Source organism: Rosa chinensis, chromosome 6 (assembly GCF_002994745.2).
Source record: "Rosa chinensis cultivar Old Blush chromosome 6, RchiOBHm-V2, whole genome shotgun sequence".
Lineage (NCBI taxonomy): Eukaryota > Viridiplantae > Streptophyta > Magnoliopsida > Rosales > Rosaceae > Rosa > Rosa chinensis.
The window spans coordinates 65,537,555-65,607,339 of record NC_037093.1 but is presented as its reverse complement, the minus strand read 5'-3'; the positions used below and the strand labels follow the sequence as shown (position 1 = coordinate 65,607,339).

Below are 69,785 nucleotides of genomic sequence, written 5' to 3'. Positions count from 1 at the left end.
CGGCAAAGCAAGTTTGGGTATGGAAGTTTTGGGTATAGAAGTTTGGGTAAAGTAAGTTTGGGTAAGCGATTTCGGCAAATTAGCTTTCGGTATACAAGTTTTCTGAAACCCATCTCTCAACAAGAATACAGTGTGACCAAATTTGCTTCACTTGCCCAGTTTTAAGGTTTGAATCATATGAACTCTTATTGTCAGTTCACTCTTTTGATTGTTGATGTTATGGAGAGACAAAACACCTAGCCTTTCATTGTGGCATGATAACTATTGCCTATGAACTCCGATGTTGTTTTCAATTTGATACTTTTGGACTGAAGGCACGCAAAAGCTTCTTCTTTTCATTTACAAAGAAACAAAGCTTGCTTTCATTAATTTTATTTCTTTTCTTTTGTTCGAAGACTCCAGACCACAAGGTTGAACCTTTTGTCTTGTTCACCTTGATTAGGTTTGATTAAGACTAGAAAGCCACAGCCAAATTTATTTCTTTAATCTTCCAAGCCTTTCAACATGTTCTGTTGGCTTCTACCAACACTTTGATTCTTTATGTTTTTTGACAAACGCATGACTGACAACACTTTCATGTAACGCAGGAACCATCTCCAAGCACCTCTTGAGTATACAAGTTCGGGTTATTGCTCGGTCGGTCTCACTCTGCAATTTTCAGCTTATCTTTTTCTCTCTCTTGCCTTGTAAGTTCTTCTTTGTTTTTAATTTCATCAAGTCTTGATGGGTTCTTTGATATGATAGGTTCTTTGTTTTTAATTGCATCTGGATTTGAGTATTGTCTCCATTTGAGTTCTTATGAGTTCGAATATTATTGTGGATTTTGTTTGAAGTTGCAGTCTTTGGATGAAAATTGGGGTTTTTTAGTTGTTTTGCTTTTTGGTGACATTGGGTTTTTGGATTTGGTTTGTTTGATCTTCCGTTGTGGAAATTGAGAATATGGGTTTGCTTTTTTGCTTCATTGTTCATGCTTTCAGTGATAAGGGTGTTAATTTGTTTATTATTGTTTGTTTGTTTGATATGCAATTGGTGGTGGCAAATTTTGAAGGTATCAAACTATATATAGACTTCTTCATCTGAGTTGTAGTTCAACATACATTAATGAGTGATTTGGACTATTTCATGGAGTGTCAAATATGGTATCAAGGTCTCAGTCCTGACTTCATTTTATGGAAATATCAATTTCTTTTTTCTAAAATAGATTCTTGATTTTGAAGATCTAAGGAAGAGTTATTACTGCATTAGTTTTGCTTTTGAGTTATTCGATCTGTCCATTAATCTCTGTTAATGGATTGTGTTCAATGAGAAATCTACAAAAGACATTAATATCAAAAATGCCTCCTTTTACGGTACTTGTTCTCTTTTAGCCCTTTTTTTTTTTTTTCCTTTCAAACCTTTAATTCCACTTGCTGTTGGTTTGCTATTTGTTGGTGATTTTAGGCTGCGAAAAGGTTTCCGGAGTAGCTTGAAGCTCTGGAGTGATCCCTATAGGAAAATTCTTTTGGTGGTATCTAAATCCACAAGACTACAAGGTAATGCCTTAGGAATATAAACTATTCAATTACACATAATATTTTAATGTAACATTTGTGTGAAAATGTTACAATTTCAGGCTCATCCAGTTTCTTGCATTATTGAATGGAATTGATTTGATTTACAGCATTAGTAGTATTCCTTCTTCAAGGTACAATACATATGTAGTGGATGGAACAAAATTAATTAGTTAAAACTTAAAACTGTTGAATATAACTATGTCTGTAAACTTAGCTAATATTCTTGATAAAATTCTTTTGTCTAATAATTTTATGTATAATATAGATATTCATTTGCTTTTCAAAAGTATTATCATGTTTTGAAACATTGTGTCCAGCGTTCTTTCTGTTTTGATTTTTAATTAATTAATTTATCTTAATTAATTCATTATTGAGTCTTTAGAATATGGCAACAGCCATTGGATTGAGATACTACAGCTACGAAGAGTTAGGAGTTTTGGAGTTTTGAGTATTGGTACCCTTATACATTTGACTTTTGGAAACCTACTACAAATTTCTTTTTATCATTACTGATTTTGGTCCTAAGATCAATAACATACACTCAAGTTTCTTGCAGTTGTGAAACAAATGCAATACCAATACGAATTTATTGATCATGATCATTTATGCAGAATTTGTCTTTGAGAACAACAAGCTTCTACAGTCCATTTGTAAGTGATAGATTATAATATTTAGGTACAGTTTATTTCCTAATGTATGTTTGAATATATGTCAATGCATTCTAAGATTTCTAAACTGCATCCTTCTTACTATTAAGTTAGTATTGATGCAACTTTATTTCGCATCTTTTACATTCACTCATTGCTTTTTTTTTTGTTTTTTCTTTTAAATTGTTTCTTCTTATCATGTGCAGAGACTGATAAACAAGAACCCATCTCTAACACAAGACACAGTTCCACAAGTGATAGAGTAGACAAAAGATATGAGTATCCTAATCACTTGTAGTCCATAAATTGCTGATCCAAGAAGTTATGGATAGGTGCTAACTTCTTTTGAAATTCTGCAGAAACTACCTTGCAGCATAGCTCTCTTCTTTCGATATTGCACTGTTATTGTTGTTGCTGTAGTGAAAGGTTAGAGTACTGGGAGTGGTGATTAGCTAGGCTCATCACTCCCTAGGCTGTGACTTAAGCAAATTAAGGTAAGCAGTAATCTTCTAGTATGTTTTACGTGAATAGCATGGTTGGTTTGTTAAATTAGCTAATTGGTATGTTGATGAATTTAGTTGGTTGTTTGTATCTGTTTATATGCATGTGGTGACCTAGTTTGATGATGCTATGATGATGCTAAATTTAGCTCCTAGCTGTTGTATATGTGTATATATGTGGAAAAATGATGGATGGTATAGAATTGAATTATGCTGATCCTAGGTGATAGTTTAACCAATTGGTATGTTTATGAATGAAGTTGGTTCTATGTACCTATATACATATACATTATATATAGATGTATGAGTTCAGTGCTCTATGATCCTAGGTCGTATTAAGGTAAAACTGTTCAACTGCTTACCTATGGACTTTATTGTTTAATGATATAGTGCATGCTCTGTGCATATAACTTTCATATTTAATTTGCTGCATTTCCTTATTGCAGTGGGGAACAAGGTCAAATTTGGTTTACACAAACAAGGATATTGATGAGATCCGAGCGGAATGGGCTAAACATGTTTTGAAGTTCCCAGAAAATTAAGTATCAGCCTGTATATCTGCTTTGGTTTCTGGTAGCTAGGTTATGAGCAGTAGTAGTGTCTAGGAACTGCTTTTGTGCATTTTGACAAAACTGATGGAAAGTGTTGAACAATATAATGCATGCAGTTGCTGTAAGTCTGTAACTACTATATGGATGCTACTAGGTTTTTGTCTTAGATAGATTAGGATCCATGCAACAATGACAGTAATAAAAATCGGTTAATGTAAAGGCTAGCATGCTAGCTAGTTTAATTAGTATTATGCTACTGATGGGAATGTATTTTGGTGGGTTAATTGATGTAATGAGGAATTTGCTGATTTCAGATCTTATAATATGCCTTTTTGATGACTAGTGTACAAAATGAGGTTTGCTATGGTTCAAATCCAACAAATGCAGGTTTAGGATATGTTGTATCACAAATACAGTAACAACATAAAAGAATATCTCTCTGTTGTTCCTTCATACTTGTAACAACAGAAAACTGAAATTTATTTCACTATCAAACAACAGAAAACTGAAGCTTAATTCATTATCAAACAACATAATACTTTTACCAGACAACAGAAAACTGAAGTTCAATTCACTATCAAACAATAGAAATACTTCTAACATACAACATAAAATTGAAGTTCAATTCATTATCAAACAACAGAAGTTCTTCAAATAAACAACAGAAACGCGCAGTTCATTTAATTATCACACAACAGAAGAGTGAGTTTCTAACCTCAGTCAAACTACACAACTACATGATTACATATAGTTATATTGTCTATCAGACAACATAAATACTTAAAATTATGGTTGGAATACAAGACATGCAAAAGACATAAAAATAAATTCTTAAAACTATTTAGACGACAGATGAGTTATAATTTACCCAATTTTAAGTGAATTTCAAACAACAATCAAATGTCTTTGAAAATGCATTCAGACAACAGATTGTTAAACAAGCCTTTATTTTGGTAACTTCAGACAACATATAAATGTGTTCTTATTACATGTCAGACAACAGCAGTTTTATTAAAACTGTAGTTTGTAGTTCATTTGAACAATATTAATCTGTTGTTGTATGTGATTATTAACGACAGAAAGTCCCAAATCCTTCAGTATTGGGTTGTTTAGACGATAGAGCCTTGTGAAACTTCTGTTGTCTGAGTGAGAAGAGACGACAGAGGATATCTGTCGTCTGATGCCGTAAGAGACGGCAGCTGGATTGACAACATATAATTTACATATCAGATGACAGATCTCATCTGTCGTCTGAAGGCTTTATTGGCATAGTGTATACTCTAATATCATTTTTTTTTTTTGGAGAAAATAGATAACTGCATTACTTATCCATGGCTAGAAGGCACGTATATCAGATGCTGTCTCATACCAAAAAAACTAAATGGCACAAACCAACAAGCAAAAGACAGGTGACCCTCACTGTTAACACATGCGCTCACTTATTGAGCCTAAACAACAAGAAATCAAGTCCTCACTACTCTAATATCATATTAAATCATCACTAAACTTACAAAATTAAAAGTAAGTTTTATTTTATTTATTTTATCATGAAAATGAGTTTATTTGGAATTTCATTTGCACTTGGAATTCAAGATTCGATTAAACCAGTATGGTAAATTTATACTTATATGAAGCTAAACGAGGAGGGAGCTTTTGATAAAAGTAGGTTTCAATGCCATCACTTGCGTTTCAACGGCTCTAGAAAAGAAAGGAAAACAACTTTGGACTCAAAAAGGTAGACTGAAGAAGTGGCCGACCCTGTATTTGTAGCCCAATTAGCCTGCTCTGAAGTTTAACCAGGCCGGACCTTGTTTTGGACTTTCATATCTCCCAAATGGTGAAATGTGAATGCAAATATATTGTACACCTTGTTCTTGTTGGACAATGATAATAACTTGATTACCAAGCGTTGAAACCAATTGATGTGAACCGACGCAAGTTAAATCGACGAAAGTTAAATGCCAAGAGAAAAAATGTTGCTATCCAGTAGAAGCAAGGCAAGAAGCCAAGAACCATTTCCTGGAGCTGTACGCCAAAACCAAAAAGAAAACATACAAGAGTTGGCTGATGAAACTGACTGGTCCATGACGTAGCCTATCAATCTTTCTCACTGTTTTACATGCAGCTTTGTCTCATACTCTCATTACCCGTCTCTCTCTCTCTGAAATTTTGGATCCTTCCTCATCTGTAATCCACCACTACTAGTAGTATATACCATGCTCTGCTCAGTCATTGGAAGACATGCAAAGTCCAACCAGTGCGTCAATGCAAAAAATTAAAACAAGGAGTGCCAATATGGTGGGTGAAGATAGCTAGCTGGCAAAGCTTCTGTCCCGCGAGACATATAGATCTATGAACAGTAGCGGACATGGTGATATGTTTTCCCCAGTAGTGAATCTCTCACTTTATTTAATTGTACTACGAGTTTCCTTTTGGTACACAGAAATTAAAAGCACAAGCTGCTGTTAAAATGTTAAATCCTGAAGCTTTGCAAATCAATAATGGAGATTTGTTGGTGTCATTTCGGCTCTTCTTTCAGCTATAGACAGTGGACCCTTACAGGGATGACAGCCAAACATCAATTGACCTTAAATGAAAAACAAGGATGGAGATGTACGTAGCCCCAGCCCCAAGCCAAAGTATAGCTAGCTAGCTTTGGTATGGTGGACCAAAAAGAGAGACTTTTAAGCATCGACGTACGTAGTAGCTTCTTTTTCATCTCTTTTATCACAAGTACTGCAACAAAGAATAGCTTCAACAGTTCAACATCTCCAGTTCTATTTGGCCAGACCTGCACCATATTATTAATTATAATTAAGGACATGCATCCTGAAACCCATGCAGAGAGTAGTCATCGATTATCTTAAATTTAAGATGGTAGGAGTGTAGGCCCCTAAGTTAGTATATCACTCAAGCCTACACCACCTTTGGACCAACATTCCATAACTAAATGCATGCCATGTATTCACAAGATTTCCTCAACCATCATTTCCTCAATAATGGTTTGCTGCTCTTCCCTTAAATTCCCGTTCGCTGGGGCTGGGTATCCTCCCCCTAGAACGGTGGTTTATAGATAGATCAATTGATTTCATAAATTTGATAAAAAAAATTAAATTAAAGAATATATTTTACAAGCGAATATCGCAATTTAAACATATATATTTTTTTAACAGGAAACTAAACGCCGTCTCTTATTCTGTGACGCCGTGAAGCTCTAATTTGTAGCAATCATTCTCCAGTCATGTTACAGGGTACAATCTTAGTGTACAATTGTCGAGAGACAGTAAATTTTGAAACACAAAGTGCTCTGATAGACATCGTTAGTTTCAGTAATGAAAGGTTAAACATAAATAGTAGAACTAATATATATAATTGCATGGTAAATACAGGGATTAATCTTTATTCCGACCTAAAAGAAAGAACAGTAATTGAACTAGTAAACTGTAAACAAGATGAAAAGGAAGATTGCAGAGATCTGGATCCACAAGCCTAAAATGAAATGATTCTAGTGGTATGATGACCCTCAACTTCAGATCATCATGATCAAAGTCCCCAAACTGAAAAGCTTAATTTCAAAGTCCTATAAAATGAGCACTTTATAGATTAGACATGGCTCAGCAGATCAGCTTTTTACTTTGCAAGAACTGACTCTTTTTTTTTTCTTTTTCTTTTTTTTTGGGAGAATTGCAAGAACTGACTCGTGGGTTATATAAGGGGTCTCATTTCACAGGGCCATCACCACCACCCCCATCAATATCAATATATATGAGGTTATGAACTATTTTGGCATATGTTTGTGATTACGACTTTGCCCTTTTCACTCACTTTAACAAATTAGCCTAATGCATCATGTCCATTATAAAATAGCAATAATCATTTTTTACTTGGTGAATTAGATCTTCAAGATTGAAACTTCTTATGCCAGAGAGAACGGTCGGTTGAGACATAAGCTTAGGGTATATATTAAGCAACTGTTTGATATGTTTCCGTGTGTCTGATCCACCCTACGATTCTAAATTTTGGCCACTTACTAGCGGGCAAGAATCTAATGCCCCAGCAATTAGTTGTCATATTTCCCTCCATGGGCAATTTCTCATTTTGTTTATGATTGGTCAAACCCGAAAATTAATATATAAAATTGGATTAACGTGCATGTAATTAATTAGAATATGATCGAGGAGTAAAACTATTTCTACACAGCCTAGCTTATTGTACGTAATCAATCAATTTGATCATTTTCAGCTATTTACAATGCATGCCTCAACATCATCAACCAAAAATGAAAGTTTTTGACTTTAGCACATATAGTTGCATCACACTGCAAACATGTTGATCAAGATATATGGTTCAATTATTGAGACATCTTGACAATTCGATGGCATGATAAAGACTGTTTAACGCAAATGAATGAAATGCATTTTTATTAGACATAATTTATACATTATTTTTCTAATGATTATTATGAGATATTCAATATACAGTATATAATTGATGTGATGTATCATCTCACTCATATATGATTAAATTTAGTATAAATAAACAATAGGATCACTCATATATGTAACATCCTAATGTGGTTAGTGTTGTTGAAATTCATGTCACAATTTATATTGCAGTAAATTAATGTCTGATTTTATTTCTATTTTCAGGCACACAAAGAGCATATTGTATATATGTATTCTAGTTTCTACTGTAGAAGTGTAGATTATGATTGGTTGTCATGAAAGGTACAGAATATTTTGAGAGAATGTGTACTAAGAGAAGAAAATGGAAGAACTTTTCTTGGATGTGTTTGGCTTACAAGAAAATAATCTTGAAATATCTTAAGTACTTGAGCAGGAAGGTTGGTTAGTATCAAATCTACATTAATGCCAATCCATACCAACTTTCAGCTAAAAAGGAAAGGTTTCCCTTGAACAAAATATTTGCAATCAGAAATTTCAGATAGTAACTAAAGTAGTCACAATCTAGTAATAAACCCTAATAATTTCAATGTGCAGGAACAGCTACCTGATGTCTCATAATAAAAGAACGAAACTGCCCTCAATATTTGATTACCAACTTCCAGCTCCGGCAAAGCACATTAGTTGCCTGCATAAGGGGCAAAGTAGTAAGGTCACTTCACGAGTTCCCAATCAACAACTAAATAATTAGTTGATAATTAACAACTAATCTAATTAATTAAGCATGAAAATAGGTCTCATCCTCATGCCATGTTGTGCTTGGAAGTCATTGTCACGTGGTTGTGGGTGCCGTGTCCATATCTCCTTGTCTTATTTTTCTCTTTAATTTGTGTTGGATGGACCATTTATTTTAATTTTCATGTTGACCATTTTGACATTTTCTGTGAATTAGTTATGCTATTTTGAGTGAGAATATGTCATTTTCCCTAATGTGCATATTATCATGTGTGTTTGTAAGTTTGTAACTTCTATCCAACCCATCATATCATTATGAATTTATGATAGCTAGCGAGCTTTCCCACAGCACCCATTGATCCAATATTCATGTTAACATGTTAAAATCAACTTCTATGACAATCTAAATTCTTCATTTAACCTACAAAATTCATGCATAAAAAATAGATTAAAATTGTCCTATTATTGCACAAGGATGCTACTTTGCAGTAGTACGGAAAGGATAAAAGTTGTTTTAGTTTACTGACATTTTGTAATTTTATTGTGTAAAGAAGGAAAAAAAAGGTACTATTTGACTTTAAAATAAAACATATCATTTCATATCTGTAATTTATGTATTTTTTTTTCTTAAAGGAATTTGGAACCCGGCCATAAAAGACATCTGTAATTTATTTATAAATAAACAAAACATTGAGCTATTAACTAAGTATCAAGATTGAATCGATAACATACATGTAATAAAAATGAACTAAATCTTGATGGATTTATAAATTTCAGAGTCTACAAATGTCCAAATTTAATATCCTTTTTCATATCCAAAACCCATTTAACTTAGTTGGCAAACATGTGATTTAGGCAGCCTTTGCCTTCCAAAATCGAAATAAACAAACACCCCCCACAACCATATTTAATGCATCCACCTCATACTTGTCACTTGGACATCCATGCAAGTAGTTTTTTCTGAACCAGCTAGCTAGAAATAAATCTCAAATCTTTCCTCAGTCAACATCATCACCATCTTTGTTAGAATATGGACATAAATACAAAGTTAGAAACCCTTCCATATTTCTTCGGTAATGCAATTTATGTCTCCTCCCCAATTCTTTTTTCATTCAATTCTGATATTCCATGAAACCAGGGGCATTCTCGGAAAAGCAGCTAAGTCGGTGGTGCTGTATGAGCATGTGTACTGATGTAGAGTAGAGGGCTTAAAAGACAGAGGTGCACGTTGGTTGATGATGACGCAGAGAAGCAAATTACACCACAGTGCGTGTGCTCCCTGCTTTTAGCTTTTTACCTTTCACTGATATTATAAGCCACCTCTCTGCCTCTTCTAAACGATGGTGTGGTGAAGCTTCGAACATATTTTTGCAGACACCATTAAATCCATTTTAATGTTTATGCTATTGTAAATTTAGGTAGGACGTGCATTTCTCAAAGGTTTTATTGTTCCAAAGCAATCCAGCTCAAATCCCGAGCTGGGTTTGATGCTTTAATACATTTAACTTCACCATGAACGAGGAAGCCATGGATTGGACAGTGATTACTGTTTGGTGGCATTGAAGTTTTCTCTCAAGGAATGAGCTTTTCCTCTGTAAAGGGTCTGATTCTGAGTTTCTGATCTCTATTTATGGCAATTCCACGCTGCGTCTCAATTGAATTTGCTGACTACTTGACAGTGACGAAGTTATTGAATTTGTTTGATCACTGCCTTGCAGAGATTAATAGAAGCCTGGAAAATGGATACAAGAGTCAGGACAAAGCTGCAGTCCATGAAAGCTCCAACCAAGATGAATGAAAAAGTAATCTGCTTTCCAAGTTTTTAATACTTAGTTTTTGGAAAACGGTTCTACACTTTTGGAGGAGCCTGAATTGTTTTGATTTGAACTTTGCTTTAACTGTTTTTTTCACCACAAATTATGGCTTTGAACTTCGATGAGGAGCCTCCAGGTGGTGTTCAAGTCTCCTAGAATTCTTATATAGTTGACATCTTTGGATAGAATTCCGTTATGGGTCTTCTACTTCACACTCAGTGATTCCTTTATCTTCATCATTTTTTCTCAATTTTAATTACCTCTATCTATCCCCTGCCTCACAAAGTTTTCTGAGGAAAGCTGATTGCTGTCTTTCCCAATTCTTCTCTGACCCTCCTGATTGTGAGACTGGTTTTCTACGCAAGACTACAGAGAAGTTAGCTTCTTTGATTAAGTGTCATTATGGATTGTTCATTTATTTGAGTTTTTCCTATTACTTCTTTCTTTTTCTTATTGCTAGTTCTGTTCCTCTGCTTTTATTGAAGGATATCAAGGTAGAAGAAATGCTAGGGAGTAAAGAAAGGAATACCACAAAGGCAATCAGCCTTGGAAGAGCTTCAAGAAGAGAGAGAAAATTGGCTTTACAACAAGATGTATGGAATTCTTCTCGTTTTCAAGTTTTGTAATCGCAGATACTTTTTCTATGTGATTATTGAGTTCTTCAACATTGTAATTTTTTAGGTTGATAAGCTGAAGAAGAAGCTTAGACATGAAGAGAATGTGCACAGAGCTTTGCAGAGGGCATTTAATAGACCCCTGGGAGCTCTACCTCGTCTACCGCCTTATCTGCCTCCTTATGTAAGTATTTCACTGTTCTTCTAGATTCCTCTTTCATTGTGTCCTTGCTACATTTTTTTTTTTTTTTTTCATTTTGCACCAATGTTGAAAATCATAGTGAAAAAGTAATTAAAACTAATGAACTTCAAGGAGTATTTGAGTCGACCCATTAAATAACAATTTCGAATTTGTAGACATTAGAGCTTCTTGCTGAGGTTGCTGTTTTGGAAGAGGAAGTTGTTCGGCTTGAAGAGCAAGTAGTGCATGTTAGGAAGAACCTATATCTGGAAGCTGTCAACATATCAACTTCCAAGAGGAGCTTAGAAACCTCAGCTGAATTATGTGATTCACACCCTAAAAAGAATCCTAAATTTCAAGGTCGAAGAGTGGTCACTGATACAGCGGTGAAGCATTTGCCATCCTCTTCTGGTAAGCTGTAGGAGTTTGATCCTTCTGGTTAGCTGTAAATCAGTCCACTTTTCTAGTGTTCATCTTTTTTAACAGTGAAAGCAGGACTTGAAAATTTTGATGTTATTTATTGCCAATGTAGATCATAAGCAGGGGAAAGAGAATCAATCATGTGATCCCTCAATGAAGAACAACAAGAAATCCTTGATCCATAGCAATGCTCAGGTTAAGACTCCAGTGAAGAGACCTCCAATTGATATCAAAATAGCACAAAAGCGTTTAGATTCTCCAAAACTACAGGTACATAACATACTTCAAATACCAATTTTTATGAAGTTACTCGAATTCGTGTGCAAGTGCGTTGAACATAGTTTCCTTTATGCTCCAGTTAGAAGTTAGAGTGACAGAACAAGACAGCGCGGAAGTAAGACTTCCTAGTATTCCAGAAAAAAATCTATCTGGAGATGACAGCCCAAACAGAATATCTGAAAATATTCTGAAGTGCTTATCAAGCATTCTCCTGAGAATGAGTTCAGCAAAGGGCACTACAGAAAACCAGCCTTCCTTTTCAACATTAGGAATTCAAGAAAGCAATGGAAGACCAGAATTTTGGGATCCTTACGGTATCTGTTCAGAATTTGGAAAGAGAGATATTGGTCCGTATAAGCAATTATACTCAGTTGAAGCCCGTTCTATTAATCCTAATCGAACAGCTAGCTCTTTGTTCCTGTTCCGAAGATTGAAGTAAGTTCTCTATTCAGATTTGCATGATCTGATGATTATTCTAGGGGTTACAGTAATTTTCTCTTCTTGGCTGAATTCTCAGATTACTGCTTGGGAAACTTGCCTCTGTAAATTTGAAAAGCCTCAGTCATCAAGAGAAGCTTGCATTCTGGATCAATATCTACAATTCCTGTATGATGAATGTATGTATGGAATCTCTGCAAACATAATTCTTTGTTATGTGGAAACTGTTATAGCCATCAAAAGAGATTCTTATCTAACAAATTCAAATTTATTTTGTGGCATGAGCAATCTAGTCTGCAGTTCTTTTTTGTTTCTGCTTGTATTTTCTTTGTTTTTGTTAAGAAATTGTTTAATGTGCTCTACTCCAATGCTTCAGGCTTTCCTAGAACACGGAATACCAGAGAGGCCTGAAATAATTGTCGCACTAATGCAGAAGGTATGGAATCTCGAAGATTCTAATGTCCTACATGTTCTATTATTCATAATTATAATTGAATTTCTACATACCCACATTGCAAACAATTGATAGCTCGTCAGCAATTTATAAACTTGGTTTTCTTATCATTTAGGCAACTATAAATGTTGGGGGACACTTGCTCGATGCAATAACTATAGAACATTTTATTTTGAGACTGCCGTATCACTCAAAATATGTAAGTAGTACGGGTGTCCACCTTCAGAACTTCTACTGATATACACATATTTTTTTTTTTCTATTTTTTTAATCTTCTCATCATTATTTCTGACCAGACCTTCTCCAAGGGTGCAAAGAATGATGAGAAGACAGTAAGAAGCATTTTCGCATTGGAATTATCTGAACCGTTGGTAACATTTGCTCTATCATGTGGAAGCTGGTCCTCCCCTGCTGTAAGCTTTACATGCATGGACCTTTTCAATCATTTTTGAGACTGCACTGAGTCATCGACCACTGACATTAATAATATTATGTGATCTCTGCAAAATGTAGGTGAGAGTTTACACTGCATCCCAAGTTGAGAATGAACTAGAAGTCGCAAAAAGAGAGTACTTACAGGCTGCAGTGGGGATTTCATCGAATAAGTTTGCAATTCCAAAGCTTTTGGATTGGTACCTACCTGATTTTGCAAAGGATCTAGAATCGTTGCTAGACTGGATCTGCCTTCAGCTACCTAGTGAACTAGGAAAAGAAGCAATCAAGTTTCTTGAAGGAGCCAAAACTGATCCTCATTCACAGTTTGTCCAAATCATGCCCTATGAATTCAGCTTTAGGTATCTACTACACACATGAATCTGATTGCTTGATGTTAAGGGTGTTGGGTTGGGGTTGCCATTTTGTACAGAGCTATAGATATATAAATATATCAATATTACATGTATAATACGTGGTTGTATCTGCTCCTTCTTTTGACCTGTAAGTAATGATGAGATGAATGCATTTTTGGGATTTCACATGCTATACAGTATACACATTACTCTGGTTTCTTGAGTCCGAAGTGTTCAGTTTTCTGACTAATGTATAATGAGAAGTGAACTTGTTAAGCAAACAAATTGCAGACCAATACCAGATGAATGCAAAATGTGTGTAAAATAAAACAAACCAGGATCCTGCCAACAATCCAAAGTGTAGAATTGAGGCTCGGATCAGACGAATCAAACCCGAATTCAACTGCAACCAAGGCTCGAGTACAAAACTAGACAATCATTGATTCCAAAAATTGAACTGTGAAAATAAATGGATTAAGTAACAATGCAGCTAGTAAATTAAGAATGCAGAAACCTAAATGCCAAGGGGGTTGCATCAATTAGAAGCTAGGAACAGTTCCCAATTTGTCTTGGGTAATTAAAGTGGAGGCTGTGGAGCAGTGGCTAGGGGAATCTAAATATTGGCCCATGCTCAAGAAAATTTGGTTAGAAACAAGTTGAGTGGTCCTAAGCATGGTCCATTCTATGAGCCACATCGAAACAAAGAACAAACCACTTTTCTGCCTTTTCAAGCAGGGGTCACTCCAGTGCCTAGAAGCTACGAAGCCTGAGAAGGACGTTTCCTGAGGCCAAGTTCAAGAGGGAAAAATGAAGAACCCTACAGTTTTGCAAGGACTAATTAAAGAAGAACCGACACATTGTTTGATTTTGTGATGGGGTTTATTTCAGGGCTCAGAGACATGTTATGTGTTTCTGAAAAGGACTTGGGTTTTGCAAAACCCGTGATAAATCTGGACCACCCCCACCCCACTTCATTGAAGCATTTTTGTTGGTGTCGAAATGAAAGATTAAAATCTAGCACGGAGGGAGGACTTGAGGCCCAAAACTACAAAAATTTGGACCCAGTATCTAAACAATTGGTGTCCTTGGTGTTTTTTTTTTTTTTTTAAATATTTACTGTTTTAGTTAAATCAGAGAACTAGAGGAAAACATAAATCCCCAAGCTGCTGATCTGGGCAACTGCATAGTGCATACTGAGGATACTAAAGCATCAATTTATTAGAAGATGAAAAATAAAATTTACGTGAAAGACAGTACATCTTCAACTCTTACGAAGACAAATATCAAAAGTTGAAGATCTGAAGACGGACGCGAGCACACATAGGAGATAAGTCACTAGTTTGATTCTTGGGTAAGAACGAGAATGTTTATTAAGCATACACTGTTCTAGTGATCCCGGCATCTGATTGCGACGATGATTAAGTGAATTTGGGTGATTCTTTGTAAGAGTAACATTAATCATTCAAACCTAACTAGTTCTATGCGTTGTGAATTCACCAAACCATGTAATTAGATTATGAAAACGGGCCTAGATCAATGGTGTTCTGGGCTTTGGGCCTGCACGGGCTGACATTCTAGAGAAACGGGTTTCGCCGGTCAGTTTTGGTCAGACTTTTTCTAGAATACATAGCTTAGGTAGCTCAGTTCATCTCTGACTCGATCTATATTATCTAATTCTAATATGGTCAAATAATCCGAACCTAAAGCCGTTGAACAGCAGTAATAAAAAACAAAACCGACCTACAAAACAAACAAGGAAAAATAACATGGGTGATCGATCCAATTTGAGCACGTTTCACATGAATTTAAAAAACAAACAAATTGCCGTGTATGGGAATGGGAGTCGGCGAGGTGCGTGTCTTGTCTGTAGGATGCCTTACATAGCTACTTAATCATTATATATTTACTAATACTATGATTTTGTGGGTAATACTCACTTTTTTTTTTTTTTGAAAGGGAAGAGCAAGGATCAAAGGTGGGTAATACTCACTTAAATTAGTAGTATACTAAACCCTAAAAGAAAGAGTGAACCGAATCAAAGCAACCTCCCTCTAGAACAAGGTGATCATCACCGTCCAGTAATTCATATACATGACGTTGATGTCTAGCCTAATCCAAAACCAACTACGGAACTACCCATCCTTTGAAGAGTTGTAAAATATATGTACGTGAAAATGGATATAAATTGTATGTATCTGTATTTGTCATGATTCACGTATGAATATATATATACAATGTTTGTAAATTTGGAATTTATTACGTGTATATGTGTTTATCTCGTCTTTCAAATTATTGTTTTCTATTACTTGTCAACCAAATTGAAAGGAGCTAGCTGCCTTTCTTTCTAGATGGTCTTTTCTAAATAATTTTCTTACATATAAGTCGTATGTGCTTGCAACTATTTGTATGAACATGAAATCAAAACAGATGCAAGGAATTTTTCAAATAACAGAAAATTGAAATATATATATATATATATATAATATAATTATATTTCTTCCTCAGTAGTCAAATGAAACTGTTCTGAATTCGATTGAAATAGTCTTGATGTTAATTAACTGATACATGCATATTAGCATATATATGGAAGTCTCTCTCTTTTCTTTTTTTGACCAAAAGAACAAAATAGAAGTCTCTTTCTGATTAGAAAAGTTGCACCGCATGCAGCTATAAAATGTTCATACGAAAAAGACAAATACACGAGCTACCTAGAAAAATCCCATTTGGATTACATTTTACACGTACACGACCTTTCATTTTCGAGCTAACCAAAACCAGAACCACATATATAGCTAGATAGGAACTGCAGGTACTTATACATATCCTAATCCCTAATTATCAGCTGCCTGCTTATACTAACAATATATATGATTCCGGATCAAATACTTATAATGGTAAATACTGAATATATAGTATAGATCTTTCTATACCAACTCCAAAAACGAACAGAAGAGTCCAGCCAAATTAATTTTAAGCAATAGAACAAGATGCATGCGACTAGACGGCAATGCTTATCTATACCTCTATATATCAAATCAACAAATAATTATAATGAGCACAAAAACGTGGATTCACAATTGAATCAATATGTAGAAACCTTAGAATTGAATCAGCACATATGCATATGCGTTCACCCTTGCGGATCAAATCAGTTAATTTTCTAGTAATTTGCAATTTTAAGATTTCGTCCATCACACTCACCGTTACGGTAATTAAATTAATAAAAATACTTTTGTGAAATTGAAATAACATCATATGCATGCATTTATAAAAATAATTAAGAAATGTACAAGAAACCTAAATTGTCCTTAAAATGCAATATCAAGTTATTATTTTAATTTGTTAAATTGAAAACAAATAATTAATTTGTCAAGATTAAGCAAAGAGCTCCGGTCTTCGCGGAGCAATATTCTAAAACCTAGGTTTCATGAAGCAAGCGGCGGCGAACCCTACGGATCTCCGTCGGCTGCAGGACGTCGCGGCGTTGTTCCTTTCGGTCAAAGAATTAAGCAAGAGAGTGGGGCTGCCCTCTCCCTACAGTGTTGCAGGTTGACTTGGCAAAGCTAGCGTTCCGGTTGCAGTCAGATCCAAATCTTTTTTTGTGCAGCGCGGCGACTCTGAGAGTGATCCAAGGCCCTCTCTAGACCAGCGGTGGTAGTAGTGACGTCCGGGTTGGAGGCACCTAGCTCTGCTTGATTGATGACGTAGCTGGTTTGGTCGAAGCCCAAGTCGGCCTGGTGCTGCTAGTGCGGCTGCTAGCATAGGTTTGGTGGGCGGCGGGATGGTCGCCATGGTCTCCTGCCAGGGGAGGCCGCTGAATTGATTAGGAGTTGGCAAGCGGCTTCTCGGAAAAGCCAGATTCAATTGCTGGGTGTTGGGGACGTAGGGTTTGGGCAGTGAGCCTTTGGGCCTCTGTCTTTATGGGTTGCAGTGATGCAGTCTAGTGAATTAGGCCTAGGTTTGCCCAATTCCCCTATTCTCTCACACTTGGGTCAGGTTTGGGTTTTTTGGGGGTAGTCTGTCCTGCACCTATTCCTAAAATGTTGCTATGGGTACGTTGAATGTTGCAACGTACACCAAAAGGGTCTTAGGCGTCAAGATGTTCAGGACATTGGTTCCATTTTATGGCAGTATAGGGTTAGGGAGTTTTTTAAATTCTGCATTTTCTTTTCTGCAGTTCCTTTAAGATTTTAGTCTTTTTGAAGTTTCCGTTCTGGATTGTAGTCGTGTTATCTGAGTATAGATTTGTAATACGAGGGCTCCTCGGACCACTCAAGCTTGACCGAGTGAAGTCGTATGATTTTATATCAATGAATCATTATTCTGTTGCCCTAAAATATATATATATATATATATATATTAATTTGCCAAAGGTAAAACTTAATCAAACTATACATCCAAATTCCTCCAATCAAGATTCAGATTATAAGAAAATGAGAATGATAGAGGCGAGGCAGCTGTAAAGTGTAAAAGATGCTAACAATAAACAATGTGCCCTACCAAATATTGTAGTTTTCATCAAAAATCAATAAAAGGGGCGCAGGTTCGTGTCACAACTTGACATTTTGTTAAGCTAATTTGTCAATGTCTAGATATCTCGGGGTCCCAAAAGGCCAGATATAGCTGCACCAAAACAATCTTACACATCTTGAATTTATAAGCCTCCAAAAATTAATTATCAGTTTAATTTCTAGAAGTCATGAACCAATCCAACAGCGACTTTAGGCCCTATTCTGTTCCATAAGTCTTAATTTCAGAAGAAAAATGCGTACAAAAACATAATTTAATACATGAATCATGACTATTTTAAATCTTTGGTTGTTAATAAAGATACCAAATACCTCCCACTAGATTTGTCCAAGTTGTAATTGTAACCCAATTTTTGGCATAACAACATGATTTACTCTTAAACTTTACTACTCCATCATCTACAATTGGCCACCATCCAATAGAAGTAAAACTTCCAAAAGAATTAAGTTTAGTCAATTGGAAATGTTGAACATGTTATAATTAATTCTTCTTGTTTTGGTTGGGCTTTATGAGTGCATGCCAAACTCGATCGTAAGCTATTATAGGGACACTTCTCAAGTGAGGCAATCGACTACGTTGACTGCATGCCTCGTATTCAAACCAAAGCTTGGGGCAAAAGGCACAGGTGAATTAATGATGGCATTCATTACGCCCTGAGTTTTAGTTTTATAGATCTGTTTGCATTGACATATAATTCAAGTACTTCAATTCGTATTCGTCTACGCTTCCAAAGTATCTAGAAGGAAAGTTTCACAATACGACTTTTTACCAGCAGTTAACAAATAAGAGTACGACGACATCAAATATTTTTTAATATAATGATATTTCTCTTTTCAATATTATTTTTGAGGATAATTCTACCGAGTTACATAAAAAAAAAAAAAAAAAAGTATGATATTAAGGACGATAATACTAGAGAACTCCTAGCTTCCAACGGTGAAGGTGATACGAAAAAGAACACATAAAGAATGTTTAAAACATGCTTCCACGTATACCTTGTGACTCTACTTGAAGGAAAATGCAGGTACCGTAAAAAACCAAAAAACAAAGGAATGATGAACATTTGTCATGTGAGGTTTCATTGTTTTATAGCGCAAGTAATAATATCATTAGCTTAAAAGTATTAAAAGGCGGCTCCTAAATCCTTCTCATGGTCAACAATCTTTACCATTCTCATTTCTCTGTTCCTTCCTCTACCCCTCTGTTATATAACTATTCTCGTTGCATCTTTCAGTTCCATCTGTCTCTGTTTATCCCTAAACCAAAACTCTCCAAAACAAGCAAGACTCAATCATGGAGGTAGCTATACCAAGCAGACCCACCTTGGATTTCGACTTCAACAGCGGTCGATCTTCGCTTTGCATTACTACTCCTTCAACTCCGAGACGCTTCGGCGACTACAGCTTCTTGAGTGCACCAACCAGTCCATCTCGAATGTCCGAGTTTTACAGAGAATTTGATGAATTCTCCACAGTCAGTAGTAACTGGGAAGAAGAAGATGAGCCTGAACTTGCAGCACCACCCAAATCACCAAAACCAGACGACTTTGCGTTTGATGTTAGCGAGGAGGTAGACAGAGTTTCTCTCTCAGCTGAAGAGCTTTTCGATGGCGGCGTTATAAGACCTTTAAAGGCTCCTCCACCTCCTCAATTCTCAACAAAGAAGATCAATATTCGTCAAGCTCTTTCGCCCAGAAGGAGAAAAGATAGAGATTCATATCCATTCGCGGCGAACAATTCGACCGGAATGGAAACTCCCCAGAAGAGATCAGCTGTTTCTTCACAGCAACAAAGAGGAAGAGAAAGAGCTCCTCCAACCGTGTCTTCTTCAAGCCGCAGATCTTCAAGATCACTATCTCCTTTGAGGGTTTCAGAGTTTAACTGGGCACAAGAAGAAGAAGAGCTAAAACGACAAGCAGCAGCAGCACAGAACAAGCAATTAGCTGCAAAGGGTTCATTAATTTCATCTGCTACTGCTGCTTTGAATAGTTGCAAGGCTTCAAGAAAATGGAGGCTGAAAGATTTTTTGTTGTTTCGGAGCGCATCAGAGGGCAGAGCAACAGATAAAGATCCATTCAGAAAGTTCTGGAATCAGAAAAACGAGCATGCGAAGACCGCTAGCTCCAGCTTCAGATCCATAGACAGCCCGGCCTCTGTTTCTAGTTCAACAAGAAGAGGACCTTCAGCACATGAGTTGCATTACACTGTGAACAAGGCAGTGTCCAATGATATGAAGAAGAAGACCTTCTTGCCTTACAAACAGGGCATTCTAGGAAGATTGGCTTTCAATCCTGCTGTTCATTCTCTTGCCAATGGATTTGGGTCTCTTTCAAGGTCCTGAATCTTCAAAGTTTTCTATTTTATTTATTAATTGTTAAAACAAATTCTGGGTTTTTCTTCTTTTTGTTGTAAAGACTGTATTCTTTTAGTAGGTGTAGAGTTCATACTTGAGAGGAGTGGTGTGCAATGAAAGACATAAAAATCAAAGCTTGGTTGCCCCCATTACTGCTTATACACAAATATATTCTTTCTTTGTTTTCATCTCAAAGTCTGAAATTGTAAGATTATACTGAGAGCATAGATAATTCTCAAATCACAAATCCGATTTTTTGTTCAAATTCTTGTATTGCAGCACATATTAGTTGAAGCTCAACTAAGAAATATCAATTTTGATACATTAATAAACAAAAAAGTAAGACTTGCTAGCTATGGAAGCATAAACCTCCGTCATATCCATTAGAATGATTCCATGAGAAGTTCATGTGATGAAGACAACCTCCACCTAATTAGTGACAGGGCCATGCCACAAAGTTATAAGCAGATAAGCTAGAAGGCAAAAACCAAATATTCTAGCGTCATTATCCCATTAAATTAACAGAACATCTTATATATGAGATGAAATAGACACATTCAGATTAAATGATTCATTGGGTTATCCTAATTCATAAACCTAGAGAGTCAACACGTCATGGAAGGAAGGACAACTGCGTTCGTTATAATCTGGGAGTAATTTAAACGGTTCTAATGGATGGATGTCTATGTAACATGGACGCAACTACTACTAAATTCCAGATAGAAATGGAGCAGAAGAATTGTATTTTAATCGATCTACTTTTAATATCATTTCCTTTCGGGTATACTAACAAAATTTTAAGCGTGTACTAGTAGAATACAAGGGGAGGTAAATGAAAATATTTGTCAACTTCTAGAAGTACTGAGAAAGGTGCAAAGCATTGCATAGACGTCCTTTTCTATCAGTCTGGTTTTATTTAAAGCTTATGTAACTAAACTAGTTTGTTAACTAAACCAGCCAATCATATATCTCTGTCTGTGTGCATGTATAATAGTTTACACAAAAGACCTACATAATGAGGGACATCTAGGCTTAATCAAAGTTAATGAGGGACATCTAGGCTTAATCAAAGTTATCAATTTTGATAGGAGTAATTTCATCTGCAGTGAAGTCTCCAACTAATCGTGCAAAGAAAACCATTTGTTGTTCCAGAGTGAAGTTATTGTTCTCAGTCTCTGTTGTATTATGCTAGATTAATTTACGGTTTCCAAACATTTTATTTTGTGAATACAGAAAATAGAAACTACCTTGCGGAAACCACCTTCTTCTCCTTCATACTCCACAAGAGCAACAGGCAAACTCTTCTCCTTTAAAGCATGGTAAATTGTTTTAGCTTGCATTGGGGGTACAGACTACAAAGTAAAATTGGATTTACTTTCCAAGCCCAATCATGAAGTTCATGAAGCCACTATATACCACAAAGAAGAAGGGGGAATGCTTACTATATATGTCGTCCAATCCTTGGAATAGGATTATAGGGCAACAAAATTTGTCAACAAAGTTGATCGGAACCTATCAAAGTAATCCTTTTCACTGCATGCAACCAATTAAAATTGCCTCGGTTTCCAATCACTCCTATGAAGTAAAGCATCAAATGTCACCTTCCAACAATCCAACTTACCAACAAGATTATCGATATAGCGAGATTCAACTTTGTGAGTTTCTTCTGCCTTCAGGCTTCAGCATTCTTAAGTCAACTATCTGTTCATGGCCAATATGACATAAAACTATTACTTAAATGAAGTCAGTTTTCCCGTTCATAGAGATCACTGCTGGTGGAGAGTTCAGCTGTCTTAATCCCTTGCATATTAAATAGTGTCCAAGTTTGCAGAAACAACCAAATGTTCCTTCTGATATCGCTGTCCACAGAATGAGTAGAAACCCTAGTATAGAGTAAGGCACTCACGCCATACAAGGAAGCTTCTGCCTTGAAGGTGTTTCTAAAAGCAAGAGCAGCTAAGGTAGTGTATCCACCAGCAGATTCCCCTGTAGCACACAGTCGATCCCCATCTACTATTCCTGAATTCACTTAGATAACAAAATCTATATTTACTATGATCGCTTTCTAGGAAATATCATTATTGTTTAGGAGAGAGAATAATACCAAATATCTGGCACAGCTGCAACAGTCATTTACATCAACAATTTCTCATGGATTCGGAGGATTTCTTTGGCCATGGTTGATGAACAATAGTGGTTGGTTGGCCTAGTTTCAAAGACATTATGGGGCCATAGTGTTGTGAAAGCTTTGTCAAACAGAGATTAGGTTTGTCTCCAAGCTCAACCAGATTTCCAACCAATGGAAATGGCTTTGGCCCCTGCGGTAGCCTAACTCTGGTTAGCCAGGACGCAGCAACGCACAAAGACAAGAGCGTGCAACTCAAGAAAAAATCCATCTCTCACTATCTTGGAGATTTCAACTTTCTTTCTCACTATCATGAATCAATCTTTTTAGATGTGGTCCAGGGCAGGAATAGTAAGATCTATTCTAGCTTGCTATGTTCTACACAAATTTGAGCTTGAATACATGTGTATGGGGGCTTTTCTTAATTGCCTCTTGTAGTTGTTTGATATGGTTATAGCTGAACTGAAAGAAAAGAGAGGGTAGGGAAGAATCTGGAAGTTTTACAGATAAAAACAGTGCAAGACTTGCGCTGTAATTGACAGCTCTTGCTTGCTAACAGAATCAGAAGCAGAACTGCAAATAGTTAAGTAGGATATTCACCCTTTATTAAATTGTGTTCATCAAATAATGTGCTTGAAGTAGAAGTTTGTCTTTGTCAATTGTCATCAACTCTGTTTTCGAAACCTCCGTATATTAAAGAAAATAAATAAATAAAAAGACAAAAATAGACATAAGCGGCAGACCACCTTCTAGCGCCTTGGTGAGGCCTAAACGGCTGACTAGAGGAATTTTTTAGAACACTGTATGTAAGAGTGGGGAGGGTGCCTTGCTATGTTCGAATTAATGTCGATCTCAAACTACTAAATAATCAACCCTTCTCCTCCAAGACTCCACGGTAAATTTGTTAGCTGCAGTTGCTGATGCATGGGAACGTAAACTTTTAAGGGTGTATTCTTTAACTACAGTCTGTCCTTTAACCAGACGATTGCTGCTGCCTGGAAACCACATATCCAGTGATATCATCGTTAATATATTCATAATCATGCGATGATCGGGATTGTAACAGCAGGATCTGTGTTATTATTAAATATATGTGATCCTTACAGCTTCTCTACATGATTACAGGAGAAACGGATTGAACGCCGAAAGTTAATTAAAGAAATGGATTGGAAGTAAAATTTTAGTAGTGATGGCGAAGTTGACATCAGATGTACATGTTGCTTTCACTCTTACCACATTTCCAGAACAAGGTATCAATCAACGTAAACATCGCTCACAGGGATGCAGCCATTCACAATAGACAATTAAGTTCAAGCTTGTCTTAAATGTTACCCCTACAAACTAGCAAATTGTTTGTACTTCTCAGAGGGCAGCAGAATCTCTTTAAGAACCTAAGCCTGCAAATCTAGTCCATCACATAAAAACAGAGTAAAAGATTCCAGAATGAGGCACCTCTTTCTTAAATGCTTAATCCAAGTTATCAATTTTGATCGGAGTAATCTCATCTGCAACCTTGAAGTGTCCAACTAAACGTGCAAAGAAAACCATTTGCTGTTCCAGAGTGAATATAATGTTCTCAGCCTGTGTAGAATACAGCATCAGTATAGATCTTTCCAATCATCTAAATTTGCAAATATATAAAACAAAAGAAGTAGAAAATACCTTGCGGAAACCATGTTGTTCTCCTTCATACTCCACGAGAGCAACTGGCAAGCCCTTTTCCTTCAGAGCACGGTAAATTGTACGAGCTTGATCTGGGGGTACAACCTACAAAATATATTGTACTTTCCAATATTAACCTAAAAATCACAAATTATGATCAAATTAATCGTTTCATTTGTATTGAACTCTCAATCTCTGGCTATTACATGGTTAACTGAGGAAAGAGAGACTATGAAACAGACAAACAAATAGCTAGATCTGCTTACCTTGTCTTCCAATCCTTGGAATAAGATTATTGGGCAAGAAAATTTATCAACAAAGTTGATTGGTGATCTATCAAAGAAATCCTGATCACTACCTGCAACCAGTTAAAATTGCCTCAACATCAAATTCTATTAATATAATGAATGACCAAGGAACAAATCAAATGTTATATTTTCACTTACCAACAAGATTATCCATATAATGAGATTCAAATTTGTGAGTTTCAGCCCTCAACATGTTTAAGTCAGCTACCTGTTCACGATCAGAAATTTTCAGTTTTCTAGTTCATACAGAATATAGTATACAACTATACATACAAGGATATTTTAAATAACAGAGGAAAATATTAAAAGAAAATAAGAAAGAACAATTAAACTTTTATCAAGTTCCAGGGAGGAAAGCTACTAAATATAACGACATCAAAGAAACAAATCAGATTTTTTTTTTATATATACAAGATATATTCATGCTGCAACACTACACTTTATTTAACCCATCCCTTATTTCTATTAACTACAAAACATAGCATTGGTTAAGCCAGGCAAGAAATGAATAATAAACGAAGTATATACAAGATATATTCATGCTGCAACACTACACTTTATTTAACCCATCCCTTATTTCTATTAACTACAAAACATAGCATTGGTTAAGCCAGGCAAGAAATGAATAATAAACGAAGTACAATGTTAGGCACTCACACCATACAAGGAAGCTCCAGCCTTGAAGGTGTCTCGAAATGCAAGTGCAGCTAAGGTTGTGTATCCACCTGCAGAGCCTCCCGTAATACAAAGTCGTTTCCCATCTACCTTTCCAGATTCCACCTAGATAGCAAAATATATATTACCATGGCTAGCTGAGTGCCCGAGTCTTCTATCAAATTCATCATCACCATTTTGGATAAGGGAGAGTAAAATGAGTAAAATGCATACCAGATAACTAGCACAGCTGCAACAATCATTTACATCCACAATTCCCCATTTCTTCAACAGCCTTTCACGATATTCTCTGCCATAACCTTAAAAAAAATGTCTAATAAGATAGAAAGAAATAAAAGATTGGAAAGAATGTTGCTGGCAAAACCATTTCTATTAACCATAAATATGAGAAGAATAAGTAAACACCAGAATGATCATAATCACTTTCACAAGAAAAAGAAAACCATAACATTAAATATAAATAGAACGTCAAGAACAAACCAGTGCTTCCACCATAGTTAACATCAACGAATGCCCAACCACGACTAGTCCAGTACTGAACACTTAGATTTAAAATTCCACGTGCTTCAGCTGTGGGTCCTCCTGCATGAATCAAAAGAAAAACAATGCTAAGTTGAACTATACATTCAAGAAAAGGTATCAAATCGACTACAAAGGAGAGCACCCAACTACAGACAATTATTCTTATATTACTTTAATATACTGGTGTAGGTAAGTTTCTGATGAAATGATGTCATAGCCATTACTTATCCCATGATCCCTGTTCTTAGTTATTATTAATAGAAACCTATAAATAACATATTCCTTTAGTTAAAAAGGAAAGGCTCACTTGCCATCTTTGAAGAACATAACTAAATTAGTGAGACAAAAAGTGGCCCCCAGTTTAGGAAGCATAACTATGAAAATTCCAAACTATACATACCATGGCTTTTCAGTAATAGTGGAGGCTTTTCATCCTTAGTTGCTTGGTAGCTAGGATTTGATGGTGGATAAAAGTATGCAAAGGCAGTTTGACCAGGAACTTCTGTTGGGAACTCAATTAATTCAGGTAGGCTGAAGTAGGACTCATATTTTAAGCAATCGGGTGAAGAAGACCAAATAATCTTGAATTCAACTGCTTTTGATTTTTGATCATCTAATGTCACCTGCAACGAAAAACTATTTCAAGATACATGTTGTTCACTTGGTAAAACGATAGTCTTTGTGGGGCAGAATAAAGAGGTATTTGGCGATGGAGCATAAAAGATGGCAAACACCTTAGCAACAGACAATGGATGAACTTCTGATGCTCCTTCCACATATAGGCAATTGAACCCCAAAGTCTGCATGGATAGATGTGGAAATTTAGAATCTACAAATAGTTCAAATACTTACGAACTTTTAACAGCGCAACCAGTGAACATAAGAATTTTGGAAGTACAATATTATCAATATCCGTGAAAGGAATATTAAGCAGGGATAATGAGCCCTGAATATCATCCACAATTCCAAGATATGATCTCCCGTTTTTCCTACAAGCAAATAACCAAAATTAAATCATTTGCAAATAATGATTATAAATTACAAGTCAAAAAAAGATAAATGCAAAATGAGCAAGACTAATTATTACCTATAGCTGCAAGCAATAAGGTTCTTTTGTTCATGGCTCTCAATAAATTCATAAGAATTCAAGCCAAAAACCCATAGTGGTTTGGAAAATTCAGCATCCAAAGAATAAACTGATACGACCTCATTAGTAGACTCAATCTGTTGCCAAAGTGTGAGGGAATCAGGAAAATGTATATGATAATGATGTATGTGTGATGCTAAATTGTTATCCTACTAGAAAGTATGTTCAAAAGCAAAAACTGTTCTTTGATGCCTACATAATGTTATTAAGCAAGAAGTATAGTTCAGCTGTCCAACTAGACAACAATTTCAACCTATGTTATAGTACGGAACTTACCCATTTATAGAGATTCCAAAACCCACCTTTTCTGTCAGTAATGAAAAATAGTTCCCCTGCACAATTGAAGCATACAATGGCAGGAAGCAACCGCAATTTCATCAGCGTTTGACTACAGTAATAGCAATAACTGAAAGTTGTGATACTTGAATAACACTAAGAAATAAATTAAAGGAGTATTAGAAACAGTATTAGAAACGTAAGTGAGCAAATAAAATTCCTTCGTGAAGGGTGGGTTAAAGCCAAGAATTAGTCATGGAAATCTGACCTTGAATTAGTATTGTATGGATATTCAAGATTATTAGCAGTACTTTACAAAGATAGAAGTAGTTCCTTTTTTCCAAATGGGATGCATATATAAGTTTTCTCAGACAGTAGATTTACTGGATGCTTGAGGTTAATCAAGTTCAATTATATCTTATTGACATGACAATCTGATAATAACATATCAAACTTAATTACTTCCTCAACCAAGTAAACAGAAGAAGAAGAAAAATACCTTTTGCGGACCACTTGGGTTCAATTGGAGATTCCTTAATTGCAGGATCAGAGCCAGAAACACAGACTCGTTTTGAGACTTCCCTGCATGAAAGAAGCACAAATGTAACCTTACTAATATAAATATCAGCACAGAACACTAATACACATATTGCCCTTGTCAAACATCAATTGCTTACCCTTTCTCAGATATATACCCAACCCAAAGTTGAGACCTATCCCATGGCATGTTAGGATGGCACCATTCAATCCATGCAAGTCGTTCTCCTTTGGGATCCAGACGCGGGAAGGCATAGAAGTCACATCCACCTACGAGTGTTTCTGATTCTGGATGTCACACGGTGCTCACATTAGTTAAACAACATCAAAGGTATCCAGACACCTTTTTTTTTTTTTTTTTTTTACACACTTAATGTTCGACATATACTATGCACTGAAAAAATAAAGTAATAGAGTCTTTACCCTGAATGTCCTTTCCATCAAGCCTTACTGTTACAATTGTTGTGATTGAATTCATGCTGCTTTCGCGACAATCTACACCAAAGTGAGAAATTGATTTCAAACACAAACGCCTTGTATATGGCACCGAAAAGCGCAGAAGTACATGCTATACTAATCACTAAAGATATGTACAATTAATATACCTTCCCTCACAGTGATAAAACGGTTAAAACGTGCATCAAACACCCCATCAGCATAACTAACAACTGGTCCACCATAATCTGGAGTGAGTGGTACTGGTGAAGAATCTGATTGGCACACATGGTTCATCAGCTTTCAATTCTACAAGTTTGACTTCAAATATGAACAATAACAAGCAAAAGCCTATATAGCCCTTACCTTTGGAGCTTAAAGACTGCTTGTAAAGGCGTTGATCCTTATAATTTGAGAAGACAAGTGTATCTCCTGAAACGCTGAAGGCGCCTCCGCCGTACTCCTGAGCCAGAGTTCGAACCGCGTAGTCCTTCGGCGTGATATCAACCGGTTCGTCTTCCGGTCTCTCCGGTTCTCTCACCAGAACCGCTCGTCTATACACACACACAACTCTTCATTCATCAAAATCAAACACGTCACGGACAGATTAAGATGGATAGAGAAATCGGTACCCGGATTCCGACGGACGAGACTCGAGCCAGATGAGGCGGCCGTGGGAATCGACGGCGGTGCCGCCGAGCCGCTTGGAGGCGCCGGAGACGACATCGGCGGTGATTGGGGACTTCCACGAGCCGAAAGGAGCTGCGATTTTCTCTTGCTTGGCTTCCCGAGAAGATGACGTCATTTTCTGGCGGTGCTGACTTTTGGTTGGTGCTCTGGCGATGAGTCTGAGCCGTTTACTGATGCAGTGGAAGTGAGAAGAAGAAGTAGTAGTAGAGAAGCGAGTGAGAGTCGCGATGGACGAGAGAGCCATTTGACCATCCAACCTCTATTTTTCATTTTATTTTTGGTTTTAATTTAAAATTAACATAAATGAACAATTGGGCCGGGTCTGATCCAAATCAAACACAAATACAGTTTGTCTACTCACTGAATTTTGTACCTAGTTGTGTTCAACTGTAGTTCGGATTCGTTCTCCTCACTGAAGCAATGACATTGAGAGATGATCTCTTAAAAGTTTGGGAAAATAATTGCTTTCATATTCTAGTTGAAGGACACTCTCAACTGGTTATTAATCTTGTAACTGAAAAATGCAAAGCTCCTTAGCGACGTAACTCTATCATTCGAGACATTAGGCATATTGCATCTACCTTTACCTGTAACAACTTTAGCCACATCCTAGTGTAGCAAACTTTGTGGCAAATGTGCTTGCAGCTTTGAGTTATGTTTTAGAGTCAGCTGCCCCCTAGCGTCAGAATTACCATGAACTTCGGCATTTTTGGTGTGGGATGCTCTAGATCCGATCCAGAGCGGAGCTCCGCTTTGAAATTAACGTGTGAAGTTCGAGTTTTGGGTCACTTTTCGGTCGCATATCCACATCTCGACCGTTCAGTTTTTAGGTACTAGTGTATAGATCATCTCTGCAAATTTTCAAGCAAATTGATGATCGTTAAGGTATCTAACTCGCTTAAACTAATGGACGGACTAAATCTGTCAACCTGAACCGTACTAGCTTTAAGGCAATTATCAATGCCTTAACGATCATCATTTTGGCTGAAAATTTGCAGAGACGATCTATACACTAGTACCTAAAAACTGAAGGATCGAGATGTGAATATGCGACCGAAAAGTGACCCAAAACTCGAACTTCACACGTTAATTTTCAAAGCGGAGCTCCGCTCTGGATAGGATCTGTATATATATATATATATATATATATACAGATCTTATCCAGAGCGAGACCTCGCTCTGAAAATTAAAGTGCGATGTTAGAGTTTATGATCACTTTTTGGTCTCATATCCACATCTCGATCGTTCAGTTTTTAGATGCTAATGTATAGATAATCTCTGCAAAATTTCAGTCAAATTAATGATCTTTAAGGTATCTAACTCGCTTGAACTAGTGGACGAATTGAATCTGTCCAACCTGAACCATACTAGCTTTAATTCAGTTATCAATGTCTTAACGACCATCAATTTTGCTGAAATTTTGTAGAGATAGATCTATTAGTACCTAAAAAATGAGCAGTCGAGATGTGGATATGAGACCGAAAAGTGACCCTAGACTCCAACCTCGCACTTTAATTTCATAGCGAGGCCTCGCTCTGGATAGGATATGTATATATATATAGTTCTTTGTAACCCTTTTATATATATATATATATAATAAAACCGTTTGTTTGAATTTAAATTATACCGTGGACTACTGAAAAAAAAAAAAATTTAAACGTGCTAACTCTCTCTAAGAACCCTAAAGCTTTGCGGCGGCAAAGGCATCTCCAACCTCGTTCGATGTCTCCCTGACGTCGTGGGGATGCTGCTGGACGGGCGACATATGGTCTAACCTTATGGGATCTTTGCTTAAGGTTTTGATGGTGGTAACTATACCTATTTGGATCGAGATAGCTTGGGGCTGGAGGTTCATGACGAGGAGGCAGCTGGTTTTTGCTAGCTCCTAACGGCGTCGGCTAGGTTTCGCTCCAGAGGACAGCGTTGTGCGGCTCGAGCCGGGTTTCGAGTGGTCGAACTGTGGAGTAGATCGTACCTCGCTTCTAGGTTGGGCGCGAGATCGGAAGCAATGGCGTCAGGCGGCGATGGCGTCGAACGGCGAGGCATCAGGCGGGGATGGCGTCTTGAGGCTCGAAGGCTCTGTGTTGTGGAGAGATGATGGGCTAGGCTTCACTGTTGGGCCTTGGCTACATATCCTGTAGGGCTGAGGTTTATAGGCCCGGACCTTCACTTTGTCTTTTGGGCTTAGCGTTGGTCCTAGGGCTACTATTGGGTCTATTTGGACTCCAAATTAGATAGATTTTTCTTTCTAAGTTATACCCTATTTTTTTAGGGACCTATGCACTTTTGTTTTATTTTTGTGCCTATTTACTATGTATGTTCATAGTTTATAAGCTCGCTGAATAAGTAAGCACTGGTTGTCTAATGGGTGGTGCTAGCATACCACGTCATAAACTTGCCATAGAATTAGTACAACCAAACAGAATTCATTTAGCAGTTGAATAAGACTCATCACCCGTTTAGGTCATTCTATATATCACTACCGCGAAAACCCTAAACCTGCTACTCAGAAGAAAAACCCTAATCTCGTCCATAGCTGTAGCAGAAATGGTAAGGGTTCTTCATCGCGACTCATACGACGAACCGATGAACCCTCACGGCGTGGGCTGTTGTATGCTCATATTGGTCAGCCTGATGACCACGCTTCTGCTGATCGACACAATTGTACATCAGTCGCTCAATCCAGAGGAACCCCAGTTCTGGGTCGACTCAGCTGCCGTGACCGGACTCGAGCTCACCAGCTCCTCCGGATTGACTGCCACGTGGAATATGACGCTCGTGGCACACAATCCCAACCGCAAGCTCATGATCGACATTGCCGGTGTCCAAGTGTTCATATATTTCGGAAAAATGGAGAAGTACTACTGGTACAACCATGGGCATCTGGTTGAGAGCCAACACATTCTGGCGACGAAGCTGTTGCCTTCTTTCTTCTTGTACACAGGAAACCAGACGAGTCTGGATTTCAAGGTCGGAGTAGCGGGGCATTGCGTGGACGGCGAGACAGCCAAGGAAGTTTCACAAGGGAAGACAGTGAAGTTCGGGGTGTTTCTGCACGTTGAGTATAAATATAGGACCAAGGTCTGGTTGATGGGAGACACTCGCCCTATTAAGCTCTTGTGCGACCAGGTCGAGTTCCTGTTGCTCCCAAATACGAATCACCACGCCGGAGTTTCCACCTGTCAGTTTCCTTGCCGCATATTTGGATAATAAGCTTTTATTTTCGAAACTTGAAACGCTGATGCTGATGATTAGGTTTCCGTTTTAGAGGTCAGTTCAATTGTAGGAAATCGGGAATTTTGCACCATTTTATAGATTCTTGGTAAATAATGTATGCCAAGTTCTTCAATTTTCAGACTTTCAGAGTTATAGTGTGATACCATATGATGCATTTTGGAATGGGTGGGAAATTGTGGGCTTATAACTGGAGCCGACAACAGCCCTGATATCTCAAGCTGTGGGATTTCAATCCTTCTGTGGCCTGTGAGATTTTATGGGCCTGACGATGGGTTACATTTTGTTATAGCAAATAGATAAAGTTGGCCTGCTGCAATTATATCTTCGGTTTTCTCATGAACCCTCTTTTGAGTCTATTTTAGGAGAATAAGAAACTCAAGAAACTGCATAATGCCATCTGAAATGAAGCTTTCGTAATCAAATCGTACATTTTTTGTAAATATTTTGTCACGAAATGCTATCTTACATATTTGTGCACCTTAATCACGAGTCATTTTGATGATAATTTTTTGGATTACTCTTGATCGATGTTATTTTTGTTCATAATTTTGACTTTTGAGTCATTTGATGATCTTTTGCCTTCTTTTGCTAAATTATAGAGCAAGTTGACCAAAAAAGAAAGCTAATAGTCCCCGGCCTGATTTGTTAGAACTTTATATCAATTATTGAGTATGGAAGAGATAGATTTAACTTCAAAGAGTAGTAGGTCGTACACGGTTTGTTCTCCACATTGTCCAATCTCTAAAGATATTATGATAACCCCAATAATTCCAAGGATGTAAGTAATGACCATGCATTCAATTCCCTTCCTAGCTTAGTTACAAATATCATTTCCAATTTCTATTATCCTTCCCATTTTCTCAACCTTAATCATTCAACCAAATCTAACTGTTGGTTATATAATTTGAAACCTCACATACTTTGAAGTACAAGAGAAGTTTTAATGTTCATTTAAGAAGTTTTAACTCAGAATATCACAATAAATTCATAACTTTTGAATCAATCAATCACACAATCAATATAATTTTGCCACTGTTGAAAGTGGTGGAGATCATGCATTCTTTGTATTTTCCATTTAGCTTTATGTTACATCAATGTAGACTACAACCTCATTACGTAAATTCATATGGATCTGGAACCCATGCACCTTCGCTGCAGGCAACCTATATATAGTTTTGCATCCAAAGTATGCTAAAAAGGACCATTACTTTCTCAGTTTTTCTCTGTTCCCAGGCTTGCTCACTCAGTGAATCATTTTCCAAAAGTGAAATTAATGGCTCCACCTCAATTTTTTCCATTCATATTTTTCTCAAAACAATAATCAGATGTCGGTTGGAATGTCTCAATAAAACTGAAGAAAAATTCTTGTTGACGCCACAGAATTGAAATTTCATTATTAAGCTTATCTCACACAGAAAGCAGGAGCTGGCAGATGTGAAATTAGTAGTTGTGTTCATGCATTTATGCGTGAAACCTCTATTTCATTTGTAGCTATAGAAGAAAGAAGTAGACGTAACATGATCAAAGGAGTACGTAGAAGCCTTGTTCCTATCTCTTTAATGCTTTGTTTCTAATTATAAAAATCCAACCCACACACTTCAAAAAAACTCCAACTTGAATTCGTGATTGTGGGCACCGTAGAAAGGTGCCTATATAATGCAACAGATGCTGTTTAATATTGTCAAAAGATTATGGTTCGTCTTATGGTGATGCCGACACTACTACTTTTATATTGATCATCGCAAACGAGCCCCAGCACGGACACTGACCCTGGCTCCTTCTGTTTCAGTTTGGAATTTGTTATTAAACATTCAGTGAATCCCTAATTAAAGGGTTTAAACCTTGATTATTTGCTACTGAAATTGAAGGATTAGTTTTCGGTATCTTCACTCGCACCTTTCTGAACAAATTTGCACTCAAAATGATCAAAATGTGGATCAAGAGCGGTGTGGTAGGTCATATTTGTGTTGAGCGAAGAAAATACTTGATAGGTTCTATTTACACATTTACTTAAAAGTCTCAAGGTAAAACATTTGTTAAAAAGCTTAAAAGAGGACTATACACAAGGGCAAATATGTTACGAGGGTGAGGGAATGCAATGTGTTCGATGAGTTGTCTACAGGGTGTTTGAAGAATTGCTACAAACAGATACAGTAATAACTAGGGCAAGCATTGTAGACTGTTTCGTCTCAACCATAGATCGAAAATAAATTTTGGATCCGTGACTGCGATGATGGACACAAATCAGACCTGTGAAGCTGTGAGTAATGTGACCAAGTATTTCGATCAATCATTACCTTTGGCTGCCTAACATGGGTTTTCTGATAAGAGAATGACCATGGTCTGACATATAGAAGAGGGAGGAACTCAAAAGGAGCCAAGGAAAGTGATAGTCACCAACAATAGCAAAAAGCAGAGTTGAGTGCCATGGATTGAATGAACAGAAGCAGAACAGTACGGGCGAGGGAGAAAAAGATGAGCTGCACCTAAATAATTATTGAGCATTTAGGATGGGATGGGGTTTGGAAAAGCAATAAAGCAAGTGACATTGATGCTCAATGTGATGATCAGAGAGGCACATGCTAAACCAACATTGCCGCAGTCCTTTTTCTAGCTCTTGATGCTTTTTCAGTTTGTTTTTCTTCCTTCCTTCCCCACAACCTGTGTGGTCCGACCTCTTCTTATCTTATCACATTCAAGCCCCTTCTCCTTTTCTTCACTAAACTTTGTCACATCAATCTTTTAGTCCCATTAAGTTTCCTTTCACTCTTAACCAACTTGAAGTGTCTCTATTCCGAATTCCCGCCTTCATAGATTCCAAGGACATAAACATACCCCCACCCGAACTGAACAATTAGTTTCAAGCTCCTATTTTCCTCCCAACAAGGCCTGAGAACTCTCTCTACCTTAATATGTGTGACATGACAAGTGGTGATGACGGAATTTGGAAGTTGTCCCCATAAAATTGTGAAAAGGAAACTCCATGAGAAATCTCATCAAACACTTTAATTTTCTATTGAAATAGACTTTAAATTACACGCGTTTAAAGTGATTAATGAAATGTCTCATAACTAAGGTCCTATCCACAATGACTTTAGAAAGCAAATTCATTGTATTATTGGTTTTCAGTGGCACATCAGCATGATGACGTGCCACGCAAGTTTTTCTCCAACCTTCCCTTGTCTATATATATATATATTTCCAATCAGCGTACACAACCAGACAGTCATCTCTAACATACCCTTCTACTCTTCCTTGAAACTGATATCATATCCAGAACCCCAACAATGCCATCTGTGCGCTCTAGCCCATTCTATAACATGGAAAACTCAGCCCTCTTTTCTTTGATCCGGCATACTACTACCACCAATTCCACAACCGAAAAGCGTTCATCAAAGTCTTCATCATCATCATCCGGAGGCCTCCTCAAGATGTTCAAACTCTTTCCCATGTTGACATCAGGTTGCAAAATGGTGGCTCTGTTGGGCAGACCCCGAAAGCCTCTACTCAAAGACCATGCCACAACAGGTACAATTTTTGGTTATCGCAAAGGCAGAGTGAGCCTGGCAATACAAGAAGACCCTCATTGCATGCCAATCTTTGTAATAGAGCTGCCAATGCACAGCAATGTTTTCCACAAGGAAATGGCATCGGATATAGTCCGAATCGCACTGGAGAGCGAGACCAAGACGCACAAGAAGAAGGTGTTAGAGGAGTTTGTTTGGGCTGTGTATTGTAATGGGAGAAAAGTTGGGTATTCGATTAGGAGGAAACAAATGTCAGAGGATGAGCTTCATGTTATGCAAACTTTGAGAGGGGTTTCAATGGGTGCTGGAGTACTTCCAAGTCCATCGGAGAAGGAATATGCAGCAGATGGGGAACTGACATATATAAGGGCAAGGTTTGATAGGGTGGTTGGATCAAAGGATTCTGAGTCTTTGTACATGATAAATCCAGATGGTGCAGTTGGCCCAGAATTGAGTATTTTCTTTGTAAGAGCTCACTAATTAATATGTTATTATTCACCATATTTATTGATCTAGTTTTTGCTGATGTACGTAATATAAGGTTTTTAGATGAGTGATTCTCAAAGTTCAATGATTGGAATACAGATTTGATTGAGGCTACAAAAGTATCATTGATCTACGCAAAACTATCTTGTCAAAAGAGTGAAAAGATATCTGTTTGGGTAAAGAGGAGCTCTAAAACTTGCTTACAATGTATAATTTTGAGAATATGATTAATATGATACAGAAGATAAACACATGAATAATCATTGATGGCCTAACCTCAGGCCGGTTTAAGTTCACACGCCCCACTAAAAGTCTAAAACTAATGATTCAAAAGATCCAAGTGATTGAGTTATGGTAATAGTACGTGGTAGTATTTCCATCGCCGGCCGGTCTGTGCAGATTAAATTAACTCATGATTGATAAATCGTAAATGAAATCATTTTTTCGATAATGAAGAAAAAAGGTTAGGCTTCTGTTGGGGCCTTCATGGGTTATGTAATTCACAGGGATGGGTGCCTTTATTTGTTCGTTACTAGTGCACGGCTTTTTCGGATTGTTTTCTTTTTTACACCAATTGGGGGTAGAATTCGAATAGTTAGAGTTTGATAAAATTTGTTGGGTTAATTGAGCTAGTTATCTACCATCTAGGTTGTAGGTTGCAGATACTATCCTTATGTCCAAAAGTTAATTACCTCAATTTTTGGCACATATTGACATTTAATCCGTCAATTTCATACTAGTCTAATTAGAAGTTACAGTATTATTTTGCCTTGTGAAAGGTACAAGAGAAATTTTAAATACACACCCCTAACTACTTAATACACATCCCTATTATTTTATATTTCAAATTAAATTTTATAAGTATGTTAAATGACCAAAATAGACATCTTTGTATTAGAAGAAGAAAAAATTGAATCACGCATTTCTATGTCTATTTTTCTAAACCCTATACGTACGTTGCAATACATCTTTCTTCTCCGCACTTCATCACCTGAATTTCGACTACGGACATGAATTTGAAGACCTCGTTCAACAATCTTCAGTTGGCATATGTATTCTTCATCTTGTATTGAATATAATTCAACGTAATCTCGAAAGCTATCTCATTGGGATCTACCGTCGTTTTGGAGGTGGTAGCTAGTAAGTTGTGAGAGTGAGTAGAGTAAGAAAGCAAAGCATTTAGGTTTTTATTTTATTTTTATTTCTATCAGTTTTTAGTTTTCATCTTGCATAACATATTGAACATGTAGTGCATGAAAGTGTAAATTTTGCAGATCATATTGAAAGTTTAAATTTTGAAGGACTTGCAAATGTTCAAAATTTTATATTCAAATTCCAATTGATTGATGTCGTAATGGAGTTGGGATAGGCCAAAATTTCCAGCAAAAGAAAATATGTAAAAGAAAATTATGAAATCTCAATATACTAATATATAATATTAAATAATAATCTTAATATAGTCAAATAATATGATATTTCATGGTTTTAGAGATTAAGGGTATTTTAGGTCATTTGGGATGTGTATCTAGTCTAATATTAGAATGAAAAATTAAATATGTGGTGTATTGAGTGTGGGGTGTGTATTAAGAAAATAGAGGTGTGTATTTAAAACTACTCAAGGTACAACTACCTTACTCTGATAAAGAGAAATGTACTTTTTTTTTCTCTCTTACCAAAGTTACATCAAAAGTCATCTTAATGTATAATGTATAAATTATAATAAGGCAACTATAAGATCAAAGTGAGTTATTGAGCATAATACTTTGGAGGAAAGTCAATTATATGTGATTGATTTGAAAAAATGGCCGAGAAGTTTGTGGAACAATTGGACTGTTAACAGAGTTGGCAAACCAAAACAGTAAATATGCATGGCAAAAGAAAAACTATGGAAAATTGTTTGCTGAGTGACGATGAAGTAGGCCTAATCTTCGAAAGGTTAAGCGACCCAGATGATAGAAAATCCTTCTCCAAAGTCTGCAAGCAATGGCTGAGAGTGGAGGGTCTAACCCGACCATCAATTCTTCTCCTCGGACCTGAATTTCTCAGTCAATTCCCCAATTTAGTCACATTCGAAACGTCCAAGGATATCAGCGAAACCGACCTCAAATTCATAGCTAAAACCTGTCCCAATATCGAGGTGATCAACCTTAATTCCAAAGGCCGTCTTTGACATTGCAGACAAAGCAGGTTTATGCGCTTTGGCAAGAGGGTGTCCCAAATTGTCTCGGGTTTCGCCTAGAGGGAGAGTTTCGTTTGTAAACTTAGCACATAATTTACATACTTAGATTTGAATAATTGTTTCTTCTCCATCAATGACAGATCCCTTGAAGCAATTGGGTCATCCTGCTCTATTAGCTATTTGAATTTGGAATGGTGTTTTGGCATTACGGATAGAGGATTGGGTTTTCTGGCAAATGGGACTGTCTCAAAAACCCTCTAGACATCGGTCCTTGCTTGGTGCTCTAAAATTACTGGTGTTGGGGTCTTGCGGTTGCAGAAGATGCATTGCTTGGAGGACCTGAATTTGGCTCACTTGTCATCAGATGTCACCGACATCGGAGGTGTGGCAATCTCGGGTTGTCAAAACACTCAAGAGATTGAACTTGTACGCGGGGGTCGAGAGTGTTGTTGCTCTTGCTGAAAATTGCCTCAGCTTGGAGAGGCTTGATTTAAGTTGGTGTTCGGTGACTGGAGCTGGTATTCGTAAGTTTTCAAGTCATATGTGCTTAGAATCTCTTGTGTTGCGCTTATATGGTGAGTATCTCAATGCATGTGATGTGGAACATGTGATACTTGGATGCCCTTCACTAAAGTCTATTGTGGTCGACACAGTGACTAGTTAGTGGCTGCTGCCTCTATTAATGCAACAGAGTACTAGAAGATTCTTGACGGTGGAAGACGTACTAATGTCCGGGTATGGATGAATCGATCCAGCACCTTAATTGCTTGCTATTGCATATTTTGATCTCTTTAACGATCTCTCTTGCATATTTTGATCTTTTTGACGCTAGATTAGCAGATCAATGCAAGTTTTTATATGAGTACTATCTATATATTTTCATGCTGATAATTGCTGAAGCTTTCATAGACACCTTGAGCCTTGAGGTGTAGTGTTTTTTGTAGCCATGACAATTGACAATGCAATTGGTTATCATTCATCAAATTTATTCTGAACTTCATTATTCCTTTCTTCTCGTGAAAGTAAATCTGAGCCTTACTTTGTAATTCAGTTGCATTTTCTCAAGAGTCTCTTTATTTGTGTGTGTTTAACGTTTATTATGAATGTCTACAGTTGGAATTCCGTTTACTCATCTTTGCCAATAACAAAAGGAAAGCAAATCCTAGATTGGGAAAAGCCCAAGATTGGACTGAGCATGTTTAGGGCCGTCTGGCTTTATCAAATCCCTAGCCCAACCCATTTGACATGTCCTCGCGGAAAGTGCATAGTAGACTACACCATGGGGATGACTCTGTTGGTCGTTTCAGCGAGATGAGTGGAAAGGGGAAGACGGTTTCAGAAGCCAAAAAAGTATGCAAAATTTCTGTAATGGATGATGAGGATCTGCTTGCTCTAATCGCCAATAAGATTAGCAACCCAGATGATAGAAGATCATTTTCGGAGGTCTGCAAGCAATGGCTGAGAGTGGAAGGTCTAAACCGATCATCCCTTCGTCTTCTCCGATCCGAATATCTCCGTCAGGTACTCCCTAGATTCCCAAATTTACTCACATTTGAAACTTCCAAGCCTATCACTCAAACCAACCTCAAGTTCATACCTCAAACTTGTCGCGATCTCGAGGCCATCAACCTCAGGACCAAAGATCACCCTCCATTCAAGAAAAGTCCTGACTATTGGGTCGATGGTATGAGCGTTTTGGCAAAGGGGTGTCCCAAACTATCCCGGGTTATGCTTAGACGGAGATCGGTGAATGTTCATCTTACGTTTTTAAACTCAGCACACAATTTGACACATTTGGATTTGGGACATTGCTTGGTCTTGGACGAAGACCTCGAAGCAATTGGGTCTTGTAGTTCGATTAGCTACTTGAATTTGAAATGGGGTCTAATCACGGATGAAGGTTTGGGTTTTCTGGCAAATGGTTCTTGCTCGAAAACCCTCAAGACATTGATCCTTGCTTAGTGTGACGAGATTACAGATGTTGGGGTCTCGCTTTTGCACAAAATGAGCTGCTTGGAGTAGCTGAATTTGGCTTGGTTGTCATAAGTTACTGACATTGGAGGTGTCGCAGTCTCGGAAATTGGAACACTCAAGAAATTGAACTTGAGTTCGCTGTATAAAATCTCAGACTGCACCATTGCTGCTCTTGCTGAGAACTGCCGCAACTTGGAGGTGCTTAATATAAGTCGTTGTTCTTTGGTAACTGGAGCTGGTATTCGTGCATTTTCAACTCATCCGTACTTAGAATCTCGTGTATGATGGGAACACGTAGTACTTGGGTGTCCTTCATTGAAGTCTGTTGTGTTGAAATCAGGGAGAATTACGTGCATGCTGCCTCTAATGCAACTGAACACTCGGAAATTCCTGAGGTTCGAAGATTAATGGGTATGGTTGGATGCAGCAACTCAATCGCTGTATTTCTTGGCGTGAGCAACTAGCATTCTTTGGTCTTTTTCACCTTAGTTTAGAAAACAAGTTCAGCAATTGCCATGTTGAAGCTGTTTATAGATATCTTGAGATTTAATGTCTTTTTAGCCTTGCATGGACTATATATGCAGTTTGTTATCTAATTGTAGTAAGCATTTGAACTCTGAATTGCACTTTTTCTCATCTACTAGAAGAAGTGAAGCTGAAGCATTAACAATTGCATTCTGTACTGTTTACTCGCCACTCATCACCTGTTTGATGAAAAGCGCCCTTGTTTTCGGAGTTTTGTAACCTGTATAGTGTGGTCATACAGATCAAGAGTCTCTTTATTCAGTGGGTTTAAGGAAATCGTGCAAAGTTGAGAGCTCATAATTCCCACATACCTGCCTGCTAACTGAAAATTGCAGTTGTAGTGTAGGCTAAATTGCCCGTAATCTTGCTTCAATTTGTTTCAGCCTTAATGTTTAGTTAGAAAGGCCCCTACTCAAGCCAGAAACCAATCTTTCCTGCATAATCAGGCTGAGCCTTACTTAACTCGGCTCCAAACTAACAACAACAACAATGGTGATCTGGAATGGGGTTTGGAATGAGGCTTCTACGTTAAATCTTTCATTGACCTCTTCTTAGACACCCGAATTAGTCTTGTATGCGAACTGTCTCAAACAAAGGGATGTTAATCACGCGCCTATTGCCACAGCTGTAAATATATCGGTATTTTGAGAATATGCCTTAACGACCAATGTTTAACGATGGTTCCCTGGATTGGATGAGCTCTAACTCTTTGTAAAAATGCCTAAATGAAATCCTGCTTTCAAACATCATCCACGAATGCCATTTCTTTTGGTTTTGGTGCCCTTGATATGCATGTTTCTAATCATGGCCATCTTAATTTGAACATATGCTCTGCCTAAACCTCAAAGTTTCAAACCAATCCTGTTTAATAAACCTCCCTATATCGGGCTAGGCATATTTATCAAATTCCTAGCCCAACCCATCTGACCAAAAATAGATAACTACATGTCGCAGAAAACGAAACGTCACCCATCATCTCAATTCTCAAGCTTTCAATCTTTCACTACAACGCAAGTCGTCGTCAGTCTCGCTGTTTCAGAGAAAAAAATGGGAAAAGAATTGGGGAGAATTCCCTTGCTGTGTCACGAAGAACTTGGCCTAATCCTGACCAAGCTCAGCGACGCAGGTGACAGAAAAACCTTCTCCCAGGTCTGCAAGGAATGGTTTCAAGTCGAGGCTCTACACCGATCATCACTCCGTCTTCTCCGACACCAATTTCTCCGTCAGGTACTCCCTAGATTCCCAAATTTACTCACATTCGAAACCTCCGAGCCTGTCACCGACGCTGACGTCGAATTCTTAGCCCAAACATGCCCCCAACTCGAGACCATTGACCTTACTACATCAGGTCATAAACCCTTCAGTCTCTTGGGGTTTGGTCTAGTGGTGGTAGCAAATAGATGTCCAAAATTATCCAAGGTCTTGCTTAAAAGGAGAAGGTCTATTACTGATCCCGTAATTGTTTCGCTCATAAAGTTAGCACCCAATTTGGCACATTTGGATTTGGGAGGTTGCTATAACATCTCGGATAGAGCCCTCAAAGCAATTGGGTGTTGTGGTTCACTTAGCTATTTAGATTTGGAGTCGTGTGGTTTTACGGATCGGGGATTGGGTTTTCTTGCAAATGGGTCTTGCTCGAAAACGTTAAAGACATTGATACTAGCTTGGTGTAAGGGAATTACTGATGTTGGGGTCTCAAGTTTGCAGAAAATGCAATGCTTGGAGCACCTGAATTTGTCCAACAGTTCGAGGCATAAGATCACTGACATTGGGGGTGTCGCAATCTCGGCCATTAAGACCCTTAAGAAATTGAACTTGGCTGCGCTGGCCAAACTGTCCAACCGCACAGTTGCTGCTCTGGCTCAGAATTGCCCCAACTTGGAGGTGCTTGATATAAGTGAATGTAGGTTGTTAACTGGAGCTGGTATTCGTGCATTTTCGGGTCATGTGTGCTTGGAAACTATTGTTTTGCATCGTCTTCATCAAGTTAGCGCATCTGATTTGGAACACTTGGTGCTGGGATGCCCGTCATTGAAGTCTATACTTCTGCATGGTGAGGAGAGTTTGAGCAAGATATTGCCCCTGATGCGAGAGAGCACTAGAAGACTCGTGATGATGGGTAGCGCTTTTCCAACCTATTCCTTAAAATAGAGGTGGTGGTGATGGCTTGAACTTGGCAAAGGTGCGCTACAGTTTGGTGCTGCTTTGTTGCTTCTGTTCTCAACAACTAGTAAGTTTTTCATCAGCTGAAGAAGTTCATCATGTTAAATATTTCACAAAGACCTTTACATGTACTACTATTTTTGGCCTCGAAATTTCAAAGACCATTATTATCTGCATTTACAGGTTTTTCCATGTACATGTTCAATTAGCATATGTTCTTATATGTTTTGCCTCCAAGCAGTTCCATACGTGGGAGTTGCCTAGGATTATTATAGTATTATACACCGCAATTAGGCTTGTATGCCTAAATGTTTCGTAAAAATTAATGGCTGAATGAAATCTTGCTTGCAAACTTTAGTGCTGCAGTTCCACATGCCTGATAATAACTGGTCATTACCAGATATGATTTGAGGACTCTTGAGTTTTAGTATAAGAGAAATCCAGATGAACATAAGGCTGATACATATTCCCATTCTGGAATTGCACTTGAACCGTATTAGGCATTTGAATTCTGGATTGCATTATTCTAATGTTGTTTCACCTTAGGTTCATTTTACTTGGCCAGTGTTCCATGAAACACAATGCTTTTAGAAAATTACCTCTTGAAGCATCAGATACTAGTGTAAACTCTAAACATTCAAATGGATCAAGAGAGTTTTGACAAAATTTACGAGGGGTGTGAACATGGGACAGCTACTTGGCCTAATCCTGAACCAAGCTTAGCGACCTAGATGATAGAAAATCGTTCTCTGAGGTCTGCAAGCAAGGGCTGAGAGTGTAGGACGTAAACCGATCATTGATTCTTCTTCTCCAAGCCAAATATCTCCGTCAGCTATCAAGATTTTCAAACTTAATCACATTGAAACTTTCATATGTGACATAACGAATATCAAATTCGTAACCCGAACTTATCAGTTTTTTATTCAAAAAACTTTCATACTATGTTTCAACTTTTTTATTTTTTTGCCTGAATGTTGTGTTTCAAATTGAAAAAGGTTTTTTTTTGTTTGTTTTAAATATAAAAAAGAGTACTAGGTTTTTTTTTTTTCGGAACAAAAGAAAAACATTAAACCAATATTCATAGTTTTTTAGTTATTATCCTACTCATGTCTTAATTTTTATGAATTTCTGACTTTGAAGGGTTTATTGCCTGCCCTTAGATTTGTTTGGGCCTCTATATACCTTTTGGCTTTACGAATATCAGTTTCACGACAAAAAAAAATATATATATTCATAGTTTTAGAAAAATAAAAATGGTGAAAAACAGATGTTTCTACACGTGTCCCAAAGCATTAGAAGGAAACTACGTGTCGGTATAATATGTAACCACACCGAAAGATGAAATACCGGTGACTTGACCAGTTTGGTGTTCAAGCAAACAGAGTAGGAAACCAAATCAGAGAGAAAAATGGCGAAAAAATTAGGGAAAGTTTCTTTGCTTTGCGACGAAGAACTTGCCCTAATCCTCACCAAGCTTCTCGACCCAGCTGATAGAAAATCCTTCTCCCAGGTCTGCAAACAATGGCTTAGAGTCGAGGGTCTAAACCGATCATCAATTCGTCTTCTCCGACCCGATTTTCTCCGTCAGGCACTGCCTAGGTTCCCAAACATAGTCACCTTCGAAACACCCAACTCTATATCCGACACCGATCTCGAGTTCATATCCCAGACATGTCCCAAAATCGAGGTCCTCAACCTTAATTTGGTGACCACGTCGTGGGATCTTGGTCTCAAATGTTTAGGTCTACCGGCTCTGGCAAATGGGTGTCCGAAATTGTCCAAGGTTATACTTACAGGCAGAAGCTCTATTACGGATCAGATATCTGTTTCGCTAATAAACTTGGCAAAAAATCTGACGTATTTGGACTTGGGGTGTTGTTTGGAGGTCTCGGACAAATCGCTTGAAGCTATTGGGTTTTGTAGTTCGATTAGTTATTTGAGTTTGGAATGGTGTTGTCAGATTACGGATAAAGGATTGGGTTTTCTTGCAAATGGGTCTTGTTCGAAAACCCTCAAGACATTGATCCTAGCTTGGTGTGAAGGGATTACAGATGTTGGGGTATCGCATTTGCAGAGAATGCATTGCTTGGAACACCTTAATTTGGCCAATTGCGGCCGAAGGATCACCGACACTGGAGGTGTGGCAATCTCGGCCATTTCAACCCTCAAGAAATTAAGCTTGATTGCGCTGGTAAAAGTGTCGGACCGCACCATTGTTGCTCTCGCTGAGAACTGCCTCAACTTGGAAGTTATTGATTTAAGTGATTGTAGACTGACTGGAGTTGGTATACGTGCATTTTCGAGTCACAAATTGTTGCAATCTATTGTTCTGCGGTTCTGTAATGTTAGTGGGCATAATTTGGAACACTTGGTGCGTGGATGCCCGTCACTGAAATCTGTTGTGCTGGATTCTGAGACTTTAATTCAGATGAAGCCTCAGCTGGGAAAAAGAACTAGTAAAGTTGTGACAATGTATTAGTGGTGATGGCTTGAACTTGTGCAAGGTTGGTGAGAGTTTGGTTGTGCTCTGCTGCTGCTTCTTTTTTCCACAACTTGTAGTTTTTATCTTTTTCCTTGTCTGTGTTAAATCGTTGAAAGACCTTTAGAGGTACTACTATTATAGCCTGGAAATTTCAGTTCAATATCTTGTTTACAGGTTTTCATGTAGAGGTTGCAATTTATATACTCCTTATATGTTGGCTTCATTTAGTTCCACATGGGGACTGTAGTTACATTGTTGCCTAGTGAGAACAATATTTCTGCCGGTCTTGTATGAAACTGAATGAAGACGCAACAATTAAGAAGAATATAGATTACATAACCTATGGGTAAAAGGGTTTTGTATTATTTTAAGCTACGACATATTTTGCCATAGTTGGGCACACCGTTGTTGATCTTAAAAGGAATCTACAATCACCAATCTGGAACATAAGAAAAGCTAAGAACTGTTCCATTTGCTCCTATGCCTTTCCAGAAGTCCAGCCAAGGAGTTTGTTTCACCACTTAAGAAGAACACTTGCCCCACTTCCTCTATTGTTAGCTCAATATTTCTCCTTTGCAAGAATCAAATCACTATCCAGACAAACCTGGTTAAAGGTGCCAAGCTTTTGGACTAAAACCGCATTTTGTGAAGTAATCTTCAAATTTATATATAAAGAAGTATTTATTAATCATGCCTCAAAGTTACTCGAGAGCTTTATCTTGCCCGTTTCCTCCATAAATTAACCTGCTCAAGGCTGGTCTTAAGATTCTATGGACCTAAAGCGAGCGATCAAATGTGTTTTCTATGAAATTATAGCATAAAGACGACTTTTTTTTTTTTTTTTTTTTTCATTGCAATGTTTACCCGGTTTATCTATTGTTTTCAGAAAATTACTTCTTGATGGATATGATTATATAATATGAGTAAGAGCATACAAAATGTACGTTGGGAATGGGACAGCATCTGGGCTGAGTTCATAGTGCGAGATTAAATTTGGGCCAGGAAGATCTGGGCTGATTATGTCTAGCCCAACCCATTTGACAGACGCTATATGGCCGAGAGCATCCAGTTGGTTTTGGTTCAGGCATTCAGCAAAGAGAGTAGCAAACCAAAGCAGAGAGAAAATGGCCAGAAATTTAGGGAGAATTTGTTTGCTGGGTGTTGGTGTCGAAAAATTCCGTTGAAGAGTTTGACTCACCAATTCATGCGGACTGGAGCGGGAGCTGACCGGGAACAATCGAGAAGCTTCCCTCGAGCGTTGACCTGGAGTTTGACGGTCGGCTCGAGGAGAAGGGGGGGTACCTGCAGAAAGCCCTCTGATGCCTAAGTTAGTACGTTTCTTAATGGTGGAGTAGAGATAATTGGAATTCGATATCTTACCTGGTCAGTATGCCCCCTATTTATAGGTGAGGGAGAGCTTACCCCTTAAGTCATGTTTAATATCGATAACTGTACTCATTATTGCCATAACTCCGCAGTATTGAATAACGTCATCACTGCGCGTTATTCAATAATGCCATCAATAACGCCATCACTTCGCATTACGGCGTTATTGAATAACGTCATCACTGGGCGTTATACCATTACTCCGCGTTGTTAATAACGCCATTACTCCGCGTTATGGAATAACATCATCACTCCGTGTTATGGCATTATTTAATAACGCCATCATGTCACATCATTACGACCGCACCTCCATAACGCCATCTTCATTGTGGCGTTAATAACCGTAATTGTCACTGCATTTACGACAGTCATTACTCGAGTTCTTATGGCAAAGTTTCACCGTCATAATGGTGGGTCAAAATTGTTGACTACCCCCACAATGCCCCCAAATTTTCTCTTTGGACACTCGTCCTAAGAGGAAATTTCTAAAATCTGGCCCCAACCTCGACCCCGACCCGAGCCCAACTCTAAGGTTCCCTCTTTCAACTCCGTATGATCTCTTTCTCCTACTAGCCTTGATGCGGTTATCACCTTGAACCTCGACAAGATATGACACCTCGATGAGGTGACGCTTTTTGCTTTTTGAATTTACATATCCTCTAGAGTTCACCTCCTCAGCGATAGCTTTTTCCCTTGTCGAGAGCCTTTTTCCTTGCAAAGAGATTTTTTCTCATTTATAGCATTGTTCATCGCTAAGAGCTTTCCTTACTAAGAGCCTTTTCGTCGTCGAGAGCTTTTTTCGTTGACGGTGTTTTTTCTTTTATTGCGAGCTTTCCTCGTCAAGAGATCTTCCTCATTGATGGTGTTTTTCCTTTGATGAAGGCCCTCCTCGTCGAAGACATCTTTCCTTCACTAAAGGCTTATCGAGGGCTTGCTTCTCCTTCATCGATAGTCCTTGTACTCCTCATATTGCCCCCATGTTTTTCTTTGCTGCGTACTCAAAAACATAGGAAGAGTAATAGTACGTCGCCTATATATCAATGTCGTTCTTACCAAGAACCGGCGCTTAAGACCGTCGCCTATATATCAATGTAGTTCTTACCAAGAACCGGCGCTTAAGAACAGTTCAATAACAATGAAAAAACACAAATTTACTCAAAGCAACAAGAGTTCGAAATCAAACCGTATATGATGAACTCATGGATTGCCTTCAAGGTGAAGAAATAGTTTTTGTATGGGACACAAAGTTGCCCCCATTTTCCTTTAAGTCCAATAAACAATATATATTTTATTTACTTTGGCCACCGGCCTCATACATTCCTCTTGGCCAACGGCCTCACACATACATTTTGGCCACCGGCCTCATACATTCCTTTTGGCCATCGGCCGCACACATACACTTTGGCCACCGGCCTTACATTTATATTTCGGCCACAGGCCTCGTGTATTATTTCGGCCACCGGCCTCGCGCTTACATTCAGGCCACCGGCCTCATATATTTATTATGAAATGAGATTCGATTATAGCTATCCCTGTTTGTTCGGCGAGCAATGTTTACCATTAAATCACACGATTTAAGCAAATAATATTTTATTTATGTTGGCCACTGGCCACAAATGCATTTCGAATACAAAAGGAAGTGAAAATCAAAGAAATGATCATGAAAAGAAAGAACATCAGTCTATGTTACCTGGTTTTTGCCCCCTCGACCCAGATTTCACCCTCGACCCTTATAAGAATATCATCCATGTCTCTTGGCGGGTTGCGCAATAGATTTTCATATAGGGGTGTACCTGGGAAGAGTCCTTCGCGGAAGGCGATTACTGCGCATTGAGGGTCACAGTTGATGTACATCATCTCTGCCCTGAATCTCTTGAAGAAATACTCAATTTTCTCTCCTACTTTTTGCTTGGTGTTGAATAAGGTCGCCATGTCCTTCTTTTGTTTGCGGCTGCAGAAATATTGGGAGATGAATGTCCTGCTCAAAGGGTCGAAATCTGGGATTGACTGAGGCTAGAGATCCTGGAACCAAGCTGAGGCTGGTCCCGTGAGACTTGATGGGAAAAGCTTACACATCAGCTTCCCATCCATTGTCTCGATGGACATCTGTTGTTTGTATCCTTTGATGTGGTCTACAGGGTCGGTGGTCCCATCATATTTTTGGAAAACGGGGGTTGCGAACCGTCGGGGCTTTGTCGCATTTAAGATGTCGTTAGTGAATGGGGATTTTCCGACATCACTAGCGATCTCGGCTGCCAGCTCTCGGGGGCCAGTGCGCTTGCACTGTTTGATCATCTTCTCCATTTTCTCTCGCCACCCCTCATTGCGTGGTCGCTTGTGGCGTCCTGCCCCGACACCACCATTATCATTCAGCGTGCCACTTAATCTCTCTACCAAGGTTCCTTCTGTGCCACCGGCTATCGTGTTGGTTATCCTGTGGTTGTGGCGGGCATCGCTGAGCTCGTCATCTGAAGAGTTGCTATCGAGCTGGAGGATTTGTTCGAGCCTTCTCCGTTGACGAGCTTCACGGTCCTGCTTTTCCCTCCGAAGTTGTTCAAGTTCTTGTCCCAGTGTTGTGCCTCGCCAACTAGAGGCAAGTTTAGATGACCGACCAAGTTTGGGAGAGGCTCATTCAGGGGCTGGACTTCGTTGCTCCCAGTCCTTAGCGACAGAAAAGGGATTCCATCAGGCACAGCTCCCGCTATCACTTTTTAGGGAAAAGTGTTTCCCACAGACGGCGCCACTTGTTGGTGAAGAAAAATTTTGTTAAGGAGTTTGACTCACCAATTAATGTGGACTGGAGCGGGAGCTGACCGGGAACAATCGAGAAGCTTCCCTCGAGCGCTGACCTGGAGTTTGACGGTCGGCTCGAGGAGAAGGGGGGGTACCTGCAGAAAGCCCTCTGATGCCTAAGTCAGTACGTTTCTTAATGGTGGAGTAGAGATAATTGGAATTCGATATCTTACCTGGTCAGTATGCCCCCTATTTATAGGTGAGGGAGAGCTTGCCCCTTAAGTCGTGTTTAATATCGATAACTGTACTCATTATTGTCATAACTCCGCAGTATTGAATAACGTCATCACTGCGCGTTATTCAATAATGCCATCAATAACGCCATCATTTCGCATTACGGCGTTATTGAATAACGTCATCACTGGGCGTTATACCATTACTCCGCATTGTTAATAACGCCATTACTCCGCGTTATGGAATAACGTCATCACTCCGTATGATGACATTATTTAATAACGCCATCATGTCACATTATTACGACCGCACCTCCATAATGCCATCTTCATTGTGGCGTTAATAACCGTAATTGTCACTGCATTTACGACAGTCATTACTCGAGTTCTTATGGCAAAGTTTCACGGTCATGATGGTGGGTCAAAATTGTTGACTACCCCCACACCGGGTGAGGATGAACCAGCACTAATGGTCAACAAGGTTAGCGACCCGGCTGATCGGAAATCGTTCTCGGAGGTCTGCAAGCTATGGTATAAAGTGGAGAGTCTAAACCGATCATCACTTCGTCTTCTCGGTCCCAATTTTCCCCGTCAGGTACTCCCAAGATTCCCAAATTTAGTCAAATTCGAGACATCCCACTCCATCACGGACGATGATCTGGAATTTTTGGGCCAAACTTGAGGTCCTCAACCTTAATTTAACTGGTCATATATGTTTCCGTCTCTTAGGCGTAGGTCTACTCACATTAGCAAATGGGTGTCAAAAGTTGTCCAAGGTTATGTTAAATTGGAGAAGGAGTATTAATGATTCCGTACTGATTTCCCTTACAAGTATAGCAGAGTAGCAGACAACTTGACACATTTGGATTTGGGAGGTTGTATTAAGGTCTCGGACGAAGCCCTCGAAGCAATTGGGTCTTCCAGTTCGATTAGCTATTTGAATTTGGAATGCTGTCTTCTGGTTACGGATCGCGGATTGGGTTTTCTAGGAAATGGGTCTATCTCAAAAACCCTCTAGACATTGATCCTTAATTGGATCACCAGCATTACTGATGTTGGGATCTCGCCTTTGCAGAAAATGCATTGCTTGGGGCACCTGAGTTTGGCTGACTGTTCGCAACCAGAGATCACTTGGAGATGTCGCAATCTCGGCCATTTTAACCCTAAAAAAATTGAGCTTGTGCAGGCTGGGCGAAGTGTCAGACCGCACCATTGTTGCTCTAGCTCAGAATTGCCCCAACTTGGAGATGGTTGGTTTAAGTGACTGTGGAATAACTGGAGCTGGTATTCGTGCATTTTCAGGTCACGCTTGCTTACAAACTATTGTATTGCGCTTATGTGAAGTTGGCGCATCTGATTTGGAACACTTGGTGCTTAGCTGCCGGTCATTGAAGTCTATTCTGGATTTCTGGTGCACCATAAAACGCTAAAGCAGATATTGCCTCTGATGCGAAAGCGGACCAGGAAGATTTGTGAAAAGTGGGTTACTGGAGAATATAGTGGAGGTTTCAGATTTAGCTTGGTGAGAGCTTAGGTTGATCTCCGCCTTATTTTTCCACATCTAGTAATTTCATCTTTTGGAACTTCAGCCGGAGAAGTTTATCCATGTTAAATCTTTCAAACAAATTAGTGTTTAGCTGCAATTTCTGTTCAGTATCTAGTTTTATCTATAATTTCAGTATCTGTACTTTCAGGTTTTCCATGTAGAGTTGGAATGTATATTCTTTTTTTGTTTTAGCTTCATCCAGCCCATATGAGCCTGTAACAAGACTCATGCGAGATAATCAGCTCTGACTGTTTGTACCTAAATGAAATCGTGATTGCCAACGTTGCCTGAAATTTTAGTAACCGGGCATTTTAGCCAGTGTTTTAGTAAAATGAGTACATTGCAGCCTTATTTGGGAACCGAATTGGTAAACATATTCACTGGTATTTAAGCTAAGCGTATGTGTGTTTTGCATCCAATTTTTTTCTTAAACGTTTAGACCCAATTTCCCCTCCCAGAAAGTGGCTGGTTGGGTTGGCAAGGACCTACTTGAACCAAATACCCATCTTACATAGAGTCATACATAGTTGATAGTTCTAGTTGACAAAGGCAACTGATATGAGCTGCATATTTTAGTCCTCTCTTTTTTTCCCGGGCAGAAGAAGTTCATCCAGGTTGGACGTTTCAAAGACTTAAACGTAGTGACTTGAGTTAATATCTTGTTAGTACCTAATCACAACAGAGAGAGCGTGGCAAAAATACTAGGGCATATTTATTTTCTTTGTGACAAAGAACTCGGCCTAATCCTCAACAAGCTTAGCGACCCAATTGATAGAAGATCGTTTTCGGTGGTCTGCAGGCAGTGGTTGAGAGTTGAGGGTCTAAATCTATCATCCATTCGTCTTCTCCGGCCCTATTGTGTTCCTCAGGTGCTGCCTACATTCCCAAATTTAGTCGCATTCGAAACATCAGTCTGTCACCGACACCAATCTCATATTCATTGCCCAAACATGTCCCAAAATCGAGGTCCTCAACCTTAATTTAAAACGACGTCTTTCGATCTTTGTCTCTGACGCTTAGGCCTACCAGGTCTTGCAAATCGGTGTCCAAAACTGTCCCAGGTTAAGCTTGGAGGGAGAATGTCCGTTACGGATCTTGTACCTATTTCGCTAATAAAGTTGGCACATATTTTGACATATGTTTGGACTTGGGAGGTTGTTTAAATATCTCTGACGAGGCCCTTGAAGCAATTGCGTGTTCGAGTTCAATTAGGAATTTGTATTTGGACAAGTGTTACCGGATTACGGTTCGTGGATTGGGTTCTCTGGCACATGGTTCAATTTTTCGTGCTCAAAAGCCCTCTAGACATTAGTCCTTGCTTTCAACCGCGACATCACTGATGATGGGGTCTTGCTTTTGCGGCAAATGCATTCTTGAAGCACCTTAATTTGGCAAGCTGTTCGCAATTTAGGATCACCGACATTGGGGGTGGCGCGCTCTCGGCTATTTCAACCCTCAAGAACTTGAGCTTGGAAGAGCTGTCCAGAATGTCGGACCGCACCATTGTTGCTCTTGCTAAGAATTGCCCCGACTTGGAGGTCCTCGACTTAACTCGATGTGGAATAACTCCAGCTGGTATTCGTGCATTTTCTGGTCATAAGTGTTTCTATTGTTCTGCACTTTTGTAGAGTTTGTGTCTTTGATTTGGAACACTTTGTGCTTGTATGCCGGTCAGTGAAGTCTTTCGTGCTGCATCATGAAAGGATATTGCCTCTGTTGCAAGAGAGCACTAGAAGATTGGTGAGGCTATATTAAGTGGCAGTGATGGATTGAACTTGACAAGGGTTTAAGGGTTTGATCTTTTTCCTTAGCCGGACAAGTTCATCTACTAGTTTAATCTACCATTCAATATCTATGTATAGAATTTCCATGTATATTCTTCTTTTTTTCGCAGTGACTTCATTAAGCTCCCATATGAGGGAGCAGAAGAATTTTTCTTTCGTGGGAAGTTTCAAAGACCTAGATGTAGTCCTATTTTAGCTTGAATTAAGTTGGTACCTGCTTATCTACCATCAAGGTTGCAGATACTATTTTTGTGTCCAAAAAGTTGCAAAACTTGTTTGTACACATAAACTCTGAACACAGATTACTTCATTGACCATGAAAAATATGAATAAGAGCAAATGCCTGGCTCTAACTAATTGAGTTAGGTAAGGCCTACTTTGAGCCGAAACTACTTCCATCATACCTTAACTCTCGTAGTTTTGATCCCGTAGATTCTGGCCGATTTTCTCATTAAGCGAAACATACGAATCAGATTGATTTCTTACCTTGTGTCCTGAGGCAACAAAAAGCCATGCCATGCCCAAAGTGACAAGCAGCTAACAAATGCAACTGTATGCCCAAATTGATCTTTAGTGAACTCGTCCTCTGTTCCAATCTACTAAGGACAGCCATGGGAAGCTAAAATGGGCTTTTAGAATTGAGGGTTCCAATCTAACTATATAAGCCTACAAAACCCAGTCCAAATCTATCCTATTCAACTTTAGCTAATCCTAGCTTAGTTCGCAAAAATAGAGATAGGGTTTACATTTCAATATGGAAAAACCTTAATTTAAACAAACAGAGTTTTTAATCATCAAAACCGACCTCTCAAGAAATTTCATAGATTGCAACCAAATCCTTTTGGATAGAATTCAGATGGTAGGTATTAGTGAAAGGACTAAATCTAGATCTTCTCTGGTCTAAAGGACTGAGGGGTCTCTTTATTTTAATTCAAGTCCATCTGTCAACAGCTTGCAAATTACAACAGTTTTGTGCACTTGTATAAATTAAGCAACTTGTAGACTTGTAGATTACTAGCTAGCTAGCTAGGTAGATTTGAACCTTGGAGATTTTTTTTTTTTTAGAATGGAACCTTGGAGATTAGGAGGACTTGGTTTGAAACTACTTGACAAGCAAGCATTGTTATTTAGTCATAGTCACAGATGGTAGTGTTAAACAGCGACAAATGTGGCCTGTGGCCCACCATTGTACTGATACTGTCCCAACTTAACCACCTGTTAGGTATTAAGTTTTAATTACAAAATGCCTCAGTACAATTGGGTGTGATCCACCCAAAGTTATATTTTATTTGTCACTTTTTCCAATGTGAGATCTTTCCTCTCCAACACGCCCCCTTACGTGCATCCTTGGTACTAGGTCTGCAAGTGAAATTAATTAACAATCCAATTCTCACATTGAAAATCCAACTTAACCACCTGTTAGGTATTGGGTTTTAATTACAAAATGCCTCGGTACAATTGGGTGTGATCCACCCAAAGTTATATTTTATTTGTCACTTTTTCCAATGTGAGATATTTCCTCTCCAACACGCCCCCTTACGTGCATCCTTGGTACTAGGTCTGCAAGTGAAATTAATTAACAATCCAATTCTCACATTGAAAATTGGGACACAAGTCTCATATCAGAGACTTGGCCAATATAACAATCCAAGACCCACATTGGACACTTGGTAACAATCCACAGTCATGATCACCTGGTCACATGCTGACCAAATATTATTTGGTCAGTCACCGTTCGATTGACATCGGACGGTTGACAGCTAAGTGATGAAATCTGAGATGAGAGCTGTCAACCGTCTGATCTCAATCGAACGGTGACTGACCAAATATCATTTGGTCAGTAGGTGATCATGTGAACGGGGCCAAACAATCCAATCAGAATATTCCGATGGCAAAATAAGGAACCCAAATTCGGGCAAATGACAATTGGAGACGCAATTAGAGAGAGACCCGCTCTGATACCATGTTAAACAGCGACACCATTGTACCGATACTGTCCCAACTTAACCACCTGTTAGGTGTTGAGTTTTAATTACAAAAGGCTTCGGTACAATTGGGTGTGATCCACCAACTTATAAGTTATATTTTATTTGTCACTTTTTCTAATGTGATATCTTTCCTCTCCAATAGGTAGGACTTTATTTTCTTTTTGTGAGTGGAGCTGGGAGAGAAATATATATACCTATGCCTCTTTGGACTCCCCACAGCACAAGAAACAGTTTAAAGAGAAATTAAAACAAGGGAAATGGTTGAAAATAAAATGTTGAGGGCATCAGAATATTATAGAAAGGAAAATAGAAAAGTAGGTACCAACTTGAATTGTTGAGGCTAGATGGAGTGTGCAGACACTCCAGGTTGGCATAATAGAGACACTGTTGAGAATGAAACCATTTGTTTATAGCTTAGATGGGATTTAGACGATAATGATGCTTTGACATAAGAAAAATATATTACTATCGAGTATAATTTTTTTAAAATAAAATTACTTGTCGGCATGAAAATTGTTTAGTGAAGGAGATGAAATCGAAACTAAATATCAATTCACAATCATATGTAACGAAAATTCTTCCACCCACCCAGGTGGGTGGTCACCCCATGTGCTGTCAAGAGATCTGGCCTCCTTACGCGACTAGCCAATGTAGGCCATTGGATCAGTCGTTAGTTAATAGACGGAGATATGATCACGGTTCGAACTGTTGACCAAAAAACTCTTCAATGCGGTAAAAAATCAATGAATGGGTAAATGAAACACACACGATTAAATCGTGTCTCTGTTTCTTCTTCCTTGTTTACGAAGAGGTCACGAAGTTTTGGGTGAATCCAAGCGCGAGCAGCGAGCAGCGAGAGCTTCGAAAGAACCCAGGAGAGAGGCTGCCTGCATGGTGAAGTGTCTGAGGCCAACCAATGCGGTGATCCTCCTCCACAGCGCTACGCCGGCCGCAAGGCCTTCATCGTCGAGGGCGTGCGTCGACTACACTGCCTCATCGCCGGAATCAAGAAGCAGCCAAACAAGAAACAAATCGTGTTTGATTTAGAATATATGGGTTTAGGAACTAAATTTCGATCGTGTTAATTGATAGGGAAGTCAACATATAATCACCATTGCCGCAACCTAACCAAAAATTTCTTGTGCAGCCAAGCAATTTAACGTTTCAAACTTTCAATCATTAGATTCAACTGTTTCGAATTTGTCTGCACCTAATTAGATGAGATTGACCTGGAAGTTATAGTTTTTCAACCTCCTTTTTCATTCATAATCCCAAGGTGGAATTGATTATCTTTTGTCGTCGAGTTTGGGTCTGAGAATGAGAAGAGCTGCAGAGAGGGGGAACAGAGACAAAGCGAGAGGAAATAAAAGTTTAGAGTGAAATAATTAGCTGATGGGCTTTACTACTTCATTTCGTTAGCTGTATCTATGAAATGTAAGGAAAAAAGAGGAAAACGTGGCCGTTACCAGAACAAAAGAACACCGCCAATGGTGACTGAGTCGCCGGAAAACTGAATCGAAGAACCGCCGGAGTTGCCGAAGCTTTCAGCCTTCGATTCTCCCTCCAAACTCGATCGATGGACAAACTAAAGACCATAGAGACATCGGCGATCAAGAGGCAGGTCGGAAGGGACTGGTTCCCCGCCGCAACATGGCCTAACCTGGGAGATACAGTTGTTGCTTCGCGGGTCAAGAAAACGGGTCGACAGACTCGATGCTTCTCGGCTCTTCGATCTGAATTGGGAATATACAGCCAATAATTATATGTTGGTCAACGGCTCAGTTCAAGCGATGAGTTTATAGACGGCTCAGATTGCACCGTGTTAATTTTCTTTTCTTTAAATATTTTTATATAATTTTAGAAAATTGTAATAAATAGCTCAAGTTCCAAAAAAATTTCAGAAAATTCTCACGGATTCATCACGTCGCGTCTTTTATTATCGAACCTATAAAATGGAGATTTTACATCAAGAAAAATGTAGAAAATATTTCCGAGATCTCTAAACAATCACCGAGACCATATACTCAATTTCTAATAATTCCTCTTTAATTCCTTAATTTTTTTTCGAGTAGTGATATGTACCCATTATTTGACATTACATTAGTAGTAATATTTGATATTACCTTACTCATGTATTCCACCTTAAATTTTTCCTAGTAGTAATAAATTTTTTGTTAAATTTATCGATTTTCAATTTCATTCTAAAAAAATGAAATTAATAAATTTGACATTATCCATCTATTTATAATGTATTAGTAGGTCCTGTGTACAAAATTAACCCGATCCGCCTTTATTTCGGCATCAAACAAAACCATCAACCCTTTAAACACTTATACTTCCCTAAGGGAAACAATACCACAAGGAGATAAACTTTCCAAAATTTTTACATTGATTGATATAGCTCATACCCAGAAGAGTGTGGGAGCTGATAGATAACAAAAAAAAAATTGTGAATGACCGGTTATGGGCATATTAGTTTTATGTGGTATTTATGGTTTAGGGTAGACCTAGTAAATCGAGATCCAAACGATAACAAAAATAGCTGAAATTTTGACGATACCCATTTCTTCTTATCATGATAAAATCTGACGGTCGATTTTAATAAATTTAATTTCCTCCACCTTGTTGCTTGTGAAAGGTTCATATTTTTATACACATAATAAACATGTTGGACCACATTAGTAGGCATATATAAGGATTTTGTGCGATCCAAAAAATCTAAACTTGAAAATCGATAAATGTGACATTACCCATCTATTTATAGCATATCAATAGGTACTATGTAAAAAAAGTAACCCGATCCACTGTCATTTTGACATCAAACAAAGCAGTCAACTCTTTACACACTTACACTTCCCTAAGGGGAAGTATACCACGAGAAGATAAATCTCTCGAAAGTTTTATATTGGTTGATATATTTCATGCCCACGAGAGTGTGAGAGCTGGTAGATTGAAAAAAAAAAAATTGCGGATGACCGGTTATAAGCATATTAGTTTTATGTGGTATTTCGTTGACCTACTAGATCGAGACCCAAACGATTACGAAAATAGCTGAAATTTTGACTGTATCCATTTCTTCTTATCATGATAAAATCTGACGGTAGATTTTTATAAATTCTATTTCCTCCACCTTGTTGCTTGTGAAAGGTTTATATTTTTATACACATAATAAACAAGTTAGACCACATTAGAAGTCATATAAGGATTTTGTGCAATTCAAAAAATTAAAACTAGGAATCGATAATTGTGACATTACCTATCTATTTATAGCGTATCAAAAAGTACTGAGAAAAAAATTTAACCCGATCCACCGTCATTTCGATATCAAACAAAGCAATCAACTCTTTATACATTTATACATCCCTAAGGGGAGCTATACCACGAAGAGATAAACTTCCCCACAAGTTTTACATTGGTTGATATATCTTATACCCACGAGAGTGTGAGAGCTGACAGATCGAAAAAAGAAACTGCAAATGACTGGTTATGAGCATATTAATTTTATGTAGTATTTAGGGTTTACAGTTGACCTAGTAGATCGAGACCCAAACAATGAAGAAAATGGTTGAAATTTTGACCATAACCATTTCTTCTTATCATGGTAACATCCAACGGTCGATTTTGATCATTTCTATTTACTCCACCAGTCCACCTTGTTGATCATAGAAGGTTTACTTCTCGATATAACTACTAAACAAGTTAGATCACATTAGTATGCATATAAGGATTTTGTGCAATCCATATAATCAAAATTGGGAATCAAAAAAATGTAATCCACTCATCCAATGGTCGGCTTCTCCAAATTAAGTTTTCACCATGCAATCGCTTTTGAAAGTCATATTCCTATATGTAATGAACAACTTATATATACAACACTACTAGGCGTATTGATATTATTTTCTAATAACCAAATCAGTTGATAAAGTTTGTTTTCGACTCTTTAGATGTATCCACCGAGTAGTTACATACGTCATGTGAAATGAATGGCATGGTTGTTGGTGGATATAGCATTAATCAACATAATAGTTACAAAACTAACATCGGTTCCAAACCTAATAGTGTCATCTTAAATTTTTCAAAATTTTTATTGAGGAGAAATCTCAAATTTAAAAGTTTGAAAATAAATTGTGTGATGAGCTCATTGGAATTTTTGGAAACACATAAAATATTTATTATGAATTTATGAAACTTAAAATTATAAAAATTGATTAAAAAATATAGAAAAGTGAGCTTGTGACATATTTGTTGGAAATTTATTAAATGTGAATGTCCAATTTGAGAATTCGATAATTAAATATGCGTTGCGACTAAATTTCGTGAAATTTTTCAAGCGTCAAATCTCTTTATTGTGAATTTCAGAAGTTTGAAAATAAATTTAAAAAAATAATTCATATAGTTGTTCACTGTCATCTTAGAGAACTTAATTTCACAATTTTTTTTCAACCTTTTTTTTGCCATTTTAATTTTATGTCATTGTGATTTATTTAGAATAATGGCAGACAAATTTGCATTCTCTATGTATAGTTAATTACAATAAACTATCACAAAACAGTTTATAAAAAATAAAAATATGTACGTCCGAGGGGTACCCACACCCATATAACTTATTTTTAGTTTTTCGTTTTTTTTTTTGAAGTTTATGATTACAAAAGAAGATTTTTTTTTGACGCAAATTTCATCTTCATGTTCTGGGTATCTATCCCAGATCTTCAATCTTCAATAAGGTTGGCAATCTGGCATTACCCACACTAACCCATACCCAGTCTTTCCCACCCGCTAAATGGGTACCCAACTACCAGTTCTCTTCTGTGCCTCAAGCCTCAACCCCATGGATGCTAAAGAATGCAGAAGATGATCGATCTATTGAACATTGATCTTAGAGAAAAGTGACGCTAGAATGACCTTGATTCGGGTATTCGAATTGGATTATTGTTGTTTGGCTTTTGATTCCGGTATTCGAATTGGATCTCGAAAAAAGAGTTCGTGGCGGTGGAGGATCGAGACGTAGCAGAAGATGTAATGATCGGAGAACGACGACGCAGCAGCGGTGTGTTGGGAGTATGGAAATCGAAGGAGGAAGTGCGGATAATCCAATTTGAGAATTCAATCACAATATTCGATGTTATACTAGATATCAACCAACCTAACATTCAACTTGTATGGATTTTCCCGTCGCTGACATCGAAGCCCGGAGAAATCACCACCAAGATCGCATCCTATACACAGTAGTAACAACGCGGGCTGTGGAGGGCTTCTTGGGATTCTCGAAGGTACTACACCGACATTCAGATTGGTGCTTAGTCGATGACGAAGACGTCTGCTATGCCCCAATTTGGTTTCAAGTCATTTGGGCTTCAATCGTCCTCTTCAGATTTCCGGCGACGGGAACTCAGCATGGACTCGGATATAATCTTTCGCCGACGATTGAAACATTGACATCAGATCCCTTATTTGACACCACTTGCGGATCTCTCCTCCTGTGTATGAGACCAGATACATTGGATTTGGGATTTCTCCCATTTTTTCAGTTGTATAGCACGTGCAGACCATTTGATTCATGTAAATATGATTTTACTGAGGTCGACAGTTTTTGGTGTTCCTCACCAAACGTCCAAACGATAACGGAAACACAAATCCTAACAGAGCGTGTATACACGCGCTGTTAAGCACCCTGGGTGAGCACCCACCTGGGTGGGTGGAAGAAGCTCCGCATATGTAATATAGAGATTAATTTATAACTACTATAAGGCTATGTTTTTGTATCTATGTCAACAATCGTTGTAATACACGTTTATTTATCGATACTGCATGTGAAATAAAAAAAAGGTACTTAATCATGAGCTTCAAATTGTTAACAAGATGAGCAATCACACGAAACCTAAATCATATAAATAGGCGGATAGAAGAAGAAGAAGAAGAAGAAGAAGACAAGGAGAATACGAACAAGAGCACCAACCAATAACCAAAAATGGTTGACCAGAGAGGAAGGGACTGACAGGGCAACAGTCTTCACACGTTATTGGGCTCTTTATAGTAGTAAATATTAAGAGGGACCAACCCAACCGGCAATTGGGTTGGAAGGGAACACCGTGGGTCCCACTGATTGTAACAACACCCAACTTGGCCCAAAAATCTTTCCGATCCGAATCAGAAACAGTCCCCCACGCTTCCGGACCCACCTGCGAAAACTAGAACCTGTCACACGCCATTATTACCTTTCTTGTTTTTCTTAAAGACGGTAAATTTCTCTTTCTGGGGTAAAAATTTCAGACAGTGAATTTGAAATGTCAGAGTCGGTGAGTGTGGGATTTGGTGCCAGCTGTAGAATCAACTGCCCAACTGCTTCTGGCTAAAAGTTGCGCCACACGTCCTTCTCTAATGGCTCCAAAAGTTCAAAAAAGGCCACGTGGGCGGCTAGGATTCGACCATCATTAGGGTTTCTGTTCAGATTGTGTGAGCTCACTTACGCGAGCTTCTAAGTGCGCGCTGCTCAGTTTCTATTCCCCCGTGCCTGGTTGCTCTATCACTCTATCAGTCCATCTTATAAAACAAAGACACAATCCATGCTTTTAAATAATTCAAAGATATCATCTACCTGTACTACTTGCTCACATTATAATGGTTTTGATGTGTGGTTTAGGGGTTTCCCTAATTAATTAAAACTTGATAGGATTTCCTTAGAGTTAGTAGACAGCTTTCTACTTGTGCCAACTTTAATAAAACGGTTTGGACATTTTCTTCCAATTCCATTGCGGAAAAAAGATAATCTAGAACTTCGAGTTATAAACTTCTGTTTATAAACCTTATTTTTCTTATTCGGCACCTGTTATTTTTCGTTTTTAACTAAAATACTCAAAAGAGAAAGGGGAAAAAAAAAAAAAAAAAAACTAAAACAATTCCTTATTTAAAAGTGAGAGTGACGCTCTGTAGGGGGAAAGGTGGATGAAGCGAAAAAGTCAAACGGATTCAACATGGAATCACGTGAGATTCTTACAGGCTGGGAGTGGGGCCTTCCTACGTGGAAGACGTTGAAGTCATCCAAAAACGCTGCTTTATTTATTAATTAATATTTCAACCTTTTTTTACCAGGGTCTGCTTTTTTCATATTGATCTCATCACATCATCCGAAGCCGTTGATTTCTACGACTCTGGACTCCTCCGAGAAAAAGATAGAGATGACTTTCACAGCTGTTAGTCAAAAAAAGGCAGTATGGTCCCCACTTTCCGTTTTAAAACGTTTCTGTTGTGTTTAACAGCTCTGGCTTTCCTGTCATGTGTTAAACGCACTCTCTCTCCTAGCCTCCTTTAACAATTAAACAATACCAATACAACTGGTACTACCCTAGTACCACTCTCTCTCTCTCTTGTCCCTAGTACGAGAATGATTTTATTACTTGTTTTTCTGCGGCCTTGGGATTTCCCGGTTGCTTTCTCTTTTTTACCCCTCCATATACGTCTGTCTTATTTCTGATTTCAATTTCTCGTTTAATTTGCTCTCATCATCTCGCGAGAGTACATAACTGAATTGCACATTTGCCCTATACAATTCTAGTTATGAATTGGCTATAATGCTCAAATAAATGTGGGTTTGTGATCAACTGATCATGATTCATCATTAGAAAATAACTGGTTAATAATGTATCTACACAAGACAACCAAATGTGGTATCTATTCAATTTTAACTTTATTTCCATTTTTGTTTTCATAATGAATTCATTGGGCTAGGAGTTTGCTATCCACCCGATGTGGTAAATATAAATGGGATCATGCCTTAAATATAGATAATGACCTCAAAAAAGACAATTCTAATGAAAGTAATGTGCACACATATGAAAGTAATGCGCACACATGATTATTGTGACTTGATTCTAGAATATCAACATAATATTACATTCAACATAAAAAATTTAAGAAGAATAATGACATCAATAAAGAATTTAGTATAAATTTGGACACACATATATATTTTGTATTGTAGACAACAATCATCCATCAAATTGATATAGGTTTCATTGTGGATTTGAACGAGTTTTCAAATAAATTATAACCTTACATATAGTAACGAGTTCAAGTAAAGATTGTATAAATTTATAGAAATATAAATATCTACTATATCTCAAATACTTGCCTTTTTTTTTTTATAAGGAGGGCTCAAAAACCGAAACACTAATTAAGTAAGAACAATTCTCAGTCTCAGTTGACCCTCTTTATCTTTTTTGAGTCTTCCATTGATACAATCAAGCGGTTTCTCTAAAAAGTGTTGTCCCAAATTCAAAATATGTTCAAATTGTGCTAAACCATCTGCAGACATGTTACATTCTCAGTAGATATGCATTATTGTGCAATTCCAATTCCTCAAATACTTCCGCTTTCAGAACATCCAACCAAAAAAAAATAATTTTTTAACAATTGACTCTTTTTTAATTCCCACTATCTTTCTCAGATTCTCTTTGGATAATCATCTTCAAAAACCAAATAATAATTTCAACGATATATTCGATGATCAACCAATGAGGGTCTCAATAAATCATGGAAGGGACAGAAGAGTAAAATTGCAAAACCAGCAACCGGAGACAAAGCACAATCAAGCTGAGACAAATCTGCGCGCAGAAAAATGAAAGAAAATGAGTAACGGGGTGCGCATCTACGCAGTCGGTTCCAGTTAGTCCCCCCACCCACTTTACAAAAGCCAGTTTCCTGGAAGCACCTAACCTAGCCCCCCTCCTCTCCCTCTCCCTCCCCAATATAACCCTCAGACCCATTGATTGGACACCCCAACTGGATAGCTCCTTCTTCCTTCTAGTTCATGCACCTCTCTCTCTCTCTCTCTCTCTCTCTCTCATATATAAACACCCAAACCTTCCCTTTTCCTCATATTCTCTCTTACTCAAAGCCTCAAAGCCTCTAAAACTCTCAGTCGCTAACAATGGATGCAAATATTGCCATGAATATGTGCTCTTCTTCTACTTCTACCTCCGACTCTTCTTCCTCGGAGTCCTCGCAGCCCAGAAATCCCAACAAGGCCTACAGAATCAAGGGCCCGTGGAGCGCCGAGGAGGACCGGGTTCTCACCCGCCTCGTCGAGCGCTACGGCCCCAGAAATTGGTCTTTGATTAGCCGCTACATTAAGGGTCGCTCGGGCAAGTCCTGCAGGCTTAGGTGGTGCAACCAGCTCAGCCCCAGTGTCCAGCACCGTCCCTTTTCCCAAGCCGAAGACGAAACCATCCTCGCCGCGCACGCCCGCTACGGCAACCGGTGGGCCACCATTGCCCGGTTGCTCCCGGGCCGGACCGACAATGCGGTCAAGAACCACTGGAACTCGACCCTGAAGAGAAGGGTAAGAGAACCACAAGACCACCAAGAACTGGATCATCAGGGCGAGGGTAATATTGGCAATGCAGCGATTGAGGTGATGATGATGGGTAATACTACTACTAGTAGTGCTTCAGCTGCCTCCGGGCGTAATGGGTCCATGGATCTGGATGACCCGTTGACCGAGTTGACTCTGGCCACGCCGGGGATCGGTGGCTCTGTGGTGTCGTCGTCGGAACAACACCACCATCACCGGAGCAGCAGCGAGAGTTTTCCTCCGGCGGGGTTTTGGGATGTGATGAGGGGTGTGATTGCCAGGGAAGTTAGGGATTACGTCAGCTCGTCATTTTCAGAAACTTCTGGGCTTCATTGATGATACTCTTCTTCTTTATATATATTGGTCATTGTCTCTTCCTGGGTTGAATTAGTTTTCTTTTTTTTTGTTAATATGTACGTGGTGGGTTTAATTCAAAATGGGTTCAAATCAAATGAACTCTACTAGCTTCTTCAATTATGAAACTGGTATGAATTTACAGGTTGTAAGCTAGCAACGCATGAATATATATTATGGAATTCGATGAGATTCGAAAAGACAAAAGGGGGAGGATGTTAAGTGTTTAATTAATTACTTTTAAAGTACCTGCTTTCCGAACTTTGCAAAATATATATAAGGAGGTTTTACAGTGCCGTGTTCTCATTCTGCAAATTGCAATGCATGGTTTTGCTTTTGCCTTTTCTTAGTTCTATCAGGTGTGACTGTGTGAAAACAAGTGACTAACGAATTGGTTTGAATGGTATGCACAAATTGTTATTAAAAAAAAAAATGGTGCCTTTGCCTCTATAATTAACATTTTTTTGGTAGTTTCTGAAACTTTGGAGTATGGAGCCCAGCTTATGGCCTGACCGAGATGTGAATATTAGTACACATGCGTCTCCACTGAATCACGGTACAATTGTTTGGATAAGAATGGATAATGTGGCATTGCATCTGAATATAAAAACAATTAAGTTTAGGAAAGGTATGAGATTTGTATGATGAATTGCTTTGTTATGTGTTCATTTTATAGTATAGTGGTCCAAAAAGGATCGAAGATTATTCTAAAACGTTATAAAATTTCAGAATCCAAAACAGCTAGATTAATTACAGTTTGTGATGTGCTCTAAAATGAGCTAAATGAACGTACAATTCTAAATTTAGAAATTTCAATATTTCAAATATTAAAAACACTTTTAGAAAAAAGACTTTTAATTATTTATACGTATATGGCTCCTACACATATTCACACACTTATACAGGCAAAAGTTTTGAAGGAAGGTTATTTAGTTTGAATTTGAAATTCTAAGCCAAAAAGGCGCAAACTAGCCCATAGGCTATATGGAAACTTGATGGTTAACGCACTAGAAGATCTATGGAGTGTCAATGAAGACTGGTTTAAGTGTCAATGGTTAACGCAAACTCTTTATCTACAAGTTTAACTATTAACATCTTACTCGCTTCACCCGCTTGATGTCTTCCCAAAACATCAGAACATGCATTTGTTTCCTCAAAGACCGGTTTAAAATTGCCAATAATATAATCAAATAACAGTTTTGATAAATTGTCTTAAATAGCGTAACAATATATTGTCACCTCGCCAATCACCTGATAAGGAGCTCTAACGTATGAATCCTAACAACACATCATTTGATTATATACATTCACTGGTCTATCAAGAACCATTTCTTTCATGTAATCTGAGTAAAAACAAGTTCATGTACTTTAAATTCCATGACTGGCCTCTCATGTCGAGTACCGGACGTTGCTTTCTTTGAGTGGGAGAAAAAGAAGAGATACGGATGAAAAGTAAGCAGGATATTAACGAATAAGTTAAGAACAGCGGCACCTTGTTTCGGAGCGGTTTGAAGTAAGCAACTAATGAACTGGCACTCAAACTTGTGTCCTACTTTAAACAAACAAACACACACTTTTGCATGCCTTTTGGATTTGCCCAGTTGATGTGATTGGATTCATGCATATGCTAATGTATAGTGCATGCATGTTTTAAATGTGACGAGCCTTTATCGGAAGGAACCATGAATGTGAGTTACGTGCATGACAACCAAGAACTGTCTCGCTCATCTTGTCTGGGGTTTCATAACGTGAGAAGGCCTACGATCCAAATCCAACATAAACATGCTTGTGAACTTTATAATGACTATCAAAGTGTAGAACCAAAACCATGTATCAATAGGGGAAGAGGCCCGGCCCATTGTTTAGAACCATTTTGCAACGCTTAGATTTTCAGATTGTATTGTGCAACACCTGCGACCAGAGTTTTAAGTGTCGGACATTACAAGCATTTTGAGTATCGATTTTAAGGAAATATAGGCAGATATATTGGAGATGTGTGATGAAGCGTATTTTTGGGGCAAATGATAGGCAGATATGTCAGAAATATCGGCAAATATTTCAAACCATACGTACGAGATCGACTACACATATGGCCCCACTGTCAAGCAATTACGTATCTGGAATACATTGAATCACATATCATCCACGTACACTAGAGTGAAAAGACAAGACCATTGGATGCATTTGCCATAGACGGAGTACTCTGGTACTATTTTTGAACCAGGCATTGACTGCAAAGCCAATAGCAATATGTGCAGAGGCTCGATAGATCATAGATGTTATTTTGCAAAACTTGAATATTTGGATTTGGGATTCTGTTTCCATTATGAAGCATATGACTATATGAGCAAATGCGTTTTTAGTTTACTTATATTTTGGAGATTGTAATGTTTACTTTAAGACTAAAACAAAATCCTCTTTTATTACGTATATCAGTATATGTAAATGAAGAAACAAGCACATTTCAATTTATTCCCTATAACTTGTATACAGTGCCATAAGAAGAAGAAGATCGATCACCGTCTTCATTATTCTCTCAGATCCTTCCAGAATTATTAAACACTGATTATTCAATATGGTATGTGTGTGTGGTAAGTGCATGTGTGTATAATTTTATATAAATGCCAAAAAGGCTCTTGTTAATTGTGCATATGGATCATCAGTTGTTCCAATGAGGAAGTGGCACGGCGAAGAACTTCATGAGCCCCTCCTTGCAATTGTAGCCATCTTTATCACCACTGGCAAAGTAGTAAGGCCTCCACTGGTTCAGCTCAACCTTGAACCCCTCGCCGCCGCCTTGGTTTGGACCGGCCAACATCTTGGCCTTGCTGAAGTCGCATTGGATGTAGCTCCATAGGTTGGGCAGCAGGTAGACACTGTAGCCGCTGTTGTTCTCGCTTGGCGGATCATACTTGAACACTGCAGCATTTTAACAAACACATGCTAAGCAAAACTAAATGACACGCATGCATGTGACGTGTTTTGAAATGGAACTTACCCAGTTCGTCATTTATGTAAAAGGGGCTGTTTTTGAAGACCCAATCGGTGTAGTTGAAGCCGAAACGCCATCCTTCGCTCCCTCCAACGACAATGGTTTTGGCGTCGCTGACTGCCAATAGAGAAGCAGCAGCTAGGAGGAGGATGAAGCCGTGTGTAGTGTAACTGATGAAAGCCATTTTCGTATCTTAAAGCAGTAATAGTTGCCCTTCAACTCAACAATGCGCCAAGTAAAATGTATAAACTGGAAGATGAGAAGGTGATGAGAGAAGATAAGGGCTTATAGTGTTTATATAGGACAAGGACTTTGACTATTGCCTCTTTCAATTGAATTGATTGGTGATGAAATGCGTGGCTTTTGATTCAGATAATTAGCATGTTCTTATCTCCAGTTTGACATGGTGATTTTCAGCTCCGTTTTTCTCAGTTGGTAATTTTTGAATTGCCAAAGTTCAATTAGTCAGATTAGGTTGCTTTGTAGGTGGCCTGAGACAGAAAGAGTCATTTTGTGACACATGATCATAAAAAATGGAGGGCAGAAGTGAAACGCATGGTTGACAAATATGGTTTTGGTCATGGTAATTTTGGTCATCATCCACTAAGAGCAAGAACTTCTGCAGTGGCTATAATTACAGGCGCATTAAGGGTTCAAAAGGTCATCGTAAGGCAACGGAATATATTTAAGTGTGGGTTCGTTAACACGAGGATTCAACGGTCAACCATCGCCATTTTCCTTTTCTCAGTTTGCAGGCTTGTAGAAAATTTACAGGAAGTGCGGTTCAGAGAAAATGGAGAAGTAGAGCGACCTAGAGAGATCGGAGAAGGAAGAACGCCATTTGCTCTATCGATCGCTTTGATTTGCATGACAAAGCTTGATAAAGACCATTCATATTCTAAAACACCTTTACATTTCTACAAAAGATCAATCCAACTAGATCCAAAAACCATTCATATTCTAAAAACACCTCAACATATGCACTCATGACTCAACAACTAGAAGGTTTTAGCTTCAGTTCGATTCTCACTATGTTCATTCAATACTTATCGATTTTGAAAATTTTTCTTTGGATATCGATTTTGAATTTGATTAAGTTTTTGCAAAAGACAATCTATAATAATGACAATTAATGATTACGACCATGATAATATGAGAAATTCTAAGCCTTAACCTTTCAAATATCCTATATGGTTTTCTTGTGAAACCCTTTCGGCCAAGTATATTTTAGGTACGATTATCTGACCAACAAATCATAATAAACCAAGTTATCGAAAATGTCATGTTTCTACTAGTGAGCTTGACCGCCGGATCCAAAATCTGCTCCTTTCGGCTCGGCCAACTACGAGCCTGACGTAAACATAGCATTACAACATTATTGCCATATCAGGTGACAATTTTTGATTCCATCAGCCTTTGGGCATTTAACATTATTGACCAATAAATGCAAAATTGCACAGTAATGCTTCGTGGTTTCAGTAGTTCTGTATATGGAAGCAGGCTAGGCTAGGCTGAACCCAAGCCATCCCAAATGTCATGTTTCTACTGGTGAGTCTGACCAATTTTTTGGTCCTAATGCTGGATTGCTGGATCCAAGATCTTTCCATATGCATAAACATTGCATTACTACATTATTGCCATATCCTGATGTGACAATTTTTGTTTCTTTCAGCCTTTGGGCATCTAACATTATTGACCAACTAATGCAAAATTGCAGAGTAATGCTTCGTGGCTTCAGAAGCTCTGTATACGGAAGCAGGCTAGGCCAGCTAGCTGGCAGCTGGAAAATTGTTAGTAGCTGCCATTGAGATACTGTAATTGCCAGAACATAATGTCATTGAATTGCTGTGAAAAGGACTAGAAATTCAAAAAATATACCAAAAACCCACTGGCCATATAGCCATTATAAACTTAACAAGGTCTAGTACCTATCATTATCAGCCCAAGATGGGAATATATGATTTGATTTTGTTGCTGCTTCTGCAAAAGCATACAACTCTAGTACTACTCATCCCATGGTCCATACACACATTGCATTAATGCCACAGCAACTCACAAGTCTAAGAATTGAATTGCAGAAGAACAAGAAGAAGTTCATTAATCAAACCAAAACCAGGCTGAAGATCGCTACCAGTTCCACCTATTCTTCACTTAATCTAAGAGCTAAAGACATTGCCCTTTCCTTTTCAGTGGCTTAAATTGATGTAACAT

General features: G+C 38.2%; 11 protein-coding genes across 15 annotated transcripts in view; 9 read left to right on the top strand and 2 right to left on the bottom strand.

The window, feature by feature from the left end:
- LOC112174322 overlaps positions 1 to 3,543 on the top strand; it is a 3,681-nt gene extending 138 nt beyond the window's left edge. The window contains exons 1-7 of one of the 5 annotated variants that reach the window (XR_005802383.1): positions 1 to 166; positions 588 to 686; positions 1,441 to 1,532; positions 1,613 to 1,684; positions 2,165 to 2,203; positions 2,407 to 2,694; positions 3,147 to 3,543. The exon at positions 1 to 166 is cut by the window's left edge and continues 138 nt beyond it. Coding sequence is in view for 1 of the 5 variants with exons in the window: in XM_040509700.1 (XP_040365634.1) it covers positions 1 to 17; positions 588 to 686; positions 1,441 to 1,532; positions 2,407 to 2,498 (300 nt within the window). In the remaining 4 variants the exon portion in view is untranslated. Of the gene's footprint in view, positions 167 to 587; positions 687 to 1,440; positions 1,533 to 1,612; positions 1,685 to 2,109; positions 2,229 to 2,406; positions 2,695 to 3,146 lie in introns of all 5 variants that reach the window. The other 4 variants (XR_002925969.2, XR_005802384.1, XR_002925970.2 and 1 more) reach the window with 4 other exon arrangements.
- A 6,060-nt stretch (positions 3,544 to 9,603) lies between these two features.
- On the top strand, positions 9,604 to 13,574 carry LOC112174613. The gene is made up of 12 exons (XM_024312418.2): positions 9,604 to 9,990; positions 10,108 to 10,191; positions 10,689 to 10,796; positions 10,885 to 11,001; positions 11,175 to 11,409; positions 11,531 to 11,688; positions 11,777 to 12,132; positions 12,215 to 12,314; positions 12,512 to 12,571; positions 12,705 to 12,788; positions 12,886 to 13,002; positions 13,103 to 13,574. Exons 2-12 carry the CDS (start codon positions 10,129 to 10,131, stop codon positions 13,400 to 13,402), a joined length of 1,698 nt encoding a protein of 565 aa, XP_024168186.1. The 5' UTR covers positions 9,604 to 9,990; positions 10,108 to 10,128; the 3' UTR covers positions 13,403 to 13,574.
- A 5,510-nt stretch (positions 13,575 to 19,084) lies between these two features.
- LOC112174614 lies at positions 19,085 to 20,502 on the top strand. The gene has a single exon (XM_024312421.2). The coding sequence runs from the start codon at positions 19,201 to 19,203 to the stop codon at positions 20,245 to 20,247; it is 1,047 nt and encodes a 348-aa protein (XP_024168189.1). The 5' UTR covers positions 19,085 to 19,200; the 3' UTR covers positions 20,248 to 20,502.
- A 3,031-nt stretch (positions 20,503 to 23,533) lies between these two features.
- Positions 23,534 to 28,895, bottom strand: LOC112174612. Its single transcript, XM_024312416.2, has 18 exons — positions 28,579 to 28,895; positions 28,313 to 28,500; positions 28,117 to 28,221; positions 27,935 to 28,006; positions 27,652 to 27,799; positions 27,474 to 27,556; positions 26,975 to 27,030; positions 26,639 to 26,775; positions 26,450 to 26,540; positions 26,286 to 26,351; positions 25,952 to 26,174; positions 25,510 to 25,611; positions 25,243 to 25,328; positions 25,012 to 25,134; positions 24,493 to 24,562; positions 24,313 to 24,404; positions 24,047 to 24,151; positions 23,534 to 23,965 (listed from the first exon to the last, which is right to left on the bottom strand). Exons 1-18 carry the CDS (start codon positions 28,878 to 28,880, stop codon positions 23,852 to 23,854), a joined length of 2,163 nt encoding a protein of 720 aa, XP_024168184.1. The 5' UTR covers positions 28,881 to 28,895; the 3' UTR covers positions 23,534 to 23,851.
- Positions 28,896 to 31,183: 2,288 nt separating this feature from the next.
- On the top strand, positions 31,184 to 31,846 carry LOC112171779. The gene has a single exon (XM_024308910.1). It carries the CDS (start codon positions 31,184 to 31,186, stop codon positions 31,844 to 31,846), a length of 663 nt encoding a protein of 220 aa, XP_024164678.1.
- Positions 31,847 to 35,079: 3,233 nt separating this feature from the next.
- Positions 35,080 to 36,008, top strand: LOC112172809 (protein MIZU-KUSSEI 1). The gene has a single exon (XM_024310296.2). It carries the CDS (start codon positions 35,161 to 35,163, stop codon positions 35,878 to 35,880), a length of 720 nt encoding a protein of 239 aa, XP_024166064.1. The 5' UTR covers positions 35,080 to 35,160; the 3' UTR covers positions 35,881 to 36,008.
- Positions 36,009 to 37,660: 1,652 nt separating this feature from the next.
- Positions 37,661 to 40,643, top strand: LOC112173445 (F-box/LRR-repeat protein 3-like). Its single transcript, XM_024311069.2, has 2 exons — positions 37,661 to 38,800; positions 39,179 to 40,643. The coding sequence occupies exon 2, from the start codon at positions 39,311 to 39,313 to the stop codon at positions 40,025 to 40,027; it is 717 nt and encodes a 238-aa protein (XP_024166837.1). The 5' UTR covers positions 37,661 to 38,800; positions 39,179 to 39,310; the 3' UTR covers positions 40,028 to 40,643.
- Positions 40,644 to 41,611: 968 nt separating this feature from the next.
- Positions 41,612 to 42,715, top strand: LOC112171778 (F-box/LRR-repeat protein 3). The gene has a single exon (XM_024308909.1). The coding sequence runs from the start codon at positions 41,612 to 41,614 to the stop codon at positions 42,713 to 42,715; it is 1,104 nt and encodes a 367-aa protein (XP_024164677.1).
- A 1,420-nt stretch (positions 42,716 to 44,135) lies between these two features.
- On the top strand, positions 44,136 to 45,206 carry LOC112171777 (F-box/LRR-repeat protein 7). The gene has a single exon (XM_024308908.1). The coding sequence runs from the start codon at positions 44,136 to 44,138 to the stop codon at positions 45,204 to 45,206; it is 1,071 nt and encodes a 356-aa protein (XP_024164676.1).
- An 18,376-nt stretch (positions 45,207 to 63,582) lies between these two features.
- Positions 63,583 to 64,874, top strand: LOC112169043 (transcription factor MYB44). The gene has a single exon (XM_024305981.2). The coding sequence runs from the start codon at positions 63,806 to 63,808 to the stop codon at positions 64,562 to 64,564; it is 759 nt and encodes a 252-aa protein (XP_024161749.1). The 5' UTR covers positions 63,583 to 63,805; the 3' UTR covers positions 64,565 to 64,874.
- A 2,146-nt stretch (positions 64,875 to 67,020) lies between these two features.
- Positions 67,021 to 67,855, bottom strand: LOC112173811. Its single transcript, XM_024311493.2, has 2 exons — positions 67,581 to 67,855; positions 67,021 to 67,501 (listed from the first exon to the last, which is right to left on the bottom strand). The coding sequence occupies exons 1-2, from the start codon at positions 67,756 to 67,758 to the stop codon at positions 67,242 to 67,244; spliced, it is 438 nt and encodes a 145-aa protein (XP_024167261.1). The 5' UTR covers positions 67,759 to 67,855; the 3' UTR covers positions 67,021 to 67,241.
- Between the last annotated feature and the right edge of the window lie 1,930 nt (positions 67,856 to 69,785).

Excerpts from the sequence above, each read along its gene's own strand:
- LOC112174613 (XM_024312418.2), top strand. The coding sequence starts at position 10,129 with ATGGATACAAGAGTCAGGACAAAGCTGCAGTCCATGAAAGCTCCAACC. Across the intron at positions 12,315-12,511 it reads ACAATTCCTGTATGATGAAT|GCTTTCCTAGAACACGGAAT; the intron begins GTATGTATGGAA and ends CCAATGCTTCAG. Across the intron at positions 13,003-13,102 it reads GAAGCTGGTCCTCCCCTGCT|GTGAGAGTTTACACTGCATC; the intron begins GTAAGCTTTACA and ends TGCAAAATGTAG.
- LOC112174614 (XM_024312421.2), top strand. The coding sequence starts at position 19,201 with ATGGAGGTAGCTATACCAAGCAGACCCACCTTGGATTTCGACTTCAAC.
- LOC112174612 (XM_024312416.2), bottom strand. The coding sequence starts at position 28,880 with ATGGCTCTCTCGTCCATCGCGACTCTCACTCGCTTCTCTACTACTACT. Across the intron at positions 27,031-27,473 it reads ACCCAAGTGGTCCGCAAAAG|GGGAACTATTTTTCATTACT; the intron begins GTATTTTTCTTC and ends TCAATTGTGCAG. Across the intron at positions 24,405-24,492 it reads TTATATGGATAATCTTGTTG|GTAGTGATCAGGATTTCTTT; the intron begins GTAAGTGAAAAT and ends AACTGGTTGCAG.
- LOC112171779 (XM_024308910.1), top strand. The coding sequence starts at position 31,184 with ATGGTAAGGGTTCTTCATCGCGACTCATACGACGAACCGATGAACCCT.
- LOC112172809 (XM_024310296.2), top strand. The coding sequence starts at position 35,161 with ATGCCATCTGTGCGCTCTAGCCCATTCTATAACATGGAAAACTCAGCC.
- LOC112173445 (XM_024311069.2), top strand. The coding sequence starts at position 39,311 with ATGTCCTCGCGGAAAGTGCATAGTAGACTACACCATGGGGATGACTCT.
- LOC112171778 (XM_024308909.1), top strand. The coding sequence starts at position 41,612 with ATGGGAAAAGAATTGGGGAGAATTCCCTTGCTGTGTCACGAAGAACTT.
- LOC112171777 (XM_024308908.1), top strand. The coding sequence starts at position 44,136 with ATGGCGAAAAAATTAGGGAAAGTTTCTTTGCTTTGCGACGAAGAACTT.
- LOC112169043 (XM_024305981.2), top strand. The coding sequence starts at position 63,806 with ATGGATGCAAATATTGCCATGAATATGTGCTCTTCTTCTACTTCTACC.
- LOC112173811 (XM_024311493.2), bottom strand. The coding sequence starts at position 67,758 with ATGGCTTTCATCAGTTACACTACACACGGCTTCATCCTCCTCCTAGCT. Across the intron at positions 67,502-67,580 it reads TTACATAAATGACGAACTGG|TGTTCAAGTATGATCCGCCA; the intron begins GTAAGTTCCATT and ends AAAATGCTGCAG.